This window comes from Phyllopteryx taeniolatus, chromosome 5, assembly GCF_024500385.1.
Source record: "Phyllopteryx taeniolatus isolate TA_2022b chromosome 5, UOR_Ptae_1.2, whole genome shotgun sequence".
In the NCBI taxonomy this organism is placed as follows: Eukaryota; Metazoa; Chordata; class Actinopteri; order Syngnathiformes; family Syngnathidae; genus Phyllopteryx; species Phyllopteryx taeniolatus.
In genome coordinates, this window is record NC_084506.1 from 8,562,244 (window position 1) to 8,628,069 (window position 65,826).

The following is a 65,826-nucleotide window of genomic DNA, read 5'->3' on the forward strand; positions in this document are numbered from 1 at the left end:
CATTGGCGTTTTCACAAGCGCTGGCCTGTGAATGAAAATAACTGCAATAACCGCAGAGTGACATGACAAGAGGCCCAATTGCTGGGAAATGTCCGCGAGCAGCCTCGAAAGCACTGTCGTACTTATGTGAAATTGTGATTTGAAAAAAAAAAAAAAGAGCATCCCCATTGGTGTGGAATCAGCTACTCTCCAACTTTTCTTTCAACTATTCAATGAATGTGAGCAAAAGTCGAATTCAATCGCAAAGCCTGACCAGAGAGTCAGTGGTTGGTTTACTTGAGAGCTATTAGAGTTGAAAGACCAACGTGCGCAGCAGAACCACAAAGCCTTCATGATTTTCTTTTTTTTCTTTATAGACAGAAAACATGAAACAGTCTCATCATCCGTCGTTTCCAACAAACAACGAAGAGCCAGAGGGCATTACGCAAAAATACTGGTGAGAGCAGCCCATAAACATAAAAAGCTTCATGCTATATTCATGAATAATTGACCAAATCCATTCACTTCACTGAAACCAAGACAAACATTTCAAGGGCGAGTTGGAGTTCTATCGTCATCTCGAAAAACACAACGTGCTCCTCTGTTTTCCGACGTAAGGGTTGAGGATCCAGTTATGCAACATCTGTGTTGTGTTAGTTCAGTAGGATATTTGTACATAAGACATTTTCAGAAGCATTCAACACCATCTAAGGAGCAATTTTCTTCCCAAAGTAGTATGCCGACAATACACTGAGAAGAAAACAACTCAACAGAAATCAACGGGAGATTGTCACAGATGCTTATTGGCCAATGGTTGGTAAGTTTAAAATGCTGACAGGAGCAACAACACTGAAGTGTTCATTGTCGTGTTTTTGAGTATATGGGTCCCTTAGGACATCTTCTCTCATCAGATCCTCAGGCAAAAAGCAGTTAAGGAGCTAGATAAATATAAAGACATCTCTCCAATGTATTAGGTACGGCTAATTAGATTTGATCTGTGATCCCCCCAAGGCTTCTACCACCCACCGTAGTATTTAAACTGTGCTACAGTCGAAAAACAGCAGCGTTATGAATTATGGAGCAATGTGCGCAACCGGGTTCACAATTTACTTGCACAAATAATCATCCAGTGCAGCAAAATGTTGTGAAAGTGTCAGCTGTTGCACAAAAACCACATTCAAGCCAGACCACCTGATTATTGTGCCTATATTCATGCTTACTTCAAATGGCACGTTGAATAGGAGGAATGCAGTATTTTGTTTAGTTGAAGACTGTAAATAAAAAAAAAAAAAGGAAACTGATATGAAAGGAATAAGATCAAAAGGAGTCTATAATGAATGGAAAGTGTGTTACGTCTATAGAAACAATGTCAGGGTCGCTTGATTTCAAAATACGTGCAAATTCCTTTGACAGTCAGTCCTTTGTTTCCCATCTGCAGTACGTAGCGCTTCAAATTCAAGGGGATAAACATTCAGTGGAAAGATTATAAATGGAGTGAAGTCAAAACAAAAGCGATTGCTCCCGGTGTGGTGGACCTGCAGCATTGCCTCTCATCCACACATGAGGCCAAAGACATTCCCACCCCTCATTAGCTGTGGTTAAGCCACGGCTCTCATTTAGCTGTACGTCTCTGGACTGAAAATTGTCGAGGATTTGTGTCGCCGTTGCTGGGCTTCAAATAGATCCCCCGACGTGTGTCATATGTTGTCATTCTGGAAGTGAAATTGTCCATAACAGGACGTTTGATGATTTGATGGATTTCTGCTTTTTTTCAGCAAACTCCATTTCACGAGTATCTGCATGTTGCTGTTGTGTTTTCCAATCGGTGCTGTTTCGTCTTTATATAGGTTAGTCTGTTTGTTTCAAAGTATTCCCCCTGACAGTTGCGTGAACAGCTTTGTGCAATTGTTTCTTGGTGCACATCTGATCATTTCTGAATACGGTCACACTCCAGCAGCTTTGTATTGGCAAGTTTCGGATGGTATACATCCTCCTCCCCTCTTCTTCCTTGCATCAACCGTCTCTCACACCTGCCAAATGTCTTCCCTGGAGTAGCAGCGGCCTTGTCAAAAAAAGAATCCCCAATCGCTCGCTTTTTGGCCAACTAGTCGAGGATCTCTGGCGCCCTCATGTGCATTTTCAAAAGACTGCAGTATCCCTGTGCGATTGAATATGGCTTCTGCTGAGTGTGCATGGCGATTTAACACCTGTATATAAAATTAAAAAAAATAGAGCTAGTGGTATTGTCACCTTTAAAACGTTATTATTATTATTATTAATATTATCAGAATCAGAATCATCTTTATTTGCCAAGTATGTCCAAAGCACACAAGGAATTTGCGATTGGCTGGCGACCAGTTCAGGGTGTACTCCGCTTCTCACCCGAAGTCGGCAAACGCAACCCTAGTGAGGATAAGCGGTTCAGAAAATGGATGCATGGATTATTATTATTATTATTATTATTCATGAGGTTCTACTTTTTAGTGGTATAGAATTGCTGCACAGTATTATATACTGCACATTCTATCATACTGTATAAAAAATTCCTTCTCGTATAATAGTCACAATAGTATGACAACCTACGAAACAGTTTAATAATGGGTTCCGTAGTGTTATTGCAGCACCATTGTTATTATTGTATTGGCAGAACTTTTAATTGAGCTTTTGTATTAGACACTCTGAAGGTCTTTTACCTAAATCATAAAAAAAAGACAAGATACTGAGCTAATAAAATGTCATTACCAGTGCTATAGTTCTAAGTTTTAAATTAAGAACAAAAGAAAAAAACAATGCACAAATATTAGAATTAACCAGAGGCAATAGATCTTTTGTTGTTGTTATTCGAGGTTTTCTATGAATTTTGGATCTTGTGTTAAAGATAATCACGCAGTTAACAATACAAAGCTTGTTTAATTGCAGAATATATAGACAGTACATTACAGCAATAAAAACACTGCCATACTGCTTCTATTATAAATGAATCACCAAGCTGCTGCTGAACTTCTGATATATAACAGTAATAATGGTGTTGCACGGTAAAGATGGGAAACACGACACACGGAGAGGCTCACAGAGCTCTTCGACCATCACGTTCCAATGATAGGTGCATTGTTGAGGAAGAAAATAATTGTACATTAAGAGCAAGAGGAAACAGAGACACACAGGATTCATTGCGTCACTAAGATTTTGTGAGAACCGGAGCATGAGGATCAAAAGAGGGGGCAAGAGGGGGAGATCAACACCCACAAGGCTAAACAAACAATATATATATATATATATATATAACAAATCAAACGAAAAAAAAAAAAATAGGGGCTACATTATATGTACATAAAACATGCATGACGTGAAATGATGAACACCAACGGCACCAACGTGAGCGCTGTCCTATTTCTTCTCAAAGACACTTTCGTCAGCTACCGCAGGATCCGAGGGGCCGACCTGTCATCAGTAACTGTCTTGCGGAGCTTCACGCCCCGACGTATAGTCACCAGCATGTCTATGCCTTTTTGGCCTTCAGAAGACGCCTCCTGGAGTGCACAAGGCGTAGAATCCCCTAATGATGAGCTGGGGAAGGGGAATTGACCCTCACCGAGGGCATGGGCACTGGCCGCCAGCTCTCCTATTTTCTCCACCAGACTATGGCGGTTGGCAGCCAGCATTGAGTCCTCCTCAGCACTGTGGGTGGCCACGCCTTGGCCCGGGTGGGTGTAAGAAGTCCTGTGTGTACGTCCACAAGCCCACGCTGTGTCAGGGAGGCTCCTTTGCTGAGGAGAAGCCCTCACGTATTCACTAGCATACGGATCGTCTGAGTAGACAAAGTCTTCACTACATGCGCGATGCTGGGGCGGGCTGGCGTACCCCGGCGAGTCAGGCACAGTGGGGGTTTTCACCGGCACAATGGGAGGTCGTATGGGAATGGGGCCGGATGTGGAAGGTGTGCGTCTCACCCCGGTCTTGGAGGACGGCGTCCGCCGAATAGTCGCCGTTCCGGAGACAACCGTTCCTCCGTTGCTGACCCCGGCACCGTTTGTAGCCCCCTGCAGGCTCTTACCTGCAGGAAGGCCTGCTGTGCTGGCAGGCCTTTTGGTTTGAATCATGCGGCGGTAGCTTTGGGCGATGTTGCTGTGGCGCGGGATGGTGGAAGACTTGTCAAACTCGGTTGGTGCTTCTGTGTCAGCATCCCCATTAAGAGAGTAGCACTCATAATCAGAACCTAGAGATGAAAGTAACTCGTGAGTTTGGAAGGGTTTTACACAATAGTACATCATTACACGGCTCTCCAGAAGATGGGGCTATTTGGCTTTCGGGTGAAATCTCAGGCTGAATCTGTCGCCTTTACAGGTGAACTCAGTTTGACTTTCTCTTAGCTTTTGAATGCACATGTCCAACTGATCAATGTTTCACTTCATTTTGCACAACTTGTTTTTCCCTAACAAGGAGCCGAACGGCAAAATTCACAACAGGTATTTAATAATAAAAAAATTAAAAAATCGACCAATTAACTTCCAAGGATGTCCACTGATCATCGATGCCTTTCTGTGACTCCTCCAGTCTCTCTCTATCTCTATTGCAACCCGCTGATGACATTCTGACTCTCTAATGGCCGCTCCCCTCTGAGAACATCCCGTTTGGAACCTCGCAATTGTGATCAATTCATAGGCGGCGTCGTCTTGGTCTCGTGGTGTCAAAATGTAAACAATGTGATGAAGCGGACTGTTTACATACCAAATGTAATCAAACCGCAATATGTATCGGTCGAGACACATTTCAAACACCTGTTGTGAATTTTGTTTACAGCCCCTCGTTAGAGAAGAGCGGGTTGTATAAAAAGTTCTCAAAATTGAAATTTCACCCAAAGGCTGAGCCTACAGAGTAAGTGAGCGTAAGGGCAGTTCGACCTTGGGAGGGGATGGTGTCCTCAGAGCACGAAGGGGTGTTTGTCTGGGTGCTGTAGCCACTGGAATACTGCAGTGAGTCTCTGCTGCTTTTCTGCTGCTCCATGCTTAGGCCTCTCGTCAATACCATGGCGAGCGTACTGGCTGCCGGAGACAGAGGCTCCCCGAGCTGTCCGACAACAACACATGCCAATTGTATATCTTTATATTCATCCTGTTTCTATTGACGACATGCGTTGGGCTTTTAGCGGCCATTTAACATTTTAACATCATTTGAAGTGAAAAGGCAGCGAGCTACTGTAAATTCTATGTTTTTTTTATTTCATAACATTTATCCATTTTTATAGATTAGCAAATATTGCTGCTTTGAGTTGAATTGCACAGAAAGAACATTTAACAGAGCTATAGGCGCAACAATGAATCGATTAAGCCGCAACTAATCGATTATCAGATTAGTAGGCAACTATTCTGGTCGTCAATTAATTTTTTTAGAGACCTTGTTAAACTTAAACTTTACTTTGGAAAACAATAATCAACATGTTTGCCAATTTTCTGACATGTTACAGACCAAACAAGCAACTGAATCATAATCATTTTATGTTTGCGCATTTTCTGCACTGTCAATTTAAAATAATGTCCTGAAATAATGTTAAAAAAAATAATCGACAGACTAATCAATGATTAAAATAATCGTTTGTTGCAGCCTTAAATATAACTTTATTAAACATTGACAAAAATCTATCATCTATAAACTACATTTAACATAAAACATGTGTTTTACAACTGGCTGGCGACCAGTTCAGGGTGCACACCACCTCTCGCCCGAAAATAGCTCGGAAAGGCTCCAGCACGCCCGCGACCCAACTGAGGATAAGCGGAACGGAAAATGAAGGAATGAATGTGTTTTACATTTGTTTCGGATAATCAAATATCAATCGATCAACTTGTAATTTCTTACGGTCATGCACGTAGGATTTCATCACCTTGAGTTCATTTGGATGCAGAAAAGTCTGAACAAATTCGAGCTCAAGATCAAACTTGATCTCATCATCTGTTAAGAGCCTAAACTAGAACTGTTCACATGTGAATTTTTCGAGTGAACCATTGATCGTGGACCGCGCTCGCTGAGTGCTCGTGTGCGTTGGTGTTCCGCAGGATTTCTTACCTTAGCTGCGATCATTCCTGGGGCAATTCTTGCTCGGTGCGCGTCATCTCCTTGGATCCCAGAATACCCCTTCGGACTGGGCGGAGCTTCCATGGCTCTCGTTTTATCCAGGGACTCTCTCCTGCGCTGCAAAGTGCTGGCCAATGACGCCTCACACTGGCTCGATTTGGCCCACTCCTGGAGAAGCACATTCAACAATAAGTAAGACGCCCGCCGAGCACGTACCGGTCCGCAATCTCTGATTAAAGCTTCCGATTTGGCTCATGGTTCAGTTAGATGCCGATGTAAATACAGGCAGGCTAAAGCGAATACTTAGCCAGTGTTGTGAAACGATCGAGCCGCCTCAGTTTACCACACCTTCATGAGGAAAACTGAACTTGATGAGCAACAGAAAGGTGACCGCAAGGTTAATCGAAACATGTGCAACACAAGAAGCAAAGAAGCAACCAAGTCGAAAGAGACAGAACCCAAAAGTAAATCTGCAAATGAAAACAAACCTTCCAGCTAGGAACCTTTGATGTGGGTGAGGGGGTGTTGGATCCGGGGGAGTGGTTAAATGTGGGGGACGCAGGAAGTATGACAGACAGAGGCCTGATGGTGCCAGTGTGAGAGAAAGCAGGGCGGAAGGTGCCGAAGGATGAGCATGAGCCAAACTGCAGAATGACACACAAGTCTGAGTCAGAGTGCTCAACATCATCCACAAACGGTCCAATTGCGCTCAGGCCACTTGCGGACCTCTTTAAGGTTAAGCTAACAATGACAACACTGTAAATATTTGTGACTGGGTTATCAAGGAAATTGGCAGATTGGCGATTCGCATGCAGTACTAACCGCTGTGGGGGAGTTGCACCCGCTGACAGACTGGCAGGTTTCTGAAGCCTCGGAGGAGGCCGAGCTTGTTGAGTTCTGGCAAGGGAGATGGAACAGAAACAGTGGGGCAGAGATGAAAATAACGCGACAGAGATGAAGGGAAAGGAGATGAGAGCACAAAGGACAAGTGGAAGGGGACTGCCCATGAGTTTCAGGAGAAGGGATGCATTTGCCTCGTTGAGAGCATCTACAGACCAAATAGAGCAGCTGTAAAATCATTTATTCAAACAAGAAACTTGCATCACTTGCTATGCCGGCTCGCTACAATCTCGAGAGGGAATCATTTAAGCCGTCCACTGGGACACGCATAACAACGTCAACATCTAAACAACAGTCTAAAAGCTCAGGGAGGTTTTTGTTTGTTTGTTTAAAATGCAAACATGATTCTCTCATCGCAGATAGGCGAGACAAATTCAAAATGAGTTGTTGGAAAAACACGGAATTACTGCTGTCTGGTTGGGTGACGACACTCGAGCTTCTACCTGGCTGGTGATGTCAGAGGGCATGGGAGAAGGAGGCTTGGAATGGGCGTTGGCATCCTGGGAGACGAATCCTGAGTCGTGAGAGGAGACGCTGCTGAGCCGATGGGCCCCTGCAGAGGGCATCTGGAGAAGACTGCGGACGGGACAACATTTAACATTCCATGGAGGTTGTGGCAACAAAGGAAATACTGTCATTTGCTGTGAAAAGCAACGTTTTTTTTGTATTTCTTCTTTTCTACCTTCTCCTGAATCGTAATGTTCGACAAATGATTCTTATCTTACTTCTACAATGCTCTCGCATTGCGGCTCACATATAGGAACGGCAAATTGATGTTGACATCATGGAGTTGACCCCCCCCTGACCCCTTTTTTTGTCGGTTCATCCGAAAGGTCACAAATGTCAGTTCACAATTTCCGTTCCAGTTCACCACAAATGTGTTTGATGGGGTTGAGGTCAGAGATCTCGTGTTCTTCGGCACCAAACTCATCCAAGAATGCATTTCGAAACCTTGCTTTGTACACTGGTGACGGTCATGCTAGATCAGATGACTTTTTTTTTCCAAACTGTTCCCAACTATATTTTCTATGTGGCAAAAAAAAAAATTGATTTGGCTACTCGACCCACCTCTGTTGTAAATCAAATGTAACATTGTGAACATATTCCGCTTGCAATAACAGACTATTGGCTACAGTTGATTGGATCTGTGTGTGTGTTTAGATTTGACCTGCACATGCTGCTCTTTCTGGAGCTGATGCTGCTAGGAGAGGAGGGAGGTGTCTGATAGGACCAGGTGAAGTCTGAACCTTTCAGGTCCCGGATCACCTGTGGCAACACACAACAATATGGTTATGACACTTTGAGAGAGAGAAAAAATACAGTAGCTGCATCAAAAATTCGGTTTGGTGGCCCCAGTATTGCATCTCTGCTTTTTGCAGACGATGTGGTTCTGTTGGCTTCATCAAGTCGTGACCTCCAACTCTCACTGGAGCGGTTCGCAGCCGAGTGTGAAGCGGCTGGGATGAGAATCAGCACCTCCAAATCTGAGACCATGGTCCTCGGTCGGAAAAGGGTGGCGTGCACTCTCCGGGTCGGGGACGAGATCCTGCCCCAAGTGGAGGAGTTCAAGTATCTCGGGGTCTTGTTCACGAGTGAGGGAAGAATGGAACGGGAGATCGACAGGCGGATCGGTGCAGCGTCTGCAGTGATGCGGACTCTGTATCGGTCCGGCGTGGTAAAGAAGGAGCTAAGCCGAAAGGCGAAGCTCTCAATTTACCGGTCGATCTACGTTCCTACCCTCACCGATGGTCACGAGCTGTGGGTCGTGACCGAAAGAACAAGATCCTGGATACAAGCGGCCGAAATGAGTTTCCTCCGCAGGGTGTCCGGGCTCTCCCTTTGAGCTAGGGTGAGAAGCTCAGTCATCCGGGAGGGGCTCAGTGTAGAGCCGCTGCTCCTTCACATCGAGAGGAGCCAGATGAGGTGGCCGGGGCATCTGATTCGGATGCCTCCCGGACGCCTCCTCGGTGAGGTGTTCCGGGCACGTCCCACCGGGAGGAGACCCCGGGGACGACCCGGGAAACGCTGGAGAGACTACGTCCTTCGGCTGGCCCGGGAACGCCTCGGGATCCCCCCGGAAGAGCTGGATGAAGTGGCTGGGGAGAGGGAAGTCAGGGCGTCCCTGCTAAAGCTACTGCCCCTGCGATCCAACCTCGGATAAGCGGTAGAAAATGGATGCATGGATGGAGCCAAAGAACAAAGCTTCACTAGTCACCACTCTGATTTCAGATGAGCAGGCTTGGTATGGATATTTAAATGATTCAATTTCCGATACCTGCTCACTTGCTGGAGGAAGTTTGTGCGGGTCTTCAGTTAACAGCGTAAGGTCATCAACAATGGCCTGTAAGTGTGTTGTCTCTCCCAACATGGCAATCTCAACATTCTGCAACAGAAAAATAGAGCTTATTTTACACCATCCTCAAACACATTCAAACATGGCACCTTCATTCTTGTTGTGCACAAAAGCGAAGGGTTGCTCCATAGTTCCTCACCACAACAGGCTGCAGCAAGTTAATGAATGTACAATAGCGCCCTCTCTCTTCCAAGAGTGCTCTGCGCACGGCCTGCTTCTCCGTCTCCTCCATGAGCAGGTACAGGTCGCTGACGTCCTGCATGGCACTGTCCAGCTGTGGGCGCAGGTTGCCCCGCCCTGTGGCAGTAAGAGACGAGGGGATGAAGGATGGGGAGGTTGAGCGAAGAGGCAAGAGAGAAGGAGGAGCAGAACAAGATGGGAAGTTATGGAGAGGGGAGATAAGAGTGTCAGCAGTGCAGCAAAGATGGGGGGGGAGTCAAAAATGAAAGATGATTAGAAAACATCATGAGAAACTGTTTGTTTATCTAATGGGTTCACGTACATGGCAATGGGAGGACAATGAAGCATGTCAGAGATAATGACTTGATGCACAGCTACTGGTGATGACTCAAAAAGTCGTGAATGGATTCCATTAGAAAAGTGTTAATCAAGGGCACAGTACGTTCTACTTCGACACTATGATAGGTGAACAGAGGCAATGAAGAATGAAAGAAGGATACGACGCCGACGAGTGAGATGCCAATTGTTTTGTTTTACAACGGACACACACAGCCAGCTTCATGCATCTGAACACAAAGATTCCTTCGGAAATATATTCTATACCTTGATCAGTAATGATTACATTGTTGTCCACAATCATATATTTGCATGAGCCAATAATTATTGATGGCCGTGTTTGACTGTATTATTTGTTAACCTCTCAGTTTGTTGTTAGGCAGATTCACCGGTGAGATTCAATTGTGCAGGTGTACGTAATGTTGTGTCCAATTAGTATACTATTGCTTAGATTGGCAGAGTCAAGTATTGTCATATAGTGGAACCTCTGAGGTCAAACGCAATATGTTGCAGGGGCAACCTCCAATTTGTTGGGATTAAGAATTCATTTTTTTCCCCCGTAGGAAATAATAGAAAATGGCACGATCATTTATTGACCTTTATTAGCTGTACTGCGTGGAATGTGAGTCCTGCGTATGGTGTACATTTTATTCCTTGCTTTGTAATGCTATTGTTGATTTAATGTCTACTTAGTGATATTGTACTGAGCAGCCTAGAGAGAAATGTTCAATTTCAGGTTCACATGAACCATGAACGTACAGGGAGGACAAATACTTTTGAGTATGACATTTCTCAATGAACTTTCCCTGTGAGCATATACAAACTGGATGCAATGAGGTGAAGACGTGTGTCTTTAACCTGCAAGTTTTCTCTGACTGGCAGTGTTAAAATGAAGAACTAACACATGCATTTGTCATAAGCTAAACTGAGCAGACGTACCGAGAAGCTCTAAAGTCGGGGGGGGGGGGGGGGGGGGGGAGATATAGCCAGAAAGAAATCAAGGGAGGGGGGGGGGGGGAGAGAAAAACAAGCAATGTTAGCGGCACCAAATCAGGACACAGTTTGAAAAAAGTTGTACGAATGATGCAAGAAGACCTGTACAAATGACACTTTTATTACATCCATTAATAGAGAGAAGAAGAGCTTTTGTTTTGTGTTCATCAAGTAGTAGATGGCAAGGAGTCGCAAGCTTGAAAGAAGGCTGAAAAGTTTTTCCTATCAGCTCGCTCGCTTGTTGCTGCAACTCCTGTATCTCACCCACGATGGCGCTAGTTCAACTCAATTCACTCACACCAACCGAATCAGCTCAAGGATTTCTCACCTTTTCTTGCCTTTTTCTGAAGTTTGATGGTATCTAATGACTTTCGTTTGATTTCTTGCCGAGACCGCTTGTATTCTGTTGAGCAGGAAAGTCACACTCAAAGATAACGCATGACTTTCTCATACATTTTTTAAAATTGTATTTTAGTCAAAAAAAGTCTTTCACCTTTGGCATGGTCCTTGTCCAGCTGATTGGCAGTCTTCTTCCATTCCTCTATTCTGTCCTGGAGTGGCGTGACCAGGCCTTCCATTAGAGCACTACAGCGAGAAGATGTCACACAGAAATTGAAGGACGTTTTGTAAATTGCTTTATCTGTCTTGCAGCGAGCACTCGTGGAAGAGATGAAGGTCAAATGAGACGGAATGGAACCTAGGAGCACGAATTCCCCACGAGGTGACAGAAGACAAACAACGTTCAGATGACACGTACTTGGTGAAGTGGCGTAGTTTTGCCTCAATGCTGCGGTGTCGCATGCACATCCTGGTCAGAGCGGAGCCAATATCCCTGGTGGCACCTTCAAAGAAGAAGAGAAAAATCATATGGTTTAAAAAAAAAACAAGAAAAAGAAAGGCCAGCCTCAAAAAAATAAATAAAATATATATAACACCAAAATGATATAAGAAACCTGAGGCTGGGCACAGAGCATCCAGGTGACAATGATGTGATGTTCCTTCAAATGCTGCTCGTTAATCATGATTTTAGGACAGGGACAAACATGTTTGTTTTTATACAAACTAATTGGAGGATGACCAGCGGTCCCGCAACAGAATGTGTTTAGCCTTTGAGTTCTACTGAATGTTGTTACTTATAAAATGATGGCACTGACAAGTAGCAGATTCATCTTTGTCTTTTGACAAATGTTGATGATATATAGTATGGCACATGAGGAATGCATTTCAAAAGATGTGATATATAATGTAAGTCGGGACTCTTTTCCCATCACAAGATGGCGTTCTCCCGCAGCCATAAGGTAGCAATTGTAAAAGCAGAGCCCATAAATGTCCCGTTTACAGTATGTGGTTAAAGCAAATATGGCACTGTCTGCAAAGTAAATCTACTGTATATCTCCTTCCTGATGAAACATACATTTTCAGATGTGGTCCCCACCACAGTGTAAATGACAGCTAGTGAGAATTTCTTACTGTACTTTTCCTCTCTGTTGAAGTGTAATTAAATGGAGTCTTAAGCTCTAAAGCTCAGACGGGCCAGTGTCTCACTAATGGTTCACAGGCTAGCGCAGTACGTGGCAGCATTAATCCTCTTGTAATCTGGGCCACACATTGCTAATCTTAGGGTCTCTCACCACACATACAGGCCGAGCCGAGACACGCTCGTTCTTAAATGTACAGATGTTCATGTTCTCTGTATGGACAAGCGGTGCAATTAAACAAGCCCCCATTCATCCCAAGCCGTTCAAGTTCTCAGCCCTTCCATCCCGGAGGAAAAAAGGAGGGAACCTGAAAGGGGATATCCCTCTATTCTTCCTTGATTGCTCTGCCTTTCCTGTTCTCTCTGTTTCCTAAACACCATTCATGCTGGGCGGAGAGACTGAAACTGACTCGAAACATCCCTGCAAAAAAAGTCCAAGAAGCACATTGTGCTCTAGATTGCCGTCCACTGAGATCTGCACTATTTCTGGTAGTTAGATCAAGAACGTGGGTTACTGGGAGACCACCAAACTGTCAACTATTGGGGTACAAAGATACTCTGGATTCCACTTGGTCATTATGCATCTCCGGAAGAGGGCATCCCTTGCCTGAAAGGTCTACTATGTCACAAGATTGAGAAAGTTGGTGCGATTTGAAATGTCATACAGCAGCATGAGGCATTTAAACACCAAACGGATGCGTTTGAGTTAACATATGGAACCGAAGGTCCGCTCACAGAGATACAATCAATGAGTTGTCTGATATATCTTTTTTTTAAAGTTGCCTTTACAACGATGAATATAAGTTACCGCGTCACTACATCTTAATGAGGCTGGTTTCTAATATGGTAAAAAGGGAAGGAAAATATGAGAAAGACATTTGATCGACTGTATATGACCTTATTACATTGTGCTATTACTTTTGTATATTTTCCCAATTGCTGACCTCTTCGTAAAAAGGAAATGGACTTCAAGGAGTGCAGACACATCTGAGGCCTGCATCTTTCTCTTAACATTACAAGGCAGGCGCAGCTGTTAAAACGCTCATCAAGGTCACACGGCACGGGGGAGCGAGACAAATGTGGACACTTATCTCTTCACCAGACCTTCGCAAAGTCACTGCCAGGCAGCCGTGAGTCGCCAACCCCCACCTTAATGTCTCACCCACACCCGCGTATTCCCCTTCCTTTTTTTCCCCCATATTCTCCTCAACCCATCTCCCCTCTTCCTTTCCCTCCCTGAGGAGGATCAACTGACAGCTACATCCTGAGGAGGTCCAGAGCCTTCCTGGCCCTATCCAAGAGCTCTTCTGGCCTCTGGCCTCCACCGGATGGAATGGGACAGTATGAATCACTCCCACAGCTCCCTCGCATGTGACAAACACACACAAGCAAAGGGAGGACTGAATTTGAGAATTTTGGAAAGTCAAAATTCAAAGCCACTCACCTCTATTTTATTTGACTTTCTTGGTATTTAAAAGCTGTCGTGCAGAGGAGCTGGGAAAGATATTATTTAGTAGCCCTTGCCCCCAGTGGCTCAAGAGGAAGTCGGGCTAACCGCGTAGCAAACATCCACATGTTGAATGGACAAAGTCAAAAACGGGCGAGAGTGGAGGGAAGATGTCGTGCAACGCCGCCATTTATCTTAGGACAGCCTGCGTCCGGGAGTGTCTCAGCAGTTCATTAGAAGCAAATATTGGTAGATGGTTCTAAATCCAAACTTGCATCACCTTTCCTATGCCTCTTTAAAAATACTTGATATAGGGTGAAGTCCATGGTGGGAAAATTGCAAAGTTCTAGTTACGAGGTTCAGCTAAGTGTGGTCTAAACAGTCACTGAGCTCTGGCTCTGATTATCTTCCGTAATTCCTTTGGGAAAGGGGAGTCCTTTAATAGACCTGCTATATCGCGGGCTCCCCTGCCAAGGAGCCAGGAGCTACAGCACCTTATTCCTGATGTCTTCAAGATGGGAGCTTTGCTGAACTCTCGCTCGGGTTTCATTGGACTCCTGATTTGGAGTGAGCATCAGACCAAGCATCGCAACCAGTACTACGAGCTCTGGATTGCAGTTTGGCCCAGCCTCTTGCTCCCTTGTTCTACTTCCTGTGTCATTAGAAAGTGTTTATACGGTCTAGAGTGCAAAGGCACAAAACATGCTCCATGGTTCACTTCGACGAAAATCCAACTGTCTTTTATTTGCACTTATACAGCTTCTGCTGATTTGAAGATATTCCAACATCCACGAAAAACAGCGATTCCTCAAATTGACACCACGGTCGGCATGCTGACTGCGGCTGGAACAGACAGTTAATCCTGCTGCCTTTAGCCTCTCTCACCCTAATAAAGTGCTGCTGAACGTGAACTGGCAGACACACAGCAGAGGCCACTGAGGGATGAAAGGAGCTGGTGGGATGAGAGGGGAGCGAAGTGGGGGGATGAAAGCGGGCACACGCTGACGCCGAGGCGCCGGCTGGCTTGGACTGCTTATCGGGCAGAAGAGATTTTGGTTAACTTGTGCAGGTGCAACCGACACAGCCAGGACTTCATACTTAAGGTCCTATAAAAGTACATGCACCTGCCATTTTGTAAGGTCCACTACAAAACAAAACAAAAAAACATCTTTCTTCACAAAGATAATAATGGCCTCTTTTGATTGGCATTGTGAGAGCAACACAAATCAAACAATATCTTGTTATTTTTGTTTGCAGTTGGCAAGAGGCAAAATGTCAGAAATGTCCTAGAATGAGTCACTGTAAACTGGGGACTCAACCGATTAGTCGACTTCACTCCTCCGCGTCGACGGTTAACACTTGAAGGCGACTAATTGCTAATGACATGTTTGTCGTCTTCCAATCGAGCGATTTAATCTTCTGCCATCGCTGGAAATTTAGATGGAGCTTCATTTTGGCGCTCGCTGCCAGTCCCGAGATTACGCTGGTATATATTAGTGATGCACCGAAATGAAAATTCTCGAACGAAACGGAAAACCAATTTCGGTGGCCGAAATTTCGTCGCATCGCTAGTATACGATATATCCTTTCACACTAGCAGCCATCGGAATATCGGAAGCTAGCAAGGCTAACCGCTATTTTCACCAACCACCAGCTTAATTTGACACTCTTGGACGTATAAAGACTGTGTGGCATTTTTAGCCAGACAGCTCGCTGCTTCACAGATCATTAGGATTGATGAGGAGACCGCACGGTTTGTTGAAGAGAAACATGCGCAGGACTCTCACTCATTACGACAACTACGAATAGCGTCAGGGTGAGTTGTATTTTTAAATGATTTGTTCTTACTTGTTTCTATGCCTGTCCGCCGAAATATGACTTCATATGAAAGCGGTCTGCGGCACAAAAAAATGGTTGGGGACCGCTGTAGTGCACTGAAAAAATATCAGCAGCTGGAAGTTGGACTTTCAAATCGTCCAAAACATCCTTCAAAGCACAGCTATATTATAAAGTCGTACGCTTGCTGGTTTGAGCAAGAGATCTGACTGACTTTGTGGCATAAATGAAAGATGAGACTTGAACAAAATAGCGTCAAATCTCTCTTATCCAAGATCTTAAGAGCTGAACTTGAAAAAATAAGATCAAATCTGTTTCACATCATTTTATACAGCATGTCAAATTGTCAAACGGGATGCTGTACATGATATTGGAAAAGCCAAGTGTGCCATCGTGTATCGTATGGAAGCATCAAATGATTAACAGCTTTTTTGACTGTTATTATTATTATTATTTGCGTTTGTGTGACACCGAAAAGACACGTTCCGAAAGGAAACGACTCAGCAGGATTTGTTAATAGAAGAACATAAGAAGCTAAAGAGCGTTACGTACACCTTAACCATATACAACCCCAATTCCAATGAAGTTGGGACGTTGTGTTGAAAATAAGAAATCAAAGAAATGAATATAGAATGCAATGATTTGCAAAGCATGTTCGAGCTATATTTAATTGAATACACTACAAAGACAAGATATTTAATGTTCAAACTGATCAACTTGATTGTTTTTAGCAAATAATTTTACGTTCTGAATGCTAAAAAAAAAAAAAAAAAACGACAAGTGAACTGCAGATTATCTTCATGACTGTATCGCAATTTAACACAGTAGCTTCTTGGCTTTTGAATGTGCAAGTATGTCAGTTATTATGTTACAATGATGTGCTATATTTACTGTGTCTGCAGCCTGTGCGTCACTTCCTTTCATGTCTTCTCTTACAAGCGGCAACGTTATTGAAAGGCATAGGAAACCACCACCGCAGCGATTGTTTTAGTCCCCACGAGGAGTCGAACACACTCATCCTATTGTTGTCTGGGCCAGAGCGCACGCACAGCAATTTCCACCTCCCAAGTCACGGACCTGAGGCACTCCGAGAAGCAGACAGACTTCAGTGGGCTGTTATGTGGTGTAACCATGTTCTGGAGAGTATTATGTGGAGAGGGGGGCAACGAGGGGGGAGCCATATTTTGGAGGTGGAACCTCCTGTGACGGAACATAAACGTTTCTAAAAATAAAGTCACCTCCTCGTCGAAATGTGTTTTTCATTGAGGTTGAAAAGGGGGCTACTATACTGTGCAATAAATCTAAGGAGCCGCGTATCCACACGCAATTGTCCACACTTCATCCGCAGACATTTACACGTACACACTGGATGACCTTTTATGTTATAGAATGAACCCAGATGTACCACGATTTTGGACAAAAGTATTGGGACTATGGAAAATGCCAGAAACTTTATAGATATCCAAATCCAAATGATACCGCATATAATTTAAATTCATCCATTATTAATTGAAGAGTTACGCAATACTGTAATAGTAGTCATGGTTGCACAACAAAAACCTTGAGGGAGAGGCGTGGTATGTCCAGTCAGTCGCAAGTGTAGTTGTTGTGTTGTTGTTGTTGTTGTTTTCAAATACTGCTCATTAACAAACAGGTAAAAATACGGAGTTTTTCCCCTGTTTGCAGCTCCCACACTCAAGAGGCAATGCAATAGTTTGAAGTGTGTCTGTAGGAATTTTTGGCCATATCCAGAAGAATATATGCGAGGTCAGTTTGTCACTGATGTGGGACATATCGTAAGAGAGCGGCCCCTACTTGTTTTAGTTCATTCTAAAGGTGTTTGATGAGTTTTAGGTTAGGCCTCGGCAGTTCTTCCGCACCAAACTCATCTGAGCAAGCCTATATAGACCCAACTTTTTACCAGCGAGTTCCAGCGAGGGTGCTGTGGCACCCTAGTGTGCCGTGAGAGATCATCAGGGGCGCCGCGGGAAAATTTTGTTTCACACCGTTGCTGACCGAGTTCCTCTAACTCTGTTTACGCTTCACAGTTTCCGCCGAGCTGCTCATTTGCCAACAACGCTGAAAACAATACTAACCGGCACCGCTGCATCTGCTATTCATCCAGCAGTAGCGCATGCCACACTTCGCGCACCTGTGGCCTCCGAGCCCACCGTTCCATTTGCAACTTTTTCAGGTCATGTGTGCATGCAAGAAGAGACCATGTTCATACTACAGAGACGAATTTGAAAACACACTGTAATTCTAATGCTAGGCTTTTCAACCCAGCATTCAATGATTTTGATCTTGGTGTCTGTCCTTGTGCTTTTTATTGGATGTGTTTTTGTTGACTTTGTTCCTTATCTAGTGTCGTCTCTTTTCGTCTTTCTGTACAGCTGGTTGATTCAAAATACCTCTCGAGTAGTGGCATAAGACAATTAAAATGTCAATTTTGCACACATATAGAAATGTGTACAATGGACCCCTGCTATTCGCGGGGCATCGGGACCAGGCCCTACCGCAAATAGCAAATATCAGCTCATAATTGAGCCCATTCGCTATAATTGCTTTAAAAAAGAATAACAATAATTTTAACACCAAAGATGCTTCAATGCATGAGGAAATTAAGCATTTTTTTTAAACTGATTTAGAACCATTTTGCATCTCTGAAGCCGCAAATGATATCCGTTTCACTTGTTCAGGTCAGGTTTTGATGCGAAATTGACCTTTCAACTATTTCATTTCTTACAAGGACTCATATCTCTTAGAAAAACATGTAGCCACAGTTTTAAAAAAAAAAAGTTCCAAAGTCAATATGATATTAGGATTCGGTACATCCAAATTGTCCTAAATCAGCGAAAATAATCTTAGACAATAAATTTGCTGTTGACCAGTATGATTCTCAGTTTTTCAATATGAGTGCTCAGGCTAAGCCCCTAACCCCAGTGAATAGCGGGGGTCCGCTGTATAGCACAGGCTGATGTCTGATTAGTGTTCATCAAGTAAGTACAGTATTACATCGATCTAAAACCTGCTGATGACAGATTAAAGCTGGGGGTCACCACAATTGCTGCAATTTATCCGGCGGCAGACATACTGTAAATGTGTGGACGAGATCACCGTGGCTAAGGGAGGGACCCCACTTTCATTGAGACAGAAAGGGGCTCAACCAACAATCAGCTGAACACACAAAATGTGCTCGCAAAACACTAAAACAATTATAATAATCACCATCTTAAAAAAGCAGAGCCATTTTTGACATAATCAGTGGAAGTATGCAGAATATTGTTGTCTTTTGTGTTCTCTCTTCCAGCACTCCCACACTCTTTCCATCCAGAGTTCATGTGCAAATGTTTCTGAACAAAGTGTTCTCCCAAAGTCTCATGTTTGTCTTCTTAGCTTGGTATTCAGCCTCAGAATGAAAGCTATGCTGAGCCCAAATATGTGTTTTCTCTTCAATTATTATTATTTCCTTTAGCCTGTTCCTCGCACAACTATTGCAGCCTTTTGTATTGACTTTGCTTTCTGCGTGTACTAATACCAGTGGGCCAAGCAAGCTTCAAAGAGAGCGCAAGCGAGAAATGCAGTATTATGCTGGAAAGCTTTCCTGCATTGGTTCAGTTTGGTACATGTTTTGTGGCCTTTCTAGTGTAAAAGCTCCCAAAATATCTGACGCCTCCACAACACTTTTCCGTACTCTTTCATTGGGATATGGGACCGCAGTAGTATTGCACAGCACACTAGTGCCGGATGGAACTGACGGTGACCAATCCCTCAGACAGAGCATTGTCACGTCCGATTTCATAGTACAGACAAGTACAACGTGCATCATGACATCACGCCTATTGTCTGGTTAATTCATTGACATTCTGTCGTGCTTTTATGATGTCACACTTTAGCTGACAGCGCTATCGCCATCCTGCCAACACACTGCATGATTAGCGTTAACAGATCCAAACCATACCACCACAAACCTCACTGTACTCGACCTCTTGGAAATGAATGTTAACCGTGCATTAGATCGGCAGACATGGTACAGCAGAGAAGGTTCTTTCATGGAAGTGACTGGTCTTTCAAAATCCCTCCAAATTATTGCAGTAAGTCAACGCGACATAGGATGTAGCTATAGCTATCCAGCTGTGGTGCTTACATGACATTACTCATCCTCATCCAGGGCTTCAACATGACATGCCAAGCTTGATGGATGTCAATCTTGGTCACATGCACACACTTTCATTATTTGACATGCACATGAAAAATAGCTACAGTGTGGAGAACAGTAATCCGCTGATCTCGCTCTACACTACGCCAGGGTCATAACTCGTCCATGCCAGCTTGTCCAGATGGCGGGTAGGGATATCCGTCCCATCTGCCAGCCAAGAGAGGCACAGCGCACAAGGAGATTATTACTTCACTGACACACTGATCTACTAGCATGCCTCCGCTCGATATGGACCGGGAATGGATAAAGAGTAAAAGCACTGGATTGCAGTGAACCAATGGGACATTTTGCATCCATTAGCACTCCACCATCACTGCCTGGCACACAGATGTCAAAATGAAGGCAGAACACAGACTTGCAAAGCAATCTGCCTCACGATCCCAGTTTGTGAATTTTGTAAAAACAGGGGGGGTGGCCGCTCAGGAGGGACAAGAGGCCAGTCTGAGTCTGTGTGTTATAGAGTTGGGCTAAGAGGATTAGCGAAACGCCTATGTCGAGCCTGGATACGAAGAGCTGTGGAAATCCCACTGCAACCACAACCCCCACCCTAACAAGACTCACCCCACTAACTGAAAAGATGAACCACGTATCGCCATACCCTGACGGAACATTAGTCTTCCACGAGGCGCCCTTTGGCCCCTTTCTAATTGAGCCATGACCAAAAATGGAAGTCCAGCCCACAAAAACATGTTATCAAACTTAGCAACAGTAAAACACCAAACACAGACAGCAGGCGGAAGTCTTACATGCACCACGCATTAGTTTAATATGGAGGGATACAAATGGTCCCCACAGAAACCAACGGTCCCTAACCTAAAAATATAACCTCCCCAAGATTGGGCCTCAGACGACTTAAAACCAAGGGAAGATGGCTGTTGAAACACAAACCAATTTCAGCTGTAAAAATGGCTAAATTCTCCTACGGCAACTTTCGGATGTGGTTGACGGACTTTTATCGAACGCAGCTGCGATCTGTCTTCGGATGGGGGACTTAAGGCACAGATCCGTCGACGTGACAGCACCGAAAAGCCTGTCATCCGACTTCCTCCTGAGTCTTCATAAAATACACATGCTGACGCCACAGCTACGACCATAAACCCTAAATGGACTCCACAGGCAAGAGGAAGCGGTGAACATGGGACACGGAGCGTGGCGGTTTGACACATCAACACACACACACACACACACACATACATACACACACACGGACATGCAGTACAATGTCTATGAGGCGCTCTAAATAAGGTTATTACTGGTAGGAAAAGCTGCACAAGTCAATTGGGGGAAATCATAAAATCCTTCTTGATACACTGTCACTCCTTGGACTGCAGAAGGGAAATTCTTATTGGATGGGAATGTTGCTTTATTTGGCAACCGTGTGTTCATTTTGCAGGGTCTGTGTGTGTGTGTGTGAGTGTGCGCGCACGTGCGCGTGTCTTCCTTTGTTTTCGAATTTAGGCGAGTATGTCAAAGGTGCTGTTGATGAAAGGATTCCTAAAGTCTGAAAATTGAAGCCAAAGATGTGCTACGCTTCGGATATCCAACAAGGAGACACTTGTAGCTTCAAAACATCGAATTATACAGACATCCAAAAGAAAACAACTATTTCTCTCTTGAGTTTTCAAACATGTATCGTCTTGGTCGCTATGTTTAAGTCTCCTTCCATACAGCGCTGCTTGTTCTTACTTGTTAAACAAAAATATTTGATCAGAAAACATTGAAGTTAAAGTTGACATGAAGTTTAGGTTTTCTGATTTGTCGTCTGTACTTTGATTTAAAGAAGCTCAAGAATCCAACTAGACAATAAAAATATTCAGATACTGTTTAATCCTTAACCTCAGCTGCCATGTTGTATCGAATGTTATCCAAAACTGACAAGGTTGTAGATCCGATGACCACAGATGATCTGTAGAAGTCACAAGACGATCATCTGGGAGTTGTGACTTGTGCTGACACTGACAACAAACATAATTATAATAACAACTCATAAATGCATCAGATACAACAGAAAACGACGAGACGTACGCTTGGGCGTGGCAGCTTCCAGAATAGACTCAACTGGGATGCAAGCGTAATGGTGGTGGTGACGTTCTTGTGGCCTTGTACGTTTCTATAAAATAATGAGTGCTATAACGAGACGCAACAAGATTTAATACTACACTGTACCATTTTGATTATGCAACACCGTCAAATGTACAGTATCACGGTGCACACAGCGGCTGCTCTAGTAACTATCGACAAACAAATTGATGGGACAAACAGAATTCCCAGGGGACCTGAACTCAGCGCTTTGCTTAAATCAGTCACCAGTTAAAAGTGGATATTAGACTTCTATGGCCGTCAATGGCGCTGAATGAAGAAAGAAAATATAAAAAGCACACTGTATTTGTTAACTAAAGTCAATTAACTCATTCATTGCCATTGACAGACAGCTATTGTATACTGTATACCAATAGTATCAAACTGGGAGGGCTTGCAGTAAATGACTAAATTGCTTATCAATTAATTTCACGCAATTAAAACAGAATACAATTGTAATGGATTTGGAATCACTTTCATGGTTTCACAAAACAACTTCAGATCCGCTGGATGCATTTTAGTTACAAACACAACAAAATCGACTTCAGTGATTTGTACGTAGCTTGAATCAACATCAACAGCGCAGCGGAGTGAGTGGGCGTTTGAGTGACACACTTGAGGGATTTTCTACGTCTATTCATTCCTCTCTGTCATCACTCGGCTCCATCTATCATTTTGATGTGTTCTCCGATTACTGGAACTACAGTACGTTTACTCCGAAGTCTCGCCTTGCCACGGTCTAAGCCCGAAGAACCTCGTTCCATTTTGCAAAAATAATGCATTGCTGGGCTCACTAAAGGACATTTAATGTCTCCACAATCAACTCAGCTGTTCGTGGAGCCACAGAAAGTAAACGAGACAATGCGTAAACACACAGCAGCAAGCGGACGCTGTGGGACTACTAATACAGGCTGTTTAAAAGCATGTGGGCATGTGACCTGCAAAGGTCAGGTATCCACTGACCAGCTGTTAGACTTATATACAGTATCAGCGTGTGTGCATTTATGTTACTACGGTTTCATTCATGCATGTGTGCTCATGCAAGGAGCCTTCACACGCTCATCTGTGCTCAACGCAGGGGGTTTTGACCTACATATTGCTCTCAACGATCAACTCCAAAGAAATCTGTGTTCATCGGCTGTGTCTGCGGCTAGTCTGCCTGCCGCTGCCGATGCTAGCTGGGTGACAAAGCAGCCCGTGTTGGAGTCTATCCCAGCTGGGTCTGGGCGAGAGGCGGGGGTACACCCTGAACTGGTCGCCAGCCAATCACAGGGCACACAGATAAACAAGCATTCGCACTCACATTCTTAACCTAACGTGCACGTTTTTGGGGCGGCGAAGTGGCCGACTGGTTAGCACATTCGCCTCACAGTTAGCCAGGAGTTCAAATCCGGCCTCGCCTGTATGGAGTACGCACGTTCTCCCCGGGTTCTCCGGTTTCCTCCCACGTCCCAAAAACATGCACGGTAGGTTCATTGAAAACTCTAAAATTGCCCGTAGGTGTGAATGTGAGTGCGAATGCTTGTTTGTTTCTACGCGTGCCCTGCAATTGGCTGGCTCCTAATTACAAAACACAACTGCTACTTACTGGTATTTTCTTGTATTAAACTTTAGTTATGTCTATCAGGGTGTCTGTCGATGTAAGCTCTTTCTCTGAGAAAGCTCATAAACATTTCCAGTGAAAATCAGAGTGTGCATGCTATTTTGAAGACTGACAGCTTGGGCCATAAATAGTTGTGCCCCTGGTGTCGAAAGTTATTGCAGTTTTGTCGAACACTGAAACAAAAGCTTTCAGGATCATGCAATCCCACGGTCAGAGAGCTTGCAGACCTCTGATCATTTTTTCTAAAAGAACATTTTTCTTGACTTCAAAGCTCAGCCTGGCACTGTTTATCCCAGTCAGCAGTGTGGCAGCAAAGCACGGCTTTAGCATTGAGAGAAAAATCCAAATAGCCAAGAAAGGTTGAAAGAGCTGATACAATTTGCCGCCTCTGTGGCCTCTGCTTCATGTGGTGTGAATGAAACGTGACCAATAAGGGGATGGGCATTTGACCACATTTCTACCATCAACTACGGTGAAAATTAACAATCAGTGAATCCATTCATTGTTGTTGTTTTTTGAATGGCTATTTTTAAAGGGATGGGAGACTCTCTCGATGTATATGCAGGTGTAGGCCTTCCTTAAACTGCAAGCTCCAAGTCGTGCACTCAAATTCTTAAGGATACGATGAATCCAAAATCAATCCTACACAACTGACAAAAAAAATCTTAACAATCATTTCATCCAAATGACATACAAATATAAATGATATAAATTACGAGTGCGGTCATATCCCCCTTTGCAGATTTTAGAGAAAAGAAATGAATCTGAAAAAAATGATGTTGCTGATATGAATTTCAAAGTACAATTTGAAACAGCAAACTGAGACCCTTAAATACACAGTATACAGTGTAACTCACATTTCCATTGAGTTGATTTTAAAAAAAAAAAACACACACACACACACACACACACACAGCCTTACCCCTTGAGTTGGTTGCCATGTCCGCCACTTTCTGAAAAGCATCTAAAAACGCCACAGCTGCCAGAATTGTGGTCCTGAAAATATGTTGATATTATATGATCAAATACAGTATGAATTCACAATAAGAATTCACGTAGGTCAAGCCTCTGATAAAAGTGCTATTCACCTTAGTTGAGAATGCAGTTTCGTAGCCTTGGCGCTGAAGTCTTCCCACACAGGGTAAGAGCTCTGATAAGAATCCCCCAAAAAAATTATGAAATGAGTCAGACATAATATTCTTAAACATCATCTTATCTGGGCGGCACGGAGCGCGACTGGTTAGAGCATCTGCCTCACAGTTCTGAGGTCCGGGGTTCAATCCCCAGCCCCGCCTGTGTGGCGTTTGCGTCTTCTCCCCGTCCGTGCCTGCGTGGGATTTCTCCTCCCACATCCCGAAAACATGCACGGTAGGTTAATTGAAGACTCTAAATTGACCGTAGGTGTGAATGTGAGTGCGAATGGTTGTTTGTTTCTATGTGCCCTGCGATTGGCTGGCGACCAGTTCAGGGTGTACCCCGCCTGCTGCCCGAAGATAGCCGGGATAGGCTCCAGCGCTCCCGCGACCCTTGTGGAGAAGCGGCTCAGATAATGGATGGATGGATGGATCATCTTATCTGGTTCAACTTGAAACTTGACCGTGGCTGCTCAGTTTCACGCGAGTTGAAATAGATTCAAGTAGGCTCGGAACAGTGCAAACAGTCATCGACTTCCAACCGTGAGGCAGGAAACAGGTCAGTGAAGGAACCTAAACCTCATCTTCTGGTATTTGAATGGCTGTTATATACTGTAAGATCCACATAGGCGCTCCTATCATGATGTGCCCCCGTGCATGTCTTTAAAGAAATCTGGATTGGATTTAGCCCAGGTTAAGCAGTCACTGCCTTGAGCTAGGAGAACAGAAGCCAAACATGAAACAGATTCAAGGCCGGATCCCCCAGAGGGGAGGGGGAAGCCAAGACCGAAAGATTCACAACATCTAATGAGAGCCAAAAGCATTTCATATTCTGCTTTTAAAGAGGACCGGAATGACATCAGAGCAACTCCAGACCTCTTCCAAAGCTGAACTGTAAAAAGCCAACACATTTGTGGAGCGCCATGTTTGTGTTTGTTTGTCCATCGCTTTGAAGAGTTAACGTGCTACTTCTCGTTTTCCGTTTTCGATTCTAGGGTGGATGAAACTTGAATCTCAATACAGAACGTAAATGTACTTGGGTCAAATATATGGGAACATAATTCCGACGAAAATAACCAGCTCTTATGCAAGTCAAATGCCGTAAGTAATTTGAGGAGTGCCCCGATTTTTTAAGTTAAGTGCCCTTGGTGGGATCCAAAATTGGAGGTGTGACCAAGCTCGGGAAAATCAAAGTACTGTGCTGTTATTTCCTCACATATGGGCAAGAAGATCCTATTTTGTATGGATGTCTGCTTCACAAAACAAAATCCACAGTATGATACTATGATACATTGATACATGAAATTACACTTCATTCTGGGTTCATTCCCATGTTTCCCATGGAAATTTCAAAAATTCCACATCTTAAATTACCATGGAAATTTACCAGAGATTTCCCGCCCCTATGCAAGCCGATGAATTACTAGTGAAAAATTCAACATTTGGATCACAATAAGAATACCTAAAGTTGTGTCCGGTGCGTGCATACTGTACATTGTCAGCATATAATTCGAGAACTATTTTTTGCTTTTAATCATTCTACCTCTAGCATTCATTTTAGGGCCTGCTTTGCATCTTTTTGCCTTCCAAAATGATTTATGGGCTATGAAGCTAAATTGTTTGCAAGTAACCATCCTGCCGTGCACTCTGCACTTGACTCTCTAACAGGTGTCTAATTAGCTCGTAGGACCCGCGGCTGCCTGGTGAAAGAGGGATGTGCTGCCAAGACAGCTGAAGGAGGCGACAAAAGGATGCGGGCAAACGGCAGAGGTGGGGGATGTCACATCCACAACCACAACCACCGGCTGATGACGATACAGATGTCATCCTTCGAGGATGGTTACCGCTGGTTACCGCTCCAGGGTGTATCCCAGCTCACCTGCAAGCTTAATAAGCTCAAGCGCAATAGGATATGGATGGAAGTCTCAAAGTGTGGTGATGAGAAAAGTGGTACAAAGGTCTCTGTCCTGGCTGCTCAGAACAATATGGCAATAGCGACAATATGTTAAAACAACTCCAAGAACTGAATGAGAAATAATCAGTGAATAAAAACTGTATTCCTTCTTTTGCAGCTATGTTCGGGCGAGAGACGGGCTACACCCTGAGCTGGTCGCCAGCCAATCGGAGGGCACATATAAAGAAACAGCCATTCGCAATTTCGAGTCCTCAATCAACCTAAAATGCATGTTTTGGGGATGTGGGAGGAAATCAGAGTCCCCACGGGAGAGAACATGGAAACTCCACACAGGCGGGGCCGGGATTTGAACCCCGGTCCTCAGAACTGTGAGGCAGATGTTCTGACCAGTCGTCCGCCGTGCCGCCCGGTTGAAACATTACCTATATAATTAAGGATTTGCTGATAATGACAGTTTGGAAGAAAATATTCCTAATTTATTATTATTTCCTAAGGTAAAATTGTCTCCAAATTGGAAGAAATATCAGAGGTTCCATTGGATAGTTGAGTCGTCGGTGGGTTGTTTTTGGTCACATGTAAAGCTCACATGAAATCCTTTTTTCTGCTGCTTCAAATCGTCGTCCCACGACATCTTCTCGCGCTCCTGCGCTTCCACTCCTCTTAACGCTACAGTTACCCAAGTTACATCCTAGAATCAGTACAATTTGCCCGCGCGGTCAGCGAATGATATCGCGTTCAAGCATTTCGCGTACGAGCACGACACAGTAACTTGAATCAGTCGCAGGAAACTGAGGGTCCCTGCGGCCCCCGGGGGACAAAGCTGTTCTGGCAGGCTTGTGTTGATCAGTCAGGCGGCAGGAATGAGGTCAGATCTCTGTCTCGGACAGTGGGCACGGACAGTGCTGACTCGGGGCTTCGGCCTCATTCATCAGCTTTTCAATACAACACTTTTTTTTTTTTACTGAGCCTCTGTCTCTCTGCTCACCCAACACAAAAGGAAATGCGCCTGCCAATAGCTGAGAGCTAATTTGGTTGGAGCTTGACAGAGGGTCCATAAATAGTTGGTCACAAGGCCCCCTGCCAGCCAGCGATCAATAACGATTCCGCTAGATGCTCGACATACTCGCAAACATCAAGTACGACACTTTTTTGGAGAGCCGTCTCTCAGGCCTAATGAATGTGTTCGCACTTTCCATCTGTTGTCGTGAGCAACCGTGGACCACCCGGGTTCAACTTCCTTCACTTGAACCCTCCCCCCCCCCCCCCAGCACACAACAAACACACGCTTGAATCTGGCTCGAGCAAACATTTGCTGCTGTACAAACTATTTTACTGAAGGGTTGTTGTTTTTTGGGGGGGTGCGGGGGGGGGGGGGGGGGGGGGGGGGTTAAAGGGCACATGTCAAATCAATTACAGCAGAGAGCACATTATATAATATTCGGAGCTGCTTTTTTATGTAGAGAGTTGTTATTTGGTTAAAAGCATTTCTCCGTGGCTGAGATTTAATCCAGTAAAAATGTACAAGCTGGGATAAAAAAAAAGGACTGAGGTCAACAACAAGAACATTTTCATAAGGGCATCAAATTATCTTACCAGTAATAATTGCAGGTGACGTTTTGTTTTGTCACAGAAATGTGCTCTGTGGAGGAAAATAGTGTATTTCTTCATATTCATAAGGTGCATTGGTTTACTGCAGACAGTACCAGGCATCTATTAGCTTAAGGTGCTTATGAGTTGAGTTGAGTTTTTAAATAATATTATCAAATATGATATTATTCTTTGTCATTTATAATATACAATAAACCCCCATACAAATAATGTATTCATTTCAAGATAATACGTAACCTATCGGACATCAGTTTAAAAGTAGTTGCAGAAGATTTTGTTTTATGTTTTGTTTTTTTTGGGGGTGTTTTTTTTTAAAGGGCAACGATGGTACGCGGGTGAAACCTGCTGCACATTATGCAAATGACACAAAGGGAAACATGTTTCATTTCCAGTTCGTCCTGCAGGCTGTTTGCAGTGGCGAAGTGGAGGAGGGGGCGAGGAAAGACACAAAGGCAGTCAAATGATTCCTGATCGGAAACTGTGCAGCAACTACTAGGTCATAAAATGGGACTACTTCATTTCGTCTCTTACCTTCATGTCGTTGACGATAGCCTGGAACAACCCACCCAGCGCCCCGCACTCCTTCTCCACGGACTCCATGCTCTCTCAAATTGAAATGGAAAAAAAAAAAAGGACTAAAAACGAGGCAAAAGAGCATCAGACACTTCTGCTGCGCGCATCCGTCCTCAGTTGTCCTCTGCCGGGGCAAAGAGAGGACGCCAACCCGCAAAAAAAAAAAAAAAAAAAACAGCTGCCTGAGGCGCGCACAGGCAAAAACACAAGTGTTCAGTTCGATGAGAGTTCGATGGAACCCGGCTCGTGTGGAGTCGGGCAGCCGGCGCACGCACGGGACTGAGTGGAGACCGAGCGGTGGAGGATGCGCGTCCTCGGCGAGGTCAGCTACAGCCGGGAAACGTGGAGGGCACATGCACGGTGGCTCCACGTGAGCTCTCTCTCGCGCGCGCACACACACACACACACACACAAAAAGGAGGAGAAGAAGAAGAGAGCTCGGTGGTCCTGGGAAGAGGGCAGGAGGAGCCGCAGGCGCGGGTTCGAGACGCGGGAGCGCGCACTGTTGTTCGCCGGAGCAGCAGATGTCGAGGAGCCTCCAGTAACACGATCCATGGGAATGGAAAGGGGGCGGGTCGAGGCTGGCTTTTTTGTTTTGTTTGCTCCTTCATGGCCAGGAGAAGCCCCCCCCCCCCCCCCCCCCCCCCCCCCCCCAGCCCCTCTCCCCTCGCTTCCTTTCAACAAAAGTGAAGCTGCCTGTTCCTATTGGATGGCGCACTGAGAGGCAAAGCAGGATTTACTCTGCGCGTGTGTGCGCGCGTGAGAGTGCGCGCGCGTCCATTGCACGTTTGTCTTATCTTATCTATCTATCAATCTATCGATCTATCTATAGTCAGGTCGATAACTATTGGGGCATGGACACGGCTCTCGTGTATTTGGCTGCAAAAACCTCACAATGCATTGAAATAAAACGAATAAGATGCTGCAAGACTTTCAGCTTTAATTTGCGAGTGTGTGCAAGGTGTAGGAATGGTCCGAAGTTTGGATGTGAACCTCCCACTTTTAAGGGAGCGAAAGTAACGGGACAAATTAACAAGCACAAGCTTTCCTATTTTTTAATGTTTGTTTGCAAATCAGCGGCACGGGCAGTATCACGTGCTCGCATTGAGCCGAACACTTCAGAACTCATTGGGCGGCGATTCGGGATGCTGAATGAGGGATGCTGAATGAGGGATGATGCTGCATACTGCAAAAAGACACCAAAGAGTTTTGCTTTAAGGCGGCAGTTCTCAGACTTTGCACATTTTCAGCACTTCCGACATATTGAATGCATTTGGAAACAGAACACCAAGATGACTTCCTTCGGTGCGACTTTAAGCATAATTCTTGTTTTGGTTTTTTTTCATGGCTAAGCAAATCAAATATCAGTGAGTTATCTGTGTTTTGCCATCTGTCTCTGTCTAATTTGGCTCCTCACAACAAGCACCGAGTGTATAGGGCCATATGGCTGCATGTACTATATTGTCGGGGAACAGTTGACCCGAGGAAGTCACTGATTTTGTCCAGGAAACAGTCACACCCCTCATAACATGACTACATTTCCTTTCGACAAATTGTGTTTGTCCTTTTTTTGTTTTTGTTTGTTTTTTAATCAATCAAACATATACTGACAGCATGTAGTTCCTGTGACATAATCACAGAGGAGCAGTCACAAATATGAAAAATGATCACAGCAACTTTGAGTGATGTTTGAGGCAAGAGCAACCCACCCACCCCTACCCCACCCCCCTCCTTTCTTTCTTTGAGGAAATGTCAACATTTTTGTATTTGTATTTGATCTGGTAAACAGATTTTGTGTTGTCTATTCGTGATCCTGCCAAGTTCATTCGATGCTACCCGTGCCTCTCCATGACAACTTCTTCTTTCCTTCAGTTTAGAGTCTCTTTGGACATTTCGGTGAATTTTTGCTTTCAATCGGAAATGATAGAATCGCATTTTATCCCTTGCGGAGAAAAACACGACTTCTGTTCAGCTGTGTGTAATTAGAGCAGGTGACTTCAACTGTAACATACATAAGAACAGAGATTGACGCAAACGCAAAGAAACAGCAATTTTCTCCCCTTTTTTATTATCGACATGTCGGGATGAGATTTCGATCAGCAGTTTGTCTGGCTGGTTATGTTTGTGCACTTCTTGAATCAAAGTATTGAGTCATCTGGTCTCCATACTTAAAGTAGAACCTCCAAGGTTGAACACAATCTGTTTGCTAGTTGAATTTATTCACATATGGAATGTTTTTTTCGGATCGTCAAATGAAGATTCCCGAGCACAGTTTGTGTACTACGACTTCAAATTCAGAGTTGACGGTGTACAGAATCTGAAATGGAAGAAACAAAGGAGCTGCCCCTCCCCATTATCTTCCAATCAGAAGTTCTCCGGTTAATATCATTGCTCTAATGTTCATGCAAACCAAGCGTCTCGCGTTGTTTAACACATCTAGATGGAAATACCATGAAATATAAGCTGTAATGCTGAACTTTTGTCTCCTATTCATCTTTTGATCTGCAACCCAAATGTCTTCAGTAGACAACAAAAACAAAGGCATTGACCTTGCCGTTCCGATACTTTGGGAGGGGACTGCTTCAGCTTAATACAGCATAGAATTGCATTAATTGTAGTTTAGCTTCAAGGAGAACTCAGAGGCCTATCTCAACCTTCTGATTGATTCATTTTTGTAATGAAGACATTTGCGCCGATACTAGTCCATGCGATTTTGCCGTCCACGTGGAAGGACACAGTACAAGTGTGGCCCACGTGCTGGCATCAGAGGGGGAAAAAAAAATCCCAAACACAGATGCCGACATTCCTCACCACTACCATCATCACCGCCCCCCCCCCCCCCCTGGAAAAACAGCATGTTCTTTTCTTTGCCATACCACTAATACATGTGCACATTTGCAAGCTTCCATAATTCAGCGAGGATGGTTTCTGTTTCGTCTCACTCTGGCAGTGCGACTGGCCAACTGAAAGCAAGCATGCGCCTCCAACACATCAGGCTGGTGGAAACCACAAGGTTCGCAGGGGCTTACATAAGCGACTTTGCAGACTCGTCATTGTGATAAGAGTTCACATTTCACCCGATTCGAAGAAAAGCAATCTGTTCCTTCATTAGCACGTGAAGCACAAGAAGGGAAGTGCGGTGTCATCTGGCATTTGCTCCTGCTGTAGATTGTTTTTGCAAAGTTGATCGCACGGGCTGCTATATTCTACCCGAATGTTACATAAGGTTACTAGGCGGTGCTATTAAAGCCGACGCCTGTTTAGTTTTCTCGTCTCGCCAGCTGTTGCACAATGAAAAACTTTGGACCTCCCTCTGGATGGCATTTAAGGGTATTCAATGTTCCCAGTAACCTCGGCCCTGCCTGCAAGTGTCTGCCTTAGATGCAAGGAGAGAAACACAGACCTCCTGATGTACGGTAACCTCTCCTCTTGCGGCAATTGTCGACCCACGATTCAGCGGGAGCCCTTGTCCCGTTTGGTTTATCATCCCAAGTGAAGGATCGAATCCAACAAGCTCTGACCTCCGCCAAAGTAACGGCTGAGGTCACCAGGTCTTGCTGGCACTTGACCCTAATATCAATCAAGATTTATCCTCCTCATAGTTCGCCTAGGAGCCACTAAGTGTGCTTGTGTGTGTGTGCGTGCGTGTGACCTGCAACACGAGGGCGAGCTGTTTGTTTAATGATCGAAGCTTTTTCACTGATCATCAGACAGGCATACTGCATGTTGCCTTGGCAAAGAGCTTTTGAAAATGAAATGATTGTCTGGTAGGTTTTTCATCGTTTCATTATCCTTTCTTCCAGAGAATGGTCATACATGATGAAATGTATTCGGTTCCCGGGGGAGGAATTACACATCAATTTGGGTCTTGAGGTAAAAGATTTTTGGGGAACAGCCTGATTCACAACAAAAAGGCTAAGTGGAGAGCTCTTTGAGGGTAAACGTTGGTGGAGGTTAAATCGATTCTTTCCGGATAGAAAAATGTAAAACATCAAAGTAGGTGAAATATAAAATGGATTTCACGTTTCTTAAAACCTCCACACATAATTCCCCTGCCAGTGTTGGTTGTTTGTAAGTTTGTTGGGAGGAATTAAAAATTGAAAATAAAAAAATAAAAAATGTGACTTTGCAGAGGTGTCAGCGTGTGAGCCAAGGAGGTGCTCATTTTTTTGGTCCGGATTCTTCTTAGATTTGGACTTTACGGCAATTGTGATCCAAGTTAAGATGTAAGGCAGAAACATTCAATCAAAACACATCTTGCTCTTTTGTTCTATTAGACATCATTAGCCGAATGAATATGCCGTATAGAATCATTGGTTGTACCCGTCTGATGGTTTGTCAAGGCTTTGCATTGGATTTAAAACAGAAAACTTTTTTTTTTAATGAATCAGACTCTCATCCCTGTCTCATTCAGTATAGAAAATGTTGAAAATGAAAAAAACCGCTGCGACACTCTTCCAGCACATCCAGACCAGCTGAGCGGATGCTTAATCGCGTTCACTTAACACTCGACTGACATTTGTGCCGTCTAATTTCCATTTCATGTACACACATTTTTCAACACAGCCTGATGATGGAGGCTCCGCTCTAACAAGTGGGTCCTGATATTTGCGCCCGTGCTCAAAAACAAAACAACTTCTTTTGTGCAATGAAGACTCTAAATTGCCTATAGGCGTGAGGTGTGAATGGTTGTTTGTCTCTATGCGCCCAAATGGACCGGTGAGCAGTCCAGGGTGTCCGTTAGGATAGGCTCCAGTTACCCGCAACCCTAATGAGGAAGTGGCATGGAAAATGGATGGATAATTCTTTTGTAAATAGGCAGATATATTCCAGTCTCGATTTCCCCATTGTCATCATTAATATTTGCTGACTGGTCCCAATGATTCTTCTGTGGTATAGCTACCAAATATGGTTCTCTGCCATATGGTATACGTTATGTGTGAGGAATGCGAGTTATACGAATGAAAATCCCAGTCTCACATGGAGAATCCAGAGGAAAAGTAAAAACCAAACTGATGATTGAGGACAAAAATAGAGTAATACTTCAGACTGTCGTGTTTATCAGAGTGATGGGCATGCGCTGCTTCATCCACAAAGACAGTTACTTAGTTCTGATAAATATAAACTACAGTCGAGTAATGAGTTGGGCAGATGGCATTCGGGAGTGCCACTCAGCCCGGCCGTTCTCCTCCAAAGTTTAAAAGCTCTACATGTCAACACGTCACAGATGGACAGTGTTGTCTTGGGAAAAATGGATCTTAAATCATTTGCATGTACTATTTGTACTGCATATTTTTCAGACCTCTTCATATAAGGTTGGATGGGCGAATGAATGAGCTCGTGTCACCAGTTGGCCTCGTCTCCTTTTGGCCCCCGTGCATCTCTGTCCATTTTCTCTCCTGTACGCTCTTCTTTCAACCCTCCTGTAATTACCAACGTTTTCGATCGCCCGCATCGCTCGTCCTTTTCCTACCCACACAAGTGCCGATGCCCCTGAGAGCTTCAAAATGTTGTTTTTTTCCTTTTCTTTCCTGGTTTCTGCAGCAGTATTTACACCATTTACTTTGCCCATTCCCACTTCCCTCCTGAGGGATCCCACGTGTGCTTCCGTATACATTCGGCAAAGATCAGGGCACTGATACAGGCACAGCCACGTGCACTGACGAGAGGAAGGTTGAGTACAGAAGCGTGGAGAGGAAGTGACAGAAATAAGATGAACACCTCAGTCACAGTGTCCAGGTCACATGAGTCACTTTGTTAGATCTTCTGCTTGACCTCCAAACACTCCACTAAAGCATGCTTGCACACAACACACGTTGGGCTAGAAAAAAAAACAAAAACGTGGAAAATGCTCATAAAAAAAAACTAAAAACATTCATAACAAACCATTTGAAGGCATCAAATGACATTACATTTATTCATCGGAATCTGGAAAGATTATGGATCCTCATTTCGTGATTTTGCTTTCTTATCCAGTATACCGACGACACGGTGGAGGGAGCCTGTGACTAAACCTATCAAATCTGATACAAGTTATTTAAATGTTGAGTCACAGCAAAAGAGGAATGGAATGGATCTATGATTTGGATGTATACAACATATTGCAAGTAACCCTACTAACACAACTCATTTAGATGAAGTAGCACCTCTCCATCAACATTAAGAGTATGCATTTTTTTCCTCAGGTAAACCAGCCTCCTATAGTGAGTACTAAAAATACTAAAAACTTTTTTGTTGGAAATGCAATGCACGAGATGTAAAAGACAGAAACTGTCTCTTGTGAATACTTTGTGTACTAAAACACAAAAAACTTCTCTCTTTGGTCCTTTTGCTCTCTCTCTCTGTGTCCTCATTGGAGTTACAATGTTAACGGGCATCGAATCAGTTAGCTTGTCAGTAGCACCTTGGCTTTAATATTAACACATGCACATGACACAACACCTAGCTTCTCTGATTGAATTCAAATAGAGGATAGTGGTGGTGTCTCTGACCACCTGAAACATGTCCTACTTAGGTGGTGAAAAAGGAATTCAGAACCCCTTTGAGAGAAATTGTAGGATATTTAACACATTCACTGCCATTGACGGCTTTAGAAGTCAAATATCCATGTTAACGGAGAAGGCTGGCAGTGAATGAGTTAATTGCAGTTTTGTGTGAGTGTTAGTTGTTTCAGCTGATCACAATCTGTTGAGCAATGGTGTTATTTTAGCTGGTTAAAAGAGACATTTTCATTATTTGTAAAATAAGTCTTGTCGAAACAAAAACAGCATCAGTCCAAGCATTCACACGACTATGCCCATGTCACATGCCCAACACTATGAGCAAAGGAAGACATCTGTACACTCTCCACACAGAGCAGCCGGAACAGCTCACATGCAAAGTGACATCTGGAAGCAAGCGAACGCAATGTACACAAATACTCAGTGGTGTCAAAACATAAATCAGTGTAAGCCCGTGATAGAAACAAGGACAGAGCGTTTTTTTATGTATGTCTAAAGCAACTCTGCAAGAGTTCTTGATTCTCATTCTAATTCAAACTAATGAGCAAAGTGTGGAAACAATGCGCTCATTCTGTCAGCCATTCTTTCCTAGAGGCAACTGAGACGAAGTGCGGTCGCATGAAGTTGAGCCTCTGCTTAACACAAGGGATGAAGCATCACAGCAAAGATGGGCTTGATCCTCTTAGCAGGCTGATGCCTGCCTCCCCCAGAAACATAATGTACAGTTAGATTCATCTTGACGCCGACCTGGGTCATATCACTTGTTTTAGCATTGCCGCAATTCCACATCTACTCCCTGCTGAGGTCAGCGTATGGATGGGCCATGACGTATCCGAATGCGAATGCCATACATATCTGCATCTATTTGGATACGCATGAACTCCGGGAGGGGAAAAAAATGCTACTTGACACGTTCTGAAAATAAACCACAGGTTCATGACAGAATGAGGGAGGCTGTCCATGTGCTGCTGCTGTGTTTTGGAAGGGAGGACTCGTCCGGAATGTTTTTCTGTCTGCAGCGGGAACAGCAGAACTCCTTGACTTTTGAGTGAACTGTTAACTGTGTGCGCAATTGGGAAGACACAACAAGCAACACAGAGCTTGGCTTGGAGGAACTCGGGGCCCGGGAAGGAAGCGCCCCCTTGAGAGTCATGGACCTGAAGGTCACTCGAGAGAAGCTTGTTAAATTCCACACCCACCAGAGGAGAATGCAAGTCAAGCAAGAAGCAGCATTTGGAAAGAAATGGAGAAGTGATTGTTACGCAAGTCATCAGTCATGTTCAATACAAAAACAAAATTGTCACTTTTAAAGTTAGTACATACAAATCAATAGAGCACTGCAGTGATAGCACATCTTTGACTCATTGAGTCAGCTGATGTTGAAATGCGCTCATGGGAAGTTTTCCTGGCAAAGTATCATCAACTAAAGTACGAGACAAATTCCCCCAAATTCACGGCAATATTTATTTGAAATTTCATAGAGAGGAGAGTATAGCCAGATTTATCTCGCAAAATGGATGTACGGTACACAGTCAACCGAATCCAATCCATTTTTTTGCCTGAGGAAATGACGGAAATTGCGCGAATACATTTTCCACTATTCGACATCATTAAACGTATTAACTGTAATGGCAATGTGTCTTAAGTGTAAAATTAACTTTTTAGTCAAATGTAATAGATATTCAGCCATTAATAAGGTGTGTGACGGATGCGCAGCATATTGGGAAGTAAGAAAGGCATGTTTTTACCATTCCCAACTGTCATAACTGTCATATAAAAAGAAGTCAACTACTGTATATTAAACCAGAATAATACTTTTTGTACTTACTATTAATAGACATACTGTACATGTACTCAGGAGGTCACTATTTGCGCAGAGGCTGTAGAAAGCGTGATGCATTCCGTTCTCTTTTATTCATTATGTTGCATTATGGCAATTTTTTTTATCTGTTTTATATATATTATTTTATATTATACTGTGGTTAGGCGCTTGGTTGAATTCCGAATTACAGGTTCCAGCGTTGTGCAGTTTTGAGACTCATTTCCTTCCCGTCAGCTGCTGGTTTGTTATTCAATGTTTTCCGTGGCCTATTGGGCCATTTTTAATTGAGACCGAGGAATTCTTAACAAATGATTTTTGTTGTCTGTAAGCTCGCTATTGATTAATGGGGGTTAAAGTCAAAATGAAATAGAAGATACACAGATTATTATCCATGTTAAATAAACGATTTATGTTATGTTTAAAAAATAAAAATGCAGCCGGGCCGACAACTGGTGTATTTCTTTTATTAAGAAAACCACGCAGCCCTGCATGCACATTGCACGCCTTTGTGCTTTGTTAGCATTGACTGTATTTCTCTTTGTATTTCTGTGAAGTGTGCTTCAGTGTGTCTGTTCTGCTGATCCTAAACCACAAGTTTATGTGTTTGTATAAAAACAATACACAAGTTTGGCGAACTTTGCTTCGGATTCTCCGAGAGACAATTCAAAATGCGTGACTAGTTTTGCAAATGCATTTGTAAACGAGTGTAAACAACATCTGAATGGGTTAATGAAAGTGGGATAACATTGGCTGGCAATACGGAGGACAACGGAATGAACAAGGTCACACCCAAAACGCGGCCAAATGAATCTTCCACGAACATAAAATAAAATACTGTATTATTATCACAACAAGGCAACACATCATCTCTAGGGAATGCAAGATAATGCAGATGGTTACATTAAATATCTCATAAAGCTCATCACAAGGAAAACAGACTTTAACCCAACTATGACTCTAATAGGGATAAGGTTAAAAAATCTATCATCATAACTAATTACTATTTTCTTCCATGTACAGTACTTTGTGTTGATCTGGTCTCATACGTACCACTCTAACTGATCGCTTCCTGGCATTTGAGAAACAAAAGCGCAAAATGCAGTCATTTGATTGTCTTAAGTTAAAATATCTACAGATTTTGTATGAAATTGAAGTACCAGAGGTCCTGCACAACTTCAAGCAAACAATGGCTAGTAAGTCAAAAGGACAAGCTTGAACCCTTGATAACATCGTGAAGACCTTTCTTATTTCTTGAGGGGGAAAAAAAAACAATCAAATGTGGGCAACCAGTGTCTTACAGAGATGTTTCCTTGGATTCTGGCACAACAGGATTGAAGGTTAAGATCTCTGTGAAGGTGTGACCTATAGAAAAAGATAGAAAACAACACATCACACAGCACCAGAGTCAATATTTGCAGTTGTACTGACTCATGTTTGATTTCACTTCCCCGTTCAGCCTTACGTTTCCACTGCTCCAGGGGCAGCTCCGTGTTGTCCAGCGAGTGGTCGTACGGCTGAGCTTCCGTCTCCTCCTCGGGTTCCCGAAACTCCGTGAAGTACGGCAGCAAGAGGGCATCTGCCGCTGTTGCCCTGCTTTCCGGCTCCAGTAATAACATATGCTCCAACGCTGACACAGCTGAGGAATGAGGTCAGACGGGAAATCAATTCAGCGGGAATAAAAATATAAATCAATTGAATGGTGAAGAAAATATCTGATTCGAAAGTAAACAGTAATACCTTGTGGATTGGCATTGGAGAACACTTTGTGAAGGTCTTTCTTTTCCACTTTTTTGAGACTTTGGATGTAGCTTTTGGCCTGAAAATATAATGCTTACATTATTAATTCAAAGAAAAGTCAAAATGGACTGGAGAATGTGAACCTGCAAAAAGAGGCAGCAAGTCATTTAATTCATTAATCATCCTTGGGTCACTTGTAAGGTGTTACATAGATACAATTAATCACGTCTATTCAGTTGCTGTTGTGTGATTTAAACTCACGTCATCTGATTGTAGTTCTGCTATAAATTCCTGAGTTGGTGTTCCTGTGATCTTCATGATCTCAGTCAGCTGATTAAGGTCTTATAAGGTGGGGGTCAAGGGATCAAAGGTGATGTCTAACAAATAATAACACCATTTAAAAAATTTTTTAAAAATGTTAAACGAGTGCACAAAATGAAAACGGAAAAGGATACGGTCGCTGCCTTTGAAAAGAGGTTTCCCTTGTAGCATCTCTGCCATGATGCAGCCTACTGACCAAATATCCACTGAGGAAGAAGCACAAGACAGGCCATTCATGAACAATACAAACCTATACAACCCCAATGTTGAGCGAGCGCCCTCTTGCGGAATATATGGGGTGGCACATGGGATCGACTCAGACAAGCAGTTTGTGTGCTTGCACCATTGCAGGGTCACAAAACGGATTTGAATTTATTGTTCCTGGATTACATAAGAAAGATTTTTATGGCCATCCATGTGCATATCATTATCATATCAGTAATGTCACATATTATTTTCACGAACACTAAAATGAGATCTAGGACACCACATCCAAAATGTTGCCTATGCTGATACAATAACGTTCAGTGTTCATGCCTAATTTTGTGATTGGCGTTTGCAGTGCATCATATTTTTGCAGTGAAAAGGCAAAAAAAATAAAATAAATGTCTGGAAAAGGTTTTGCCATGCAGACATTAAAGCAAACGAGGTGTTTGTGAACTTCCTGTCCATCATCTTCAATATGCTACAGATAAATAAGCGCTGTTCTCATTAGTGGCTTCAGTAGGCTTTATATTGAAATCATGAAAAGAAGATGTCTGACTGAGTTCCCTAAATACTTTTCAAAGATCCATGTCACAGACAGCTAAACAAGTTGTAGCCTGTTCAGCGGAGGTTGCGAATATTTGGTGGTGAATCACAATCTCTCTTAGCAGCCTTGAGTTGAAAAGCATTTCAAGTACATTTGTACGGAAAAAGCATACAGTATATCATTCAAATGGATTACCGGTCTGGCTGTAGTGCATCCAGCTCAAGATGACCTCTGGGGCTCTGTACCACCGAGTCACCACGTAGCCTGTCATCTCACTGTCAGCCTGACGTGCCAAACCAAAGTCCAAGATCTGAAAGGACAGGCGAAGTCACAATGAAGCCGTCCGTCATGAACGTGTGATTGTGATACTGAGACACCCCAGAGTGAAGCAGATTCAAATTCTGCTACCGCCCCTTCATCTTATCAGGTGTGACATAGCAACATTCCCATCTGGACAAATACCGTTTCAAATCTTATGGGTGCTGGGTACCAAAATCATCTCTAGATAATAATATGAAATATTGGAACACGTATTTCCTGGTTTTTTTGTTGTTTGTTTGTGTTTAAGATTTTGACGTTACATGAGTTTAGGTTATCGGGATGCGTGCGTGAATGTACCTTGAGCTCACAATCTTGGTTAATAGCAAGATTTCCTGGTTTGAGGTCCTGAAAAGTTCACAGGAGCAAACAGTGTGAAAGACAAAGAATCAAACAAGCACGAGAGAGGTCAAATAACTTAAGTTAGCTCACAAAAAGCCACCTTGTTTTGTTGATTAGATAACACTCATGGTGGAAAGCCAAACAATATAAGCAACCTACCCTGTGAATGATACCAGCAGAATGAATATACTGTAATAAAAGAGGATATCTGGGGCTTAATCAATCGAACAATGGGGCCCACGGGTCGAGAATGGCATACAACAGCAGGTCAAATGAGAGTTCTCCACCTTGAGCCCTTTGAGGATCTGATAGACCAAATACTGGATTTTTTCTTCAGACAGCCTCTGCAGCTTCATCAGTTTGCCCAGGTCCGTCCCCATGAACGGCATCACAAGGTAACTTGAGGGTCAAGCATCATTGCGAGTGTGAGGAGGAATGTGCTTCAAAAGTAAATTATACAGTATATCAGCCGCACCGCAATAGTTACTTACAAATCATTCAATTTATCCAACGAGAGGTCCGCCGTGAACACATCTAAGAGACCGATCACCTGGAAACATACAGCATAATTTAAATATTTGATAGCCACAGTATAAAAAGAAATAGTCCATCTTACATTTTCATGCTTCATGTGTTTGAGGAGCCTCAGCTCCCTGTAGGCCCGTTTGGCGAACAGCTCGGACTGGAATGGCCGATACAGCTTCTTGATGGCCACTCTGGTTCTGGTTCTGACGTCCATTGCTGAACTACAAGTTTGGGGGCGTGGGGAGTATCAGAGGATGAGCTATACAATTGTATAGTACTTTACTACGTATATACTGTGTATAGAAAGAAAGGCTCATATGTACTGGCACGGTCCATCTGTCATTCATTAATACAATTCTTCCAATCCACTGGTTTGAAGATACTCTGCAAGGCCACAACTTTATCTGTCTATCCATCCATCCATCCATCCATCCATCCATCTATCCCGGTAAGGCAATTGAGAACAGATTCTCATTGGCAATGCCAACGTGGCTGTAGACAGCAAAGTAAAATGAAGCAAAATGAAAGAAAATACAAATATGCAGGGGTGTCAAACTCATTTTTTTGTCGCGGGCTACGTTGTAGTTTTGGTTTCTCTAGGAGGGTTGTTATGACTATGACCCCACATAAATCTATCCTCAAAAGACAACACAACAAATTCATGGATAACTAGTTTTGAAATCGGAAGCCAGTTAAAAAAAAAAAAAAAAAAAAAAGTGTTTTGAATGTATTGAATGCTTGCAATATCTCAACGTTATTAAAAGTGAAGACCATTTCAAGACAAATTTGGTATATTAGCAAGAAACATGAAGTTGATGCACGTCAATTGCTTTCAAGAGCCACATAAAACCATTTGGCTGGCCAGATCTGGCCCCCGGGCCTTGAGTTTGACATCTGTGACATATAGCATCTCTGATAGGGGAGAACGGGGCAATGGGAGACACCCCCTGTATCGAGCCAACGAAACCAATGTGTGGTCATGTGACCACATTTTCTAAGCCCCTCCCATTTCATCTTAGCCATGAAGAACCTGTGGTAAGAATGTTTTCTTCACAGAAATGTGTTGTTTTCATGTAAAAGTAAGTTTTCTTGATAATGCACAGCTCCAACTTCTTCAAGGGTGAGACAAGTCAACCAGGAAACACACATCTGTTCGTGGGTGCATTCAATTTGGTTAATTTTCCGACAAAACACATGGCATGGCTGAGAAAGTTGTGGATCACAATAGACGTGTACAGTGCGGGGGACTGGGAAAACGTGGAAGAGACCCAGGTTTGCTTTCAAGGAAAATGATGCGACAGATGTCCCCAAGAGAGATGTGGTGAAGAAGGCCAAGATCCTAAAAGACCAGGAGGAACCACACGGAGAGTACAAGTCTTTATCTTTCCTTGCAACCTTCAAGGCCGGAATGAGGGATAGGCCTCGTTTTAATCTAACCTGTTCTGAGCCTCAGGCTGTTCAAGTTGGTTCTGATGGTCCTATGTTCTGAGCCCCAAACTGCATTAGCTGGCTCTAATTAGTTTCCTATGTTCTGACCTCCGTACTGTGGACTGACTGGCTCTCATCGTCCTGTGTTCTGACGACATTTTGAATTAAATTATGTTGTATTTGGTAGATCTATCTTGTTCAGGGGGGTGGAACGGTGGACGACTGGTTTGCACATCTGCCTCACTGTTCTGAGGACCGGGGTTCAAAACCCGGCCACGCCTGTGTGGACTTTGCATGTTCTCCCCGTGCCTGCGTGGGTTTTCTCCGGGTACTCCGCTTTCCTCCCACATCCCAAAAACATGCATGGCGGGTTGATTGAAAACTCTAAATTGCCCGTAGGTGTGAATGTGAGAGCGAATGGTTGTTTGATTCTACGTGCCCTGCGATTGGCTGGCGACCAGTTCGGAGTGTACACAAGAGAACTTTTTTTGTTAAACATTCATATTTTCACTGCCCATCCATCCGTCCATTTTCCTCAAAGCTTATCCTCACTAGGGTCGCGGGGGTGCTGGAGCCTCTCCCAGCTGATGCGGGGTACACCCTGAACTGGTCGTCAGCCAATCACAGCCCCTTTGTCCTGAATACATTCTGATCATTTGGATTGTTGGGAAACATCTTGAATTCATGGGAAATGTGCACATTTTACTTCAACATCTTAGCTCTCCTATGGGACAGCATGTGTAAAAAATGTCTCACTTTACCCCAGTCTCCACGATACCTAAGGTCCAAAAATAAATATAACAATGTTCAGTTTCGGCATAATATCGTAGAACAGGGGTGCCAAAGACTTTTTTTGTTGTGGGCCACAACGTAGTTATGCTTTGCCTCAAAGCACCATTACGACTATGGAACCATAAATGTTTTATCGCCTCATCATATTATTACATAAACACAACAAATTGATGGATAATTAGTTTTGAAATCAGAATTCAAGGATAAAAGTTAGTTCAGTTGTGTAAAAAAGGAATTTGGTAACAAAAATGCATGCAATAGTTTATGTATTTATTACATATGACAATTAGAAATTCTGGTACAGATTTTAGCAAGAATCATGGAAGTTGCCGCACGTGATTTGCTTTCGCCGGCCACATAAAATTACGCGGCGGGCCGGATCTGGACCCCGGACCCCGAGTTTGACATCCGCGTCATCAAGGGACTATATTCATTGTTCAGTGTTGTGGTCTATGGTCTGTGGTGCATCAAACCGAGAGATGTTTCAGAAACAGCATTTTGCGTTGCTCTGCAAGCGAGGGCGACTTCTCCTTTATAACAATTACAAACGCTTAATAGACGGAAATATTGTCAAATCATTCAAGTGACAATATGACGACATTCTTGGTGTCTGCATGTTTATAATCGACAGTAAATGCATATGGTAGTGCAAAGGTTGTTGTTGTTGTTGTTTTGCATTTGCAGTATGTTGGTTCACCAGTGGATATTCATTTTCATCATTGTGACATCACCAAAAAAAAAAAAAAAAAGTCAACGTAAAAAAAAAAATCTTGTCGGGTGGTCGGCGTGGTTTTTGTTTTCCATTTAACCGTAATACGGAAATTGGAAACGTGTGTCAAGCCGAGTCGCTCTCCTTTGCCGCATGATGGGATGCGTCCCGGCGACTTTCTATTGTCACGTCGCCTCCAAGACTTTTACGTCCATTTGTCACGTTTCACTCACCACACGGTCCCGTACGCTCCGGTCCCCACTTGCTTCAGATCACGGTACCTATCCGGTACCTCCCATGAGGTTTTGTTGATTTCCTGCCGATGGTACCCCGGTCTGACGCGTCGAGACATTCTTGCCGTGCGAAGTTGAAGAAAATGTTCACAATTAAAGACGGGTTATTCTTCTCATTCGTTGTTCAGTTTCTTGGAGAGCTACTCGTCCATTGTTCGATCGTTGCGCCCGTGAGTGAGTGAGTGAGTGAGTGGAGTGTGCAGGCGCACCCTAAAAGGTCGCACAAAGCCACTCCCGCCTCCAAATTTGGACGTCTGCCACTAAAAAGGTGACACACCTGGAATGTGTGTAACACGACACTACGCGCAAAATAACGCACGCGCTCAACCGGAACACGAGGCGCAAAAAAAAAATTAAAAAAAATAAAATAGCGGCCGCAAATCCCCAGAAATGAGACAACTGTCTGATTGGATGTCAGCGCAGCTTCATGTGAGCAAAGACTGCGGAAGGTTGGAGGCTGGAACAGATTAATTGTATTTCCATTCATTTCAACGGGTAGATTTGAGATTCAAGTGTTTGGTTTATGAGCATGGTCATGGAACAAATTAAGCTCGTACCTCAAGGCACCCTTCAGTTCATGGTTCTCACACAATGCTAAGTGTGTATTGGATCTCACTTATCAAGTGATCATGATGTTGTGGCTGGTTAATGTTAATGCAATCATTTGCTATTACTAATATTTTTTAAAAAAAAAAGGCCTAATGCAAACTAGTTGGTATTTCAGGCATTACCCCCACAGTTTATCAGACTCAGACAGGTCCTTGTAAAACTTGCCGTCTGAGGCGTCATTAACAGCCACCAGGCACCAAACAGAGAGGGAACAAGATGGGGTGATGCTTTACAACATGCAGGATTGTAAAGAAAAATCAATCTAGCTTTTTCAATGTGTACAAGAACACGTCATAAACGTAAGGTCCTTCAAATTGTGATAACAGTAATAATACATTTGTGACACCACACCCAACTTAGTCCCTGACTGCCTTGCGTCGTTGATGTTCTCTATGGAGTGATGAATCTCAGACCCACTTCCCTGACACCGGCCCACCACGCAGTGATAGAGTTGTGCAAATGATCAGGAGGTACATTAAAATGTGAAAAAAGGAAGTCAAATGCTAAAACTTCCCTCACATTTTGGCAGGCCAGATGATGAAGCGCAGGGAAGTTATTACGAAGATCATGTGACACAGATTGCCTGAGACCAAGCTGGAGGTTTGCTGTCATACGGTACAGGATTTCGGACTGTGGAGGCAGATGTCACCTCCTCCTGTTGCTCAACGCCATCATCTCTCTCCCCCTGTTGGGCGGCACCACCTTGGCCTACCCACGCAGGGACCTCCAGACCTGGCTGGGAGGAGAATGGCTTCTCCAGAACTTTGAGGACCCGCCGGACCTGAAACACAGGACAGCCAGACATTACACATCTTCCTTGACTGTACAGACGCTTGAAACCATCTGAACCAAATAAAGTAATCTTGTTCTGATTAGACCACAGCACACTGTTCCATTAATCCATATCCTTAGTCTTTTTTTTGGGCTTTGTTGAACATCATCTTTGGAATAAGGCTTCCTTCTGACATGACAGCCTCTGGTCTGAGCACCGACAGCCTGAACCTCCCCCCCTTCCAACCTCTGCAGGAATGCTGACAGCACTCATTCAGCACTATTTTCCAAAGACAAACTGTGGATATGATGCTGAGCATGTGCACAAACCTTTGGTGGACCATGTCGAGGACTGTTCGAAGTGAAACCTGTCCTGATTAACCACTGTACAGTCTTGGCCAGAGTGCAGCAGCTCATTTTCAGGCTGTTGGCAATCTTCTTAATCATTAAAATCATTCAATGAGGTATTTATTTATTTAATTTGACACTCTTGGACCGCCATTGAAAATGGCTAATTGAGCCCAAATTGGAAATTTTCACTTTGGGGTGTAATCACTTTTGTTGCCAGCATATGAGAAAAAAAATTCTGTTCTACAAGTTATGCACTGACTACTTTACATTGTAGCAAAGTGTCATTTCTTTCATGTCGTCGCATGAAAAGATCTAATAAAATGTTTACATAATTAATATTTAACATCATCATCAATAACACCAATTACTTTTGTTATTATTTCTTTTTTTCTTTTGCGAACTCACAAAACCACAAGGACCAGTTGACCATACCTCAGAGAAGTCTCCACTCTCAGCAGCTTCTATAGCATTCTGGGCAATGTAATTCCGGAGAACCACACGCGGGTTGGTGCTGTTCATCACCCTCACCCGCTCTTCCTGCACAGCCTGCACGTCACTGTAGCCCTCGAGCTCCTGAGCCAGACGCTTCCTGTAGTGATACCAAAGAACACTCAAAAGAACAGTAATGGAACACCCAACAGCACATTTCCTGTTGTTCTTGTCACTCTCTGCCCACTTTATCAGCGACACTTTTTCAGTGACACTTCCGCCTAAATCATCTCTCATCCAGGCCATGTTAATTTACAAGCAATTGTTAATTTTGCCTCCAGACATGAGTCCAATCCCTGTGTGCAATTTCCTCCCTGCATCCCACCGATAGCGTGTGATCCAGCCGGTCCACTCCTCAGTTTGTTTGGTTTTGAGTTCTTCCTCGTTGGTCTCCATCAGTTCCTTCAGTTTGCTGAGTTGGCTGAGCTGCCTCGCTATTGTCATCCTGTCTGAGACCAACTGGAACAGCGCTGGGTTGCTCTGAGCCATAGAAAGCAGCATTGCCAACTCCCTGTTGACAGTAGGCAGAACATAAGAATAGCCACTCTTTAACTGTTCGATACACAGAATGAACAAAAGTATTAGAACACCGGACTCTTCTACCCACACAAGGTAAAAATGGCAGTAAAGGAGTACTATCATTGAGTCGTTTCCACTCTTCTGGGGAGATTATCTACAAGATCCTAGAGTAGGCCTGTAGGAATTTAGACTATTCATTAAGGAGACCGTTTGTGAGGGTTAGGCTCTTCCGCACTAAATTCTTCCAACCATGCCTTCACTATTAAAAAGGAACCATCACCCCACTGTGATATGTAGTGAAGCGTGGAACTTTATCAGTGTGTGCAGTTTGTATATTTTATACACTTTTAGACATTGTTGTCACATTCTTACGCAGGTTGTGCTTAATGCAGAGAGCTAAGTAACAATTTTGATCATTAATTGTACTTCGGGAAAAAAAATGAATAGTTTGAATTGTTTCTCAAAACTACATCACAAATGTAAATTCACTCTTCAGCCCTTTTCACACCATACCTGCTCAATGTGAAAGGACCACGCGTCACAGCGACAACGATCACAGCGCCCCTGTGCAGTGTGCCCAAATTTGGAAGTGCTGATGTAGATGCCTACCAGGAAGTAACAGGAAAGTTTCCTGCTAGAGAAGTAGACCGCACCGCCGCAACTTCGGCAAAATGTATCTGTCTTTTGCGCAAAAGAAAGCCCTGGCGTTGCTCATTTTAAGGAGGAGAAGGAGACGAGCTGCAGAAAAAAATGGTACTGCGTGCACCCCGTAGTAATGGCTCGTCCGAACCTCGGAGAGTTTAGGCCTGTTTGTTTCCCTAGTACAAGTCTGCCCAAAGAAAGCACACGGAAATCACTGCGCCAGCCCCTCTCCAATCGGAGGACAATTATGACATCGCTGCGATATCGCTCTCAAAATAGAACTTCTTTCTATTCGCGATCGCTCCACAGAGCATCAGTCCTCCTCTAAATTTTCGCCCCGCTCCGCGAGACGGCAAACCATGCTGTCGCCCCCCTCAGCACATACACAATGAATGGGAAAGTCGTGGGCATCAATCTCATCGCCAAGTGCGGCCTGAAAAGGCCTCTAGCCAGCCATTAGCAGTAGTCAGTTTCTAGAGCCATAAAAATATCAGAAGCTTAATTTATACCACAAATCTGTAAACACTACTGGTGAGTGTTCAGGCTTTCAGTGGCTTAAGAAACTCACCGTGGGTCCATAGTGGGTTTGTTGGCAGCTTTGAGCTCCTCCAAAGAAGCACACTGCTCCAACATGAGGTTTGCAGCTTGTTTGACAAGCTCCTCTCCTGGCTCACTTTGTTCCTCCGAGGGACATGAGATCTGACTAAGACTGCGGAAGGTGTTAGTGAAGTCAGCGCCTGCACAATAATAGACCACAAGTGAAAAAGAGGAAATATTATTATCACTTACAGTAGAATGGTCGTTGCTTGCAACATATAGGCATGGATCATTTTACACTTGAGACTATGTGAGCCCCAGGATGTACATGTCTGGAAACAATGAGTTATCATTTTATCATCACGCAGTACAGATACAGTAATCCTCTGATATATGACAATTGTTGCTTCGCGGTCCCGCTATATTGCAGATTTATATTTATATAGAATAGAATATTTTTTGTGTTATCCATACCTCTTGCTCTCTCTCATTATATTATGTTTCAGCCTGCCACGATAGCAAATTTTTTAGAACGATATATTTTCCCATAAACTAGATAAGATAAACGATAGTCTCAATGTTTTTTTATGCCACTGATATAATGATATTATAGCGCATAATAAATCAAGTACGTCCTTTTTAAGAACAATTAACTTTGAACACTAAAGAACATTGGCATTGTCAATTAATAAAATAACTTATAAATATTTACAAATAATATAAATAAATCAAGACTCTGTTTGCAAAAAACGCACTTAAACTTAAAATATTAAACATTTGGAACATAGGTACAGAGTCATTAACCCACTAAAGAGACCCCAAAAATTTGTAAATCTGCCAAATTTCAATAAAACAAAACAAAAACAAAAAAACACCATGTATGTACTGGAACGCATTTGGGTATTGTCACTGTTTTTAAATCAGATGCCATACATTTTGTTGTTTTTCAGTCTTTATTTTTATTTACTGTATGAGGATAATTTCTGCTGCCTCTCTTTTCAAAAAGAGATTTTCTCTCTCAATAAGTTTTTACCTGGTTAAATAAAGGATGCAATATAAAATAAGGCCTGCCCTGGAGCTGCTGGACTGATACGAGACCACCTGTCAATCCAATGACGCTGAAAATGGGTTCGTTGAAGTCAACTACTTCCTGAATATTGATAACGTGTGCCGCTGTGCTTATGGTTTATCAATATTTACCGTAATTTCTCGTGTATAATGCGCATTTTTAAACCCCAAAAATTGGTAAAAGTCAATAGTACGCATTATACATAGGTAAAGGAGAAAATTAAAAAGACTCACATTTTATAAATGTATGCCGCTATCTCGAGGTTATACAAAAGCTGTACAGTTTCATTCCACTATTCCACCGTCCCCTAGAGGTTATGAAAAAAAATGCATTATACATAGGTTGAAGGGTTTTCCAGAATTTTGAGGTCAACTTTGGGGGTGCGCATTATACACAAGGTATTACGGTAACTATCCCATATGTGTGTGTGCTTGTTAGGTGGGGAACACACACTCACACACACACACCTCCGAGCACTGACGTTTTAACGATGTCGCCGCAGTCGAGCGAGCTTTTTAGCTCCAGCCCTTACCTTGCAGGCTACCGAATGTAATAAACAGTTAATTTTACCCCCAAGTTCCCCAGCTGTGTGCATCTACGGAGCAAATACAGTTCGGCCAGCGGCTAGCTGCATCGTGAGCAGCACGGTAGGTGTTACCACAACAATGAAAATTTATTGAGTCCAGAAAAGAATCCCGTGTCCATTGTATTGAATGATAACTCGTCCCGCTCTGCCTCTGATTGGCTAGGGCCAAGGATCAAAAGGATGAATCCTTTTGATGAACTGTGAAAAGAAGCTCTTCACCAACACACACGCACATACATACGTAGAGCGGGTCTTAAACCATGAATCTATGGACGCGGAATCAATATGCTTCATGCGTCCCTGCTAATCTTTGTGCCTCACAGAGGCAGGACAATTTTACAATCGCATATTAAACATGATCCCTGCAGACACATATAGACATGGGAAAAAACTAAATCTGAGTAAAATTTTGGTCCAGGCCTATTTCATTAGTTTTTTTTTTTTTTTTTTTAAATAATTCTGTTGAACCACAGTTCAAAAGCAATGTCTGATTTTCATTAACTTTTATTTATGATTACCTTTGTCAGATTCAAGTTATTTCTGTGACCACTGTAGGTCTTTCTTTCATTAACAGAGGGGTACCAACAATTTTGTCGGCGTGTAGTGGTGAATCACTGAAAAGCAGTTTGAGGATTTTTTTTTGTTATCACATATTAATGTAAAACCACTAATCTAGAGAAGAAAGTAGACTATGCATTAAAAAGACAAATACATTGAGCCTTGGTGAATGTCTGTTTTTCAAATGAGTCTTGTCGTTGTTTTGTAAAGGCAGATTTTTTTTCAATAACTGAGAACGTAAACCAAAGACTTGAACACTCTGTCTGACCTGTATTGTGCATGGTTTGCAGAAGCTCTGTGATCAGGATCTCGTCCTCAGGTTCCTCTTTTTTCAATAAACCTAGCTTCTTCCTCATATTGTTAAGGTAGTAGCCGTTATACAAATCCAAATATTCCTCCATAACAGCCTTTGCCCGGTCAGCTGGAAGCTCTGGATCGAGGGCCTCTGCTAACTTGACCAGGTTCCAGCGGCAGATCGCGGGCTGAGCCTGGTAAGAGTAGCGTCCAGAGTTGTCTGAAGCATTGCAAATGAAATCTGGATTGAACCTGAGGTGAATAAAAAAAAAATAAGATGGAGAAAATACAGATCTTGGGCATAAACACTGTATTTATAGCGTCTGAAATAAGTATTTAACAAGTCACCATTTTTCTCACTAAATATATTTCCAAAGGTGCCATTGACATGAAATCTTCACCAGATGTTCGGAACAACCCAAGTAATCCATACATACAAAGAAAGTGGAACAAATAAAATCTGAAATCGTGTGTAAGAATGTGAAATGACGCAGGGAAAAAGTATTGAAAGGGTGGTGCAAAAAGGCAAGGAAAGCTAAGAAAACACTTAAAATCTATCAATAATCAAACAACAATCCAGCCCATTGCCAGTTCAAATGAATATCAGCTGGTTCAGTCCTAATTGATGGCCTACAAAAAGGTCGCATTGCCAAGGTGTGAGTCAAGACAAGCCAGTTAAATACTGGGAAGAATATAGTCTGGTCTGATGAGAGCAAAATTGAACTCTTTGGATGCCATAATGCACACCACGTTTGGAGGAGAAAAGCCACTGCTTATCACCCTAAAAACACCATACCAACAGTGACGTTTGGAGGTGGGAACATGATGGTGTGGGGCTGCTTCTCAGCAAATGGTAATGGTAAATGTCATATTAAGGATGAATGGGCAAATCTACCAAGACATTCTTGACAAAAATCTGCTGCCATCTACGAGGAGGATGAAAATGAAACAAGGGTGGACATTTCAGGAGGATAATGATCCAAAACATACTGCCAAGGAAACTCCCAATTGGTTTCAAAGAAAAAAAATAAAGCTGCTAGAATGGCCCAGCCAATCACCTGACTTGAATCCAATCGAAAAATCTATGGCAAGCACTGAAACTCAAGGTGCATAAAAGAAGCCCACGAAACCGTCAAGACTTGAAGACTGCTTATGTGGAGGAATGGGCCCAAATCACACTAGAGCAATGCATGAGACTAGTTTCTCCATACAGGAAGCATCAGTTGCCATGTTCAATACTTTTCCCCCGTGTCATTTCACATTATTACAAACAACTTAATTCCTGAGCTAATTTGTTCTACTTTCTTTGTATGTATGGGTTGCTTGGGTTTTTCCCCAACATCTGGTGAAAATTTCATGTCAATAGCACCTCTGGAAATATATGTCGTGAGAAAAACGGTGCGGTGTTAAATACTTATTTCAGCCGCTGTATCAGTGTAATGGATGGGTAGACAATTGACAGTGATTTGGGATTTTTCACCACCACTCAAGACCGTTTTTAAAAACCAGATCAATTTCATAATAATCTCACCTATCCATGAAACCATATGGACCGTAGTCCAGAGTGAGTCCCAGAATGCTCATGTTGTCTGTGTTCAGGACACCATGACAAAATCCTACACATTGCCACTGAGCCACCAGGCGAGCCGTCCGATGCATCACCTTCAAACAAGAAGTCATGAAAAGTGACACTGGAATAAATGCTCTTTTTCCGACATGAACATGAACAAATAAAAAGTTACAAAGATATAACCCAGTATTAGTATCTTTGTCTAAGACCACATTTTGAAAAGCATATTTCTAAAATTGTTTTCGGCCTTTTATTTGGGCACAAACTGCATTTTAGGGCAATTAACGTCCTTTTCATGATTAACTCAATTGTATGTGAAATGTGCATCTTTATTGCTTATTTTTCCATTAACGTCACATTTAAGTATGAAATTCAGAAGTACGATTCCCCTTTTCCTGGATTTTTCGTTGTTGACACCATTTTCCGGAAATTACTCTCGGAGGTGGCTCTTGATGGGACTTGAGAATGGAGCCATTCTTTCTGTATGAGCGTATGCGTGTTACTGGCCAAAAGACACTACAGTTGCTTGTTTACTTTAAACTTAGCTTGTAGCAACATGAGTGACATCATGCACGCTGTGCTCGTGTGTCATCGCTGACCCACTGATGAAGGGAGACTTCAAACCTAGTTGATCAGCAGAGGAACCTGGTTGAGCATGCTAGTAAGATTAGCACCAATGTTACTGTGAATTATAGTGCATCAAACAACACACAGGGAGCAGCCCAGAGTATTATATACTTATTTTTTTTGTCTGATAACTACTAATGAGGACAATGGAAACAATTGATTAAAAACAAATGAGAATGTGCTAATGACTCTACAGTATAACTGGGACTTATGTATAACTTTTCATATAACTATGAAAATAAATTCTTTTAACTACTTGTCTGGCTGGTGCTCAATACCACAGTGCATTTAAATACAGGTAGACCAGACAAATAAATACTTTTGTACTCCACTGAGCATAGAAAGGGAAAAGGAGAAACGTGTGCTGATTTTCATGTTACGTGTGTTATCCTGTATTTTCTAACATTGCAATATATAATCGCAGGGTGACATAAAATTGCAATGTCATTTTTTTTCCAATATCGTCCAGCCATTGCCAGAATACTTTGTAATATGAGAATTCCACACAAAGGTTGGTGACAACAGGGCTATGCTGGAATATGACGTGTAATTATGAGACAAGTATTACTTTAAAACACATTAAGTCATATTTATCTGAATTGGGACTATTAAATTACAAACCCCAATTCCAAAATAGTTGAGACATGTAAAACGTAAATGAAAACATACAGTACAGTACAAGACAGTAGTGCCTTGAGATACGATTTTAATTTGTTCCGTGACCATGGAGATAATCAGGCTTTGTTGTGATCAGTGAAAATTAACCCAAAAATGTGATTAGCCACAATTAATTCATGATTTAACAAGCGGGGGACGGGGGGTTTACAACTCTTTCACACAGGGCCATGTAACGCTGAATAGTTTTCTTTTCCATAATAAATTAAATCATTTAAGACAGCATTTTATGTTCACCTGGGTTATATTTGTCTGATATTTACATTTGCTAAGCAAAAATATAAGAATTTGAGAAAGGGGCCGATACTTTTTCCACAGCACTGTATGTTCCCAAAAGAATGGGCAAAAATTCCCACAAACCGACTCCTAAACCTCGTGGAAAGCCTTTCCAGCCGGGAGCTTGCGGAAGATCTGCTGAAGAGGAGCGACGAGCCGCTGTCTTCCCGGTTCTTTTTCGGTGAGTGAGCTGGGGCATGTCTTGGTGCAGACATGCAAGGCAACTGAAATGAGCCTCCGTTCAAATCTTGCTATCATTTTGAAAACTTGCATACTCTCCCTTTAACACTATAAGAGGATTGAAAGAGTCTTGGCCTCAGTCTGTGACGTCAGGTCTTAAATGGACTAATTGTCACATGCCTGCTCACGTTGCACAGACATCTAATAGTCACTTTTCAGGTACGTGTAAAAAAAAAAAAAAAAAAAAGTACTCCAACCTCTCTGAAGAAAGACACGTTCCTCTCCATTCTGTCCGGGTACTGCTGCTGGATCTCTGGGTAGAACATCTCAATGACATAATCCAGCATCTTTACTCGAAGCTCATTATGTCCATAGCTAGGACCCTGACGATTTGAAAACTCATCTGCCTGCTTGAAAATCTCAAAAGAACCAAACCTGAACAGGTAATGGACCATGTCAACAATCAAAGGAACGTGTACAGGAACATGTGATAGGTTCAAGGATATAAACTACTCACCTTAGAAAGGTCGGTGCGATCCTGAGGACCACCGAGCATCTCTCATGTCGAGGGTGTCCACTGTAGTAGATATCCCTGATGACTTTGCTGTCTGAAGTTACAACAGAACCTGCTCTTGTGGTGGGCACACGCAGGAAGTACATAGCCTCACTACAAAGGAACTCTCTAATGCTGGAACGAAGGACCTTACGGCCATCAGCTTGTCTATGGAGAGAGATCCACGGTACATCAGGCAGCTGTATTTGTTGTCAAATTTCCACAGTTCCGTTTTTTGCCATTTACACCATTTCAACAACAGTCTGCAGTTTGCAGTGACAGCATTCCAGACACCAGGGGCTGTCGCTATCAAATATTTTCAGAATAGATTATTCCATTGATTAACTGAATTGGATACAAATTGATTTTGCATTAAGTTTATTGCAAATAATTGTTTTATTTCACTGTTTATTAAACAATTCTTGTTGTTGATTTGGAATTGTTTAATGATTAAATAAAACAGTTATGGCATAACTGGTTTGGTCTTTGGTATATTTGGTTTATATTTACTGTATAACTGTTATGCAGTATCACACGCGAGCCGGTGATGTTGTACTCACCAACCTTTTTGAAACGGAGCTACTTCTTGAGTCAGGATTAATAGGAAGAGCTACTGACTGACTGACTTCTGACTCTGCTTCAGGTTCAAATACATATCAATTTCAGGTTATTCATACCACAGCTGCAAATAAAAAATATTTTCTGAAATGGATTAAACTGATTATTGTTTTTTTTCCATGCATTAAATATGATTCAGTTATGTATATATTATATATCCTATATTTGATTCAATACAAGACAATCACTCTGCTTTCATGGAGGACAACAGAAATCAGATATTTACTGTTGAACTCAGGGCCTGAAATCAGTTTTTACAATTTACCAGTTATCAAAACGGTTGTCAATTCATTTGCTGATCAATGAGTTGTCGTCATGAATTAACTGTGCCACCTCTAAGACACCGGCTCAAACTGTCAACATCGATTAAAATGTTCAAATTTAAACGGACACTGAAAGCGCCACCCCCGACAGGATGCCGCCCTGTGCGGATGCCCATATGGCCCACATCAGAAACCACCACTGGGTATAGGAGCTTAAATACTGTTCTGGTATGGTCAGAGTATTATAAGAGATATTGTGCAAGTGTTTAAAAATAAAAATATAAACAACCAAACAAAAAAGAGGTTGTACCTCGAATAGGGGGTAAGTCCAGCTCCTTTCACCTGAATCTCCCATCGGCCACTGGGGTTTTCGTGCAAGAGGTTTGTGTCCTGATTGGGCGGCACTCTTACCTCTCCCAGGTAGCAGGCCGCCCCATCACCCAGCTGGCCGGCGAAATGGCCGAACTGGTGGCCACAGTAGCAATGAGCAGCAGGCTCGGATCCAGGCATTACTTTGGAGCCGCTTAGATATTCCGGCCCGTGTGGGTCGTCCGTGACTTCATCCCCGTTGAGCCCGAGCAGAGCCAGAGCTTCGTGAGACACCGCCACGAAGCGAGGCTTGGTCAGTGGCTGCGGCTTGACCCTGGAGAAACACGCTCCTTTCACCTGTCGCACGCCGGGCTCCTCGGACGAGTCCAGGGGAAGTTTCTTCAGGACGACATTGTCGAAGTCGAGCCGCTCCAGCGCGGAACGACTCACGGCCAGACCCATTTCGTCCATCCCGACCGAGGTTAGGAATCGTAACAAGAACACACCTGGGCGAAAAACACGGGACGTTCTTGATCTCAGTCGATGTAGCACAAGAGCCATTAAACTCTTGTAACGCCCATCTGCCTGCTTCACGGCTGGCGCAGTTAGTAGAAGAGTTTCTGCGTCATGCTTACATCTTCAGGAAGTATCAGCGGATGTTTGTGTAGAGGTGGTGTTACATTATTATTCGTCCTACCGGAAAAAGTAACGAACGATGGAACAAAATGGCATACCGTCCTGTTGTTCTGTATCTGAAGCAACTATCGTTAAATTTCCTTTTTTTTGTTTGGTATCAGATTTATTTTCTAAAATGCAATCCTGGGTGTACAGTTTGAGACGCTTTGTCTTTGAAATAACACTGAACATTATAGTATTTGCTTGTAATGTAACGAGAGTAACACACGTGGTTTTACTTAAACAGTTGAATAACAATGACGTCCTTAGTGACTAGACACATTTCAAGGTCTCATAACGTTTTACAAAGTGCTGACATCGTTATCGCTGAATGAACGTAACATGGCAGTGTCTGCGTCATTGCGGTTAACCTTATCACAACAAACAAACAGATTTTTTAATCTATGTGAACATCTATTTTACACGCCACCAACAGTGAGGTAAAGATAAAAAAATGAGAAAAAAAACTGTTGATCACTTCATGGTCACATCACATCTTGTCAGAGTACTTATATGCATTGCATTGCAATCTGATGGCCATGGCAAGTGTTGCTGACTGCTTTTTTTGTTTTTTTTTTTACATGGCCCAACATTTGTCATTTCCATAACAATATACAAGAATCCATTCTCCACTCTGAGAAATTCCATTTGCAGCAAGTGTGGGCATTTTAGTATATATGCAACAGTGTCCTTCTACTCGTTTGTGCATTTTTTTTGGTTATGTCTCGCAAACGCCAGATGAACCAACTGGGCCTTTTATTTTATGGAGAATTGTGCGCCTGTGGTCAGAAAATGCATTTCTCAGAGTGGAGAATGGATACTCGCATATTGCTGTGAAGGTGCCAAATATTGGGCCAAGTTTGAAAAGCAGTCAGCAATACTTGGCATGGTCATCTAAATGTGCACTATGGCCATATAAAAGCCCAAAAAGCAGTCCAAGGTCCACTTCTGGTAAACCAGCACATCTACATACACATTAGCAATATAATTTTTTTCCCTCTATTATGACTCTATTATGACCAGTATTTGGCACTGTCCCAATTTCCATTGTTTTAGTTGCGGTTGTTTTTAAAGTGCCAGACAAGTCGACGGTCAGTGTCCTGTCCTTATTAAATAAAATTGAGTTGAGTATACAGTCCATTGTTCTAACGTTTGAAAGGACCTCATTGTTCAAAAGTATCAGTCAGGAGAAGGCTACAAAAGAATTTCAAAGGCATCAACCATGGAACTAAGTGAAGACAAACATCAAAAAGTGGCGAAAATATGGCACAACAAAATTGATGACTGCAAGAAAACAGGTCAGGGTGGCTGCCGAAAGCAGCACTTAAAGAACTGGAGGAATTTCTGTCAAGTACGGGCTGTTTAGTACAAGTGACAATAATCTTCCATCTTCTTAATATGGCTGGGCAATGGAGTAGGATAGCAAGAGACATTAGCTTACAAAGAAAAACATCCAAGCCTGACTACAATTTGCAAAAACACTTGAAATCTTCCAAGGCATATGAGAAAATGTGTTCGGGTCAGATGAAACCAAGGTTGAACTTTATTGGGGTTTATCATAGGCACTTTAAATGTTGGCAGCTGTTTGCTGATCCCAATTAATGTGGCGTTTGACTGTAATTGGTTAATTCTGCACACAGCCAAAATTCTAGTGAAACAGTCCCCTTCAAAAGTATTGGAACGGCAATGTCAATTCCTTTGTTTTTGTTGTATACTGAAGACAGGGTTTCAGCTCAAAGGATGAATATGAGACAAAGTTTCAGAATTCCAGCATTTATTTCATGGTATTTCCATCTAGATGGGTTCCACAACTCAGGACGGAGCACCTTTTGTTTGAACCCGCCCACTTTTCAAGTGAGCAAATGTATTGGAACATTGGACTGATGGGTGTTTCTAGGTGCTCAGGTGTTACCTTTTAGCCTAATTGCTTAAACATTAGTGCTTGTTTTTGGCATTGGGTTTTCACCTGTGAAAACTGCATTTGTTGTTAAGCAAACATGAAGACCAGAGAGCTGTCTACAGGAGAAAAGCAAACCATTTTGAAGCTGAGAGAAGAGGGAAACTTGATTAGAGCTATTGCACAAACACTGGGCATAGCCAATACAACAATTTGCCATTCCAATACTTTGGGAGGGGACTGTAAGTGCACACTTATGAAACCACATCGTAATTGTTTTTTTCCCCCTTTTAAAAAAAAAAGCTATTTTGTTTTTGAGTTCTACAGGTTATTGGTGTCACAAATAGAAGTTTTGAAATGATTCATCTTCATCAAATATGTCACAAAAACCTGGCATTTGAACAACAGTATATAGACCTTTTAGATCCACTGTAAATGTAACATTTTTGGTTTTTGATTGAGCAAAGTATATGAGCTAGACCTCCCTTTTTTTATGCACTTGGCTCTTAAAAAAGTATTTTATTAATAATGTAGGCCTTTTAGAATTTGATTGTTATTATTTCTCTTTTTGAATCAACTTACCTGTTGAAATGGAAATTGCGGCTGCCGTTCATTCTACCTTCAAACTTCACCTACTGTCTTCCTTTCAACTGACACTCTACATTCAAAGTACGGTGGTAGATAACGCTAAAAATCATTATTCTAGCTCAATCTCTCTGCCCTGGTCAAATGACAAATGAATTTGTTTACTAGTGGCGGAATCACTGATAGGCTTTTGCCACCCGGAAGAGAGGCCACGCTGCAATGTCCTACACAGCAGTGATTTACAACCAGGGTTGGTGTACCATGGAGATAATCAGAGGTGCGGTTGGAAATGATCCAACGTCACTGAATTTTTCCAAAAAATACAAAATAATTACAACTATATCTTTGTTCATCTGTCGATGCCAACAACGTACAGTATAGTGACAAGAATAATAAATGCTCTTCATTAGATGGCATAAGGTACAATAAGCCTGTATATCCGCCTGTTGCCATTCATACGACAGAATGAGTCATTGCTTCCTACAAGTATATCAGCTTTTTGTTGCATTAAACAGGCACAGATGTAACACAGACTATGAGGATTTGCGAGAAAAATTGAGATGAGATTATCATTTATACATTTCGTGACATGTTTGTTCGGTGGTGTGCCATGACATTTTTCTAATGTACAGTGACACGGGTGCCTCGGTTCAGTAAAGGTTGGGAAACACAGTATGCAACTTTTACCTTGCCATTTTAACAAACTTGATTTGGTCAGGGCATTACTTTCATTCCATATCTAAAGAAAATTTCTTTTAGATTCAATATTGGATTTGCTATGAGAGTAGACTAAAAATACTTGTTTAACGGGGGAATAAAAGCAAGCCGTTTTTGAAATAACGAAATTATAGCGTTTGCTTGTAATGTAACAATAAGATAGACGATTTCATGTTGAGAAAATCAGTTAAAAGACAACATCTGACATTTGACAAAGGACATTGTTATCGCTCAATCAATATAGAAAGTGTGACTTACAAATTAACAAGGGAAGTGCATTTTGTTTATAGCTGTGAGACCATGAAAATATCTTGAGACTTTTAGTTCAATGTGACATCACCTGTATTATGGGTACAATTCAATGTTGGTTCATTGAAATGATCAAAAGCTGCACAGACAGAGTAGCTAAGTTTGCATTCTACTGAGAGGCGATTATACAGTATTGGTTGACATTCAAACGTATGCATTGCAGAACAAAGCTGGTGAATTGATTGTTACTGTAGATGCTGTATTGTGCAGGCTTTAAAGAGGACTTCATGCACACACAAAATCAGTAAATGAACTTCAAACAATCAATGCCAGAATCTGGGCACCTTATATTAATAGTCCTGTTGGTTTGTGCTGGCGACAATGATGAGGATTATTATTAATACCTTGCTAACCCTGAGGAACACAAGCCTTACCTGCAATGAGTCTCAATTGAATGTAGGGGCCATGGCACTGGTTCTATTGAAATCTATGTACCAGATGTTGAAAGTCTACATTTAAAATAACTATTTACAAAATATGCCTTTAGAAATATGTAAAAAAAAATATAATAATAATAATAATCATATACTTGCTGATGCATTGAGAGGCACTTGTAAGCATAAGCAGGTTTGTGAACATGGAAAACTTTTTGAGGATGCCAATCTAAGTCTACAAATATATGCCAAGTAAATAATCAATTTGGTAGGAATTTAATCACACAACTCACTGTACCCATAATGTAAAAGCAAGTTGCAAAAAAAGTGTGGTCACTATATTATTTTTCTATTTAGTATTATAGTTGTTTTCATAACTCAGCCACTTGTATATAAAAAAAATGATAGCCAACTGGCAGGAGAATTGACTAAGGAAAGAGAAGGAGAAAATCATATGGAAATATTGCCAGGGCATTTGGCTGAGGATGATTCCTTATGGATTTGACTAACCATAAAATTAAATTCCCTTAATCTTTAAAAGTAGTAAACTTTGAATCATTCAGAACACAGTATTGGTATTTTTTAAACCTTACATAATAAAGCCTTTTCACAAAATGACAGAACAATCCTGTGTAGGTTTCTTTGGCAGTAAGGCCCTTCAATGTCCATTGGCCTATCATATCAAGATGTCGTGCCACCCTGAGGTCCTTGTTGGCTGGGCAACCATTCCTTTCAGCCACAACTCCTTTTTTTAAGGCCATTGGTAAAAGATGAACTGTTTTCATGAAACTAATGTTGCCGGTCAGTGATGGCTTTCAGCTGACCTGTGAGGTCAAACAGGAGATGGTCGTAGATTGTCCACAACTGATCGGACAGCAGATGAAGACCACAGGGCTTGAACCAAACTCCCTCCGGCACGGTAGCAGACATATCCCAGCATTCCCATCATGACACCTTTAACGACCGTGTGCAAAACCCAGCCAAACTGAGACGGGGGCGCAACACTGCAGGAGAGAGAGAAATAAAGTAATTCATATTATAAGGAGTTTCTATTACTCAGTGGTGGGTAGAGAAGCCAATAATTGTACTATAGTAAGAGTACTGTTACTTTAAAATATGATTCAAGGAAAAAGTAGTCCTCCAAATAAGTATTCAGTGGAAAAAACTACCCAGTAATTGGCAATCAACTTCAGTTTTTTTTTCCGCTGTCTAATTTGTAAAAGCATATTGAGGTAAGAGTAAAGTTTATTATCAAGGGGGTGGAGAGGGTTTGAGACTTGATATTCAACTTTAGCCATGTTATCTGAATTTACATTGCTATATGCAATATTTGTCAACTAATTGTGAAAAATTATGGTTTTCATTATGATCAGTTGATTATTCACAAAATTTTGTAGTGACCTAGTAATAGCTAATAGTAAAGTAAATGTTTGCTATGGCTGGGTACATACCAAGACATGCCATGGCTAGCAATAGACTATAATTCAAAGTTGTTCGGATGCATACTCACCTTCCAATAAACGTTACTGGTAACATGCCACTGTAGTGACTGTTTGCACTATTACAATACCTGAGATAACAAGTCATATCTTCCATTCCATAAAACGCACGTTCACGCTCAGTAGTACAGTTATGTGCCAATAAATTAGAATGTCAAAGGAAAGTCCATTTATTCCAATAACTTTTTTCAAAAAGTGAACTTTCTATGTTATATGAGTTCACCACACACAAAATATAATATTTCAAGCCTTTGTTTCAATTTTGATGATTATGGCAGAAAGACCAAAAAATAAAACAAATCCAGTATTTCACAAACTTAGCATAGTTCATGTGACCAACAAAAAAGGATCTTAAAGAAATGTTGGCCTCCTGAAAAGTGTATTAAATTAATATACTTTGTTGGGTCTCCTTCTGCATTAATTACACAGACAAACACCAAAGGCATGAAAAAAGTGACCAAAAAAAACCTAGGGGGGGGGGGAGGCTGGGGGGATCCCCCGAGCCCCCACAGTGAATGTTTTTGATTTTAACATAAATTAAGCAGTCTGGAAGACTCTAAAGAGTACAAGGCAAAAAATAAAAAATACAATTAAAAAAACTTATTTACACTGCTCAAGTAGATGTTGATGTACAAATTTTAGATTAAAATTAACTTTGACTCATTTCTTTGCTTTTTTTTTTTTGTCTTTTTTGCTTTTTGCTTCATTTCTAGCCTCCAACTTGAGCCAGGCCCATCTCCACCTGCACCTGATGGCAGCTATAAGCTGTGCCACGTGAATAGCATCCTCATCTTTAAGCACTCTCCTTCTGGAAAAGAATTGACTCAAATCATTGTCTGTTTCACTTCATTTTTCACTATTACCAGCTTCAAAATACTCAAGTAAAAGGTTTGTTGCAATAAAACTGCTACTACAATTGATCAAAAAAGGAAATATAAGAAAGTGTAGCCCATTGCTGCCCACCTCTGCTATTACTTAATGAAAAGATTAAAAAAAATACCTCATGATTTCACTGATGTTGAGATGCTTATCCCAGTTTCTTTCAATGCCAGGGACATGACCCATTCCGACAACTCCCACCACGACAGCAGGTACTTCTACAAGAGTGTATAGAGAGTCATACGTCATAATACACAAACAAACCACAGATTAATGAATAATAAATTAAGGAATATATTGTAATATTTACTTGAGTCTAGTCAAAGAGATGTTTTTTGATGATGAAGTATTTTGGAGAGGAAAATCCCACCACAGACAATAGATGCAAATGAAAACATGCAAATGCCAGCTCTTCTTTTTGTGAAAAAGGTGTGGTTTTGTGTGGTCAATGCACAAAAGTGCGAAAGACAAAATATTAAATTGATTTATATGAATTACAGTATTTGGTGTGAAAACTGTGCCAAACAAATCATGTGAGTGCCTAGATTTTTTTTCCACCGGACAAGCTATAACACACGTTCGTTCATTAAACGGTGTAATACCCACTCTGGGCATTAGGAGGAGCCTCCACACAGCGTGTAGCCTGGCGCAGCATGTGGGTGAGGTAGATGTCTCTCTCAGCCACTATGGTCTGGTGAAGAGCTGGAAACTCTCCAATCATCTCTGACATAGTCTGCTCCAGCAGGTCCTTCTGTTTACATTTCTCGACATCCTCTTTGCTGAAATGTGCCACAAAGCAGCATGACGAGCTCAGTGTCACATACAAATGATTCATAGACAGCTTTGTGGTTTTTGCAGCTTTCAGTGACAAAAACACAAGAGGGGGTGGGAACTGGGCTTGATATATTCTTAACAAGCTTTCAAAACCGCATATTTAAACTGCGTCTCCAAACTTTTGAAACAATATCTTAGCTGCAAGGGATATACAGCATATACAGTGGGTACGGAAAGTATTCAGACCCCTTAAATTTTTCACTCTTTGTTATATTGCAGCCATTTAATAAAATCCATCCATCCATTTTCTGAGCCGTTTCTCCTCACTAGGGTCGCGGGCGTGCTGGAGCCTATCCCAACTGTCATCGGGCACCCTGAACTGGTTGCCAGCCAATCGCAGGGCACATAGAAACAAACAACCATTCGCACTCACAGTCATGCCTACGGGCAATTTAGAGTCTCCAATTAATGCATGTTTTTGGGATGTGGGAGGAAACTGGAGTGCCCGGAGAAAACCCACGCAGGCACGGGGAGAACATGCAAACTCCACACAGGCGGGGCCGGGGATTGAACCCGGGTCCTCAGAACTGTGAGGCTGACGCTCTAACCAGTCGCCCACCGTGCCGCCTTTAATAAAATCATTTAAGTTAATTTTTTTCCTCATTAATGTACACACAGCACCCCATGTTGACAGGGCAAAGAAACAGAATTGTTGACATTTTTGCAGATTTATTAAAAATAGAAACAGAAATATCACACAGCCATAAGTATTCAGCTCTGGGAAGAGTTCTGGTCCTCCCACGTCTTCCATTTAAGGATTATGAAGGCCGCTGTGCTCTTAGGAACCTCAAGTGCAGCAGAATTTCTTTTGTAACCTTGGCCAGATCTGTGCCTTGCCACAATTGTCTCTCAGCTCTTCAGGCAGTTCCTTTGACCTCATGATTCTCACTTGCTCTGACATGCACTGTGAGCTGTAAGGTCTTATATAGACACGTGTGGCTTTCCTCATCAAGTCCAATCAGTATAATAACACAGGTGGACTCCAATGAAGGTGTAGAACCATCTCAAGGATGCTCAGAAGAAATGGACAGCACCTGAGTTTAAATATATGAGTGTCACAGCAAAGGGTCTGAATACTTATGTCTGTGTGATATTTCAGTTTTTCTTTTTTAATAAATCTGCAAGAATTTTAACAATTCCATTTTTTTTCTGTCAATATGGGGTGCTGTGTGCACATTAATGAGGAAAAAAATCATCTTAAATTATTTTAGAAAATGGCTGCAATATAACAAAGACTGAAAGATTTTCCTTCTCCAGCGATCCGTATCTGTGATGCTCATTGGAGATGTAGGCTAAAAGCAAGCCTCTTTCAGCGGTGACCCTTTTTTTTTTTTTTTTTTTTTAAACTTTATGAAGCTCTCGGTGAATCTACAATGCATACGTGCATTACAATGCATAAACAAAGGCATTGCAGCCCATGTCAGAATAAAAAAAATTATATTTTTTTAAAACTGACTCGTTTTCAATTGAATGCAAAAATGTTGATGTTTGCGTGGGGCAGCACGGTGTACAACTGGTTAGCATATCTGCCTCACAGTTCTGAGGTCCCGGGTTCAAATCCAGCCTCCCTGTGTGGAGTATGGATGTTCTTTTTTTTTCTTCCGGGTATTCCGGTTTCTTCCCTTACCACGCATGGTAGGCACATTGAAAAGTCTAAATTGTCCATAGGTGTGAACGTGAGTGTAAAAGGTTCTTTGTCTGTATGTGAACTGCGATTGGCAGGCGACCAGTTCAGGGTTTACCCCGCCTCTCGCCCAAAGTCAACTGAGGTAGGCCCCAGCACACCCGCGACCCTAGTGAGAATAAGCGGTTCAGAAAATGGATGGATTTAGAGCTAGAGTCCAAGCACTAGTAACTAGACAAGAGAGAATTGCAAAAATAATTATGGGTGTGTCTGAGGTCCAAATGATACAATACCAAACCAACAAAGAAACTTTTTATATCGATATTAGGACTGATCCGTCCCAAAAAAGTGTGTAAGGTACCTGATTGGGTCTGAAAGGAAACAAAGACCCCAGGCAAGACGGGCCTTCTGCCATAGGCTGAGAGCAGCAATGGCCCTCTTGAACGTCACAGGGATGGGCCTGTCTCCAAGATGAAACTTGCAGAATGGCACGTGTCCAGCCTGTGTTAAGAAGACAAGAGGGACGGGGCGAATCAAATACAATAACATTTAGTGTGTGGCAAAAATGGTGAATGTTTTTACCTCTTTGAAGGCTTCCCTGAACTCCCCTCCAGGAGCCATGCCGAGCTGCTCAGTGATGTGAGCGGAAACTTTGAGCAGGAGAATCTGCATCAGGCCAGACATCAAGCCATTCTG

General features: G+C 42.5%; 4 protein-coding genes and 1 long non-coding RNA gene across 12 annotated transcripts in view; 1 reads left to right on the forward strand and 4 right to left on the reverse strand.

Moving 5' to 3' along the window:
- Positions 1-2,869: 2,869 nt before the first annotated feature.
- Positions 2,870-29,303, reverse strand: mtss1la (MTSS I-BAR domain containing 2a). Of its 5 annotated transcripts, XM_061773179.1 has the most exons (15): positions 28,662-29,303; positions 24,563-24,624; positions 24,397-24,470; positions 11,571-11,655; positions 11,307-11,398; positions 11,142-11,216; positions 9,444-9,601; positions 9,227-9,334; positions 8,120-8,217; positions 7,395-7,527; positions 6,874-6,948; positions 6,540-6,695; positions 6,043-6,219; positions 4,881-5,046; positions 2,870-4,195 (listed from the first exon to the last, which is right to left on the reverse strand). In XM_061773179.1, exons 1-15 carry the CDS (start codon positions 28,728-28,730, stop codon positions 3,396-3,398), a joined length of 2,328 nt encoding a protein of 775 aa, XP_061629163.1. In that variant the 5' UTR covers positions 28,731-29,303; the 3' UTR covers positions 2,870-3,395. The 5 variants fall into 5 exon arrangements, with proteins under 5 accessions (XP_061629163.1, XP_061629165.1, XP_061629161.1 ...); XM_061773181.1 differs by lacking the exon at positions 6,540-6,695 and having other exon boundaries at positions 28,662-29,302; XM_061773177.1 differs by lacking the exons at positions 24,397-24,470; positions 24,563-24,624 and having other exon boundaries at positions 28,662-29,301.
- Positions 29,304-37,473: 8,170 nt separating this feature from the next.
- On the reverse strand, positions 37,474-44,315 carry mapk12a (mitogen-activated protein kinase 12a). 3 transcript variants are annotated; one of them, XM_061772428.1, is made up of 12 exons: positions 44,182-44,315; positions 41,111-41,240; positions 40,986-41,044; positions 40,782-40,893; positions 40,654-40,683; positions 40,453-40,500; positions 40,030-40,144; positions 39,218-39,289; positions 39,024-39,103; positions 38,763-38,841; positions 38,488-38,661; positions 37,474-38,387 (listed from the first exon to the last, which is right to left on the reverse strand). In XM_061772428.1, the coding sequence occupies exons 1-12, from the start codon at positions 44,298-44,300 to the stop codon at positions 38,320-38,322; spliced, it is 1,086 nt and encodes a 361-aa protein (XP_061628412.1). In that variant the 5' UTR covers positions 44,301-44,315; the 3' UTR covers positions 37,474-38,319. The 3 variants fall into 3 exon arrangements, with proteins under 3 accessions (XP_061628412.1, XP_061628415.1, XP_061628414.1); XM_061772431.1 differs by lacking the exon at positions 44,182-44,315 and adding an exon at positions 41,343-43,348; XM_061772430.1 differs by lacking the exon at positions 40,654-40,683.
- On the reverse strand, positions 43,753-56,417 carry selenoo1 (selenoprotein O1). The gene is made up of 9 exons (XM_061772424.1): positions 55,739-56,417; positions 54,512-54,715; positions 54,252-54,429; positions 52,198-52,328; positions 50,641-50,918; positions 48,191-48,359; positions 46,787-46,972; positions 46,405-46,561; positions 43,753-45,631 (listed from the first exon to the last, which is right to left on the reverse strand). Exons 1-9 carry the CDS (start codon positions 56,296-56,298, stop codon positions 45,407-45,409), a joined length of 2,088 nt encoding a protein of 695 aa, XP_061628408.1. The 5' UTR covers positions 56,299-56,417; the 3' UTR covers positions 43,753-45,406.
- LOC133477579 (uncharacterized) lies at positions 56,079-63,166 on the forward strand. The gene is made up of 2 exons (XR_009788413.1): positions 56,079-56,218; positions 62,507-63,166. It is a non-coding gene; the product is annotated as an uncharacterized LOC133477579 (long non-coding RNA).
- trabd (TraB domain containing) overlaps positions 59,873-65,826 on the reverse strand; it is a 9,167-nt gene continuing 3,213 nt past the window's right edge. For both annotated transcript variants that reach the window (XM_061772426.1, XM_061772427.1), the window contains exons 6-10: positions 65,713-65,823; positions 65,492-65,631; positions 63,279-63,451; positions 62,794-62,890; positions 59,873-61,298 (exon numbers count right to left, since the gene is read on the reverse strand). In XM_061772426.1, coding sequence (XP_061628410.1) covers positions 61,127-61,298; positions 62,794-62,890; positions 63,279-63,451; positions 65,492-65,631; positions 65,713-65,823 — 693 coding nt within the window. In that variant the 3' untranslated portion in view covers positions 59,873-61,126. The remainder of the gene's footprint in view (positions 61,299-62,793; positions 62,891-63,278; positions 63,452-65,491; positions 65,632-65,712; positions 65,824-65,826) is intronic.

Bases quoted from the DNA above. Each gene is read 5' to 3' on its own strand.
- mtss1la (XM_061773177.1), bottom strand. From the start codon at position 29,058: ATGTGCCCTCCACGTTTCCCGGCTGTAGCTGACCTCGCCGAGGACGCG. The intron at 11,656-28,661 runs GTAAGAGACGAA...TCTTCTTTGAAG, and splicing joins CTATCGTCAACGACATGAAG to GTGCCACCAGGGATATTGGC. The intron at 6,949-7,394 runs GTAGAAGCTCGA...CTCCCTTGCCAG, and splicing joins CCTCTGACATCACCAGCCAG to AACTCAACAAGCTCGGCCTC.
- mapk12a (XM_061772428.1), bottom strand. From the start codon at position 44,300: ATGTCTCGACGCGTCAGACCGGGGTACCATCGGCAGGAAATCAACAAA. The intron at 40,501-40,653 runs GTAGGTTGCTTA...TGAACTTTTCAG, and splicing joins CTGCTGGTATCATTCACAGG to GACCTCAAACCAGGAAATCT. The intron at 38,842-39,023 runs GTGAGTTTAAAT...TTATATTTTCAG, and splicing joins CAGAACTACAATCAGATGAC to GCCAAAAGCTACATCCAAAG.